Source organism: Haliotis cracherodii, unplaced genomic scaffold (assembly GCF_022045235.1).
Source record: "Haliotis cracherodii isolate W230 unplaced genomic scaffold, xgHalCrac1.p SCAF_6, whole genome shotgun sequence".
In the NCBI taxonomy this organism is placed as follows: domain Eukaryota; kingdom Metazoa; phylum Mollusca; class Gastropoda; order Lepetellida; family Haliotidae; genus Haliotis; species Haliotis cracherodii.
Genome location: NW_027266319.1, coordinates 10,558,582 through 10,618,903, shown reverse-complemented (window position 1 = coordinate 10,618,903; position 60,322 = coordinate 10,558,582). Strand labels below are relative to the sequence as shown.

The window sequence follows — 60,322 nt, the reverse complement described above, 5'->3', positions numbered from 1 at the left end:
GGGATACAATGACATGCATCAACCAAGTCAGCGAGCCTGACCACCCGATCCCGTTAGTTGTCTCTTACGACAAGTATAGGCGCAATGTACGGCAAGGCCTATTCTAACCCGGATGGTCTACCTAACTCATAATATCTCTCACTCTTTGCGTCCATATCAAAATCCTAATCAGAACCTCTTAAACAAATTCAGTTATACCACGAAGTCAGAATGATGATGTCTGATTTGTTCACGTGATCTTGGTAAAATTTCTGAGCGAGAAAATAAATCCCCAATACCCCGCCAAGAAGAAGAGACACTGCACGTGCATTTCTGAGCGGGAGAATACATCCCTTATAACCCGCTTTCAAGGCAAAAGCTTTTTACCGAGTCCATGAAAGTCACGTGACATAGCACAAGTTAACTTCAACCGAACAACTGTTTTCTATCAATAATTGAATTTGTTTTTAATTCGAGGTACATGTGGTTTTATGCCTCCGACTCGTGGAATAAAACGTAACTGAGGACGTACATGTACTACAACTACATGTACCCCTCGTGATACTGCTATAACTTATTATGTCAGTACTGGTGGGTACAAGCATTTCATCTTCAGTGGTCAAAGTGAACAGATTCTTATGAACGCAGACGAGAAGATCCGGATTGTGATTTCTGTTGTGAAATGACCTTGTAACGAGAAACAGTTCTTAATCAGCAGTGAGTGAGTGAGTGAATTGGCGTAGACGTCTTTTACAGCAAGCATGGGTTGCTGAAGACCTACCATGATACAGGATGCCACATATCTACATCCCATCAGACTTGTTGTTGCCGACACTTGAGGCCTCAAGTTGCAATCAAGCAAATTCTTTTTACGACCGTGGCCAGTGCCCTGATTATGATGATGCTCTGACGTGTAGTGTTGGATACATACTGATAAACAATGGAACATGAGTGAGTGAGTGAGTTTGGTTTAACGCCGCTTTTAACAGTATTCAAGTTATATCGCGGCGTGTCAGCATAATGTGGGAGGAAATCCCGAAGTGATGCAGGTCTCACATCGGTGAAACTCACGAGCACGAGAATGGTGCTAACAAATCTAGAAACATAATTGGGGCGAAGCGGGAATCGAACCCACAATTATAGGTTTCTGTCGCGGCCAAGGGACGCAACTCTTCACAAAGAATCGCGGCGCATTAGACGATTTGGCCACCCGTGCCGCCTTGTTTAAAGATGAGAAATCGGCGTGCAGAGAATGCACACTCGTCAACAGTGGCGACCTGCAGAAATGCAATGCATGTTTCACGCCAAAGCCACGACAGGAACCTGGATTACCAAATGTATTCCATCTAGAAATATGTCGTAAGAGGCGACTAACGGGATCAGGTGCTCAGACTCGATGACTTGATCGATGCATGTCCTCGTATCCCAATTGCGTGGATCGATGCTTATGATGTCAATCACTGGATTGTCTGGTCCACACTCGATTATTAACAGACCGCCGTCATATTGCTGAGCGCGGCGCTAAACAACAAACAAAGAAACGTAAGAGGCGACTATGCTCGATGCTCGTAATGTCAATCACTTGATTTTCTGGTCCAGAGTCTATTATTTGTACAGACTTCCGTCATAAAGCTGGAATATTGCTGAGTGCGCCTAAAACACCAAAAATATTAAAAGCATATGTATGAGAAAATGTGTAGGCAATATCAAGGCTGTACAAAAACGACCACGCGATCTATCATCGTCCGCTTAGTAATACAAACAAATAATAAACACGACGTTATTTCAGTCCTATTAATATCTCTTTGAACATATGGATTGAAAATATGAAACCTGTAAAACTATTTCGTGCATCAGCTTCTTAAGCAAACCTTTATTTTCAAACCCATTAGTTTAATCTGTAACATTGCTAGAATGTGCAAGAACATAAGTCTCTTCATTCCTTTGATATCTTTCGACTACGTGTTGGGTTATTATCCCCCGCCCAACCAAGTTGGCGGGGGATATAGAAACGGGCTCCGTCCGTCGGTCCGTCACCGGAGCATAACTCCTACACCGTTCAATATTTTTTTATCAAACTTTGCAGGTCTGTCAGGTACATGCTGAACTGGTGCCTTTTGCAATTTAGACATTTTAGAAATTTTTATTTTGTTACGTTTCCGTGGCAACAAGATGGACTCTTTTTTTTACAATTTCCATGGCAAGTTCCACCTCGGTTAAAAAAGGTTAGGGTATGTTTAGATTTAACTATGTCATAAATTCTACAACAGGGGCGGGGGATATAGCCACGTTACTGGCAAACTCTTGTTGTAATAGGGACCACTGTTTACCTGAGGCTTCGGACAGAAGGACCTTTCTGGAGACAACAGTGTGTTAGCAGTTCGTGTCACCGTCCGTACGAAAACAGACCTGTGAAGATCCGGGGTAGAATAGATCTTCAGCAACCCAAGCTTCCCGCAAAAAGGCGACTATGCTGGTCGAAAGAGGCGACCAACGGGATCGGGTGATCAGGGCAGACTTGGTTGATACATGTCATCGATCCCATTTGCGTGGATCGATGCTCATGAAAATAATCTCTGGATTGTCTGGTCCAGACTCGATTATTTACAGACCGCCGTCATATAGCTGGAATATTACTGAGCGCGGCGTTAAACAACAAACCAAACCGAACGAAAACAGAACTCCATTGTTCACTATTAAACTATTTTATTCAACATAAACATAATGTAAAAACAACATAAAATAACAATCTTTAACAATCTATGAAGTGTAGAAGCACCGGTTTTGACATTGTTTATAATAAACAACAAATATAAAGCAAAACAGTTGTGATTTAAAAGACATAACATTGTTTACTTATAGTTTTGTTCATTTCCATCACAGATTCATAAACACTGATGCACAAATGTACAATTTTATACATACATAATATCTCCATATCTAAAATCATGTGATTGAGGTGTGTAGCCGGTTGGTAAACAGTAAATATACATATATCTAATATGGCGGCCATGGCGGCCATTACTGAATCATTTTAATATGGATACTTCATGGATCACGGTTTGTTAGAAAAGCAATCCTTCAGCAGGCATTGGTGGGATGGAGACCATTACTAGTTACCATGACAACGTATGATGCTAGTTACTGGGGCGACAGTATCCAGGACTGAGAGTCGCCTTTATGAGTCGCGTGTTACCCTTTGATAGAGTTGTCTGCGGGCGAGAGGATCAGACGACAGGGGGTTTGAGGCTAGAGGTGGCGAGGGTGAAGGCTGGGGCTGGGGGTAGGTGGGCCGGTGTGACCTAACTGATGTGGTGGCAAGGATTTGAGGGTGTGGCATGGAGAATTGTTGGGAGGATGGTGGTGAAAACGAAATGGATAAACGTTTTAGGTATACAATAACCACAGGTAATGTATAAATTTTGTCATAAGTTGGTTTGAAAATAAAATTACATTTTCGTTCATGGATCGAATATAAGCTGTTTCGAGTTTAGCTGCTTCCGAAAAAAAACTAACCTGGCAGATCGATGAATTTCATTATCAGTTAAAGGAGAATATTCGACACGTCTACTTCAGATCTCCATCTCTCATCCATAGTGACCATCCTTTGTACCCAGTCCATCCACTTAATTCATGTCACACCGGGTCCATCCTCTCTATTCATGGCGCCTCCTGCTGTTCTCAGAGGCTCTTGAGGTCCGCCAACTCTCCTGCTCAGCCTGGTGGTCACGCGGTACACTGCCGTCAGACGATGTTTCATGGATCTGGGAGAAAACAAGTGGAATCCTACTGCGACGTCTGGGAGCGTCTGCCCGTGGACCTGCTGGTGGGGTGAGACAGATGTTGCCCAGGGATGGAAGATGGGTTGGAGAGTTACCTCCCTTCTTCTTGGCAGACATAACGACCTTGTTGTTGTCTGTGATTGGCGGCAGGGCTGTCGTCTGCTCATCTCTAGATTTGCCTGTGTACGGCCGTCTTCGCCTCTGACCTTCAACTGGAGAAGGTGGCACCCTTGGGACGAATTCTGCCTTCGTCTCCTCGTTTTCATGCATGTGTCCATCAGCATCTAAGTTGAGGGCCTTGAATTTGTTGTTTTCCTTCTCGAGGCGAGTAACTGTGTCCTGCATCCGCCTCATCTGTCTCTGGTAGGTGTCCAGTGTCTGGACACGAGCCTTGAGGTCGTTGATCTCAGCCTGGTCCATGGTCCAGCTGAGTTTGTAATTGTTGAACTCGACCCGGTAGTGTTTCAGATCCTTCTCCATCTTCGTGTTCTTCTCTCTCTCCAGACGGAGTTCCTTCCTCGTGGCCTCCAGCTGCTGCCTGTAGTCCTCGTTGAGGCTCATGAGATGTTCCACAAAGCTGCAACAGGGAGAAGGATCATTGCGATAAAGTCGGAAGAATACAGACATTTTCTGATGTAAAACTCAAATCAATCAAATATGTTCCTGTTTTTCAAAGATAAGTGCGTTTGGTTTGCCTGAATCTAACGTTAAGCCGAGACTGAAATGTGCACAGTGTGCGAAACCCATGTTTGTGGCTCAAATATTTCTACAATGATGCTCAGTGCAGTGAAAAAACCCATCCATTTTATCTTCTATCATGGCGACAGTGGGCAATGACCTGAGCCCATGTTCCCAATTGACACGTTACATACGGGTTCAAATTGACATACCTTTCTTCAACGTTGATTCTTTGGCTTTTAGGACTTTCCAGTGACCTGCCGACATCAGGATGTGTCATACTTGTCTCTGTGTCAGATATTGCTGTACTACCGGTGTCATGGTCAGCATCTAAAGGGAGTAAAATGGTACATTTGTTGAGAAATAAGAAGAGAAAAATGATTAAAATTTAGTGTTGCTATTTTCTCGTTTTTTGTTAGTGTTGGATAGTGTTGAAAAAAAACATGAGCTTATACATTCTGCTCTTTTCAAAAGTACAGAATGATAATTTATCAATTCATGCAATCAACAATATTATTTACAACAAACGTGATTTTTATGTACATGTTGTTCAAATTTTCAGTCAATACTAAGTACAAAATGTAATACGCGTATGTGTCTCACCACGTCTATGGACTCTATCACCGCTGACTGGGGTGGGGGACGTGGATGGTGACTCCGGGATGGGGGACAGGACCTGTGTCCCTGCTCTCATAGCTATCTTGTGTAGTAACCGACCCATCTGTGGAACAGGTATTGAAAGGATGTAAATACACGCCTGTGCAACGTACATGATTTAATGGCCTTCAGTTTTAAGCATTTTGTAGACAGACATTTAGTTTTATACAGTACAAGAGACAGACAGTTTTTAAAGCATTATCATGCATGCGCATATTATGTCATTAAATTGCAATTGGGTGTTTTCTTTTTATAAATTTATTTACATGAAACAGGAATAGACTTACATTTCTGATAGCAAGATGGAAATAAAAGTTTTGATTGTGGGATCTTTACTAAAATATGTTACAATGCACTTGTTTCTCAGTTCAGAGTAGGAGTGACATACATAGAAAATGTGCATTTCATCAACAGCAGAGTAGCCCTTTAGCTTGCATGACGTACAATATCTTTCATTATTATTTAAATTTTATATCTGCCAGTCTTAACAGCAGCTTGAAACTCAACATTTAAATCTAGAATAGGATGTTCGTAAATGCTGAGGATGGTCACCTATGGTTTAGTACTTTTCAATATTTAAAGTCGCCATATGGCTTAAAAAATGCCGATGAGACGTTAAATTTAATTTTAACTCACTCATTTAATATTCAAAACTGATTTTAACTAGTTTGAGTAAAAACACTAATGATTTGCAGGTCCTAAACTCTTCTTTATATTCAAAATTAAGCCTTATGAAGGAACCGATAAAACATATAACAGCTTTAAGCATACTGCCGTGGATTTACAAAACAATACTTACCACTGTGTTGGCACTACACTGATGAAATCTAACTCTTCTTTTACCAATTCCAGATATGTACTTCTAGATATCAGCTGTAATGCGGCTGTTACCCTTGCAGAGCTTGGACGAACGTAACTAATAACCACGCCTCCGAGGTGTGATTGTGATGACGTCACGTCACGTGACAAGTCGTTGAGGAAGTAGAATACACCGCGCGTCGAAATTGTATTTCCCGCGCGTATAACTCCATGAGCTCAATCACTGCCATGGCATAATTTGGATAACGGCTGTGTGGAGTATTTATATTTTTATAAATAAATAGCAAGTGATTTCTTGGCGTTTCAGTGGCTAACCAATATTTCTTTGCGTGTTAGAGAGCACCCATTTTTTTGTAAATGAAAAGGTTGTTTATATATATATGCAAAATATGAATAGTTGGCAGGGGCGAAACAAAATGAATAGTTTGTTTGAATTTTCAGTTATAGTTATTTATAACTGTACTTTCTTGAAATCAAATTATTCGTTATATTAGAACGGTCAACATCACGGTTAGAATAGGTCTTCAGCAACCAATGCTTTTCTTAAGAGGCGACTAAAGGGATCGGGTGGTCAGGCTCGCTGACTTGGTTGATGCATGTCACCGTATCCCGATCGATGCTCATGATATTTATTACTGGATTGTCTGGTCCAGACTCGATTATTTACAGACCGCCGTCATATAGCTGGAATATTACTGAGCGCGGCGTTAAACAACAAACCAAACCGAACGAAAACAGAACTCCATTGTTCACCATTAAACTATTTTATTCAACATAAACATAATGTAAAAACAACATAAAATAACAATCTTTAACAATCTATGAAGTGTAGAAGCACCGGTTTTGACACTGTTTATAATAAACAACAAATATAAAGCAAAACAGTTGTGATTTAAAAGACATAACATTGTTTACTTATAGTTTTGTTCATTTCCATCACAGATTCATAAACACTGATGCACAAATGTACAATTTTATACATACATAATATCTCACTAACTTAAATCATGTGATTGAGGTGTGTAGCCGGTTGGTAAACTGTAAATATACATATACATATATCTAATATGGCGGCCATGGCGGCCATTACTGAATTATTTTAATATGGATACTTCATGGATCACGGTTTGTTAGAAAAGCAATCCTTCAGCAGGCATTGGTGGGATGGAGACCATTACTAGTTACCATGACAACGTATGATGCTAGTTACTGGGGCGACAGTATCCAGGACTGAGAGTCGCCTTTATGAGTCGCGTGTTACCCTTTGATAGAGTTGTCTGCGGGCGAGAGGATCAGACGACAGGGGGTTTGAGGCTAGAGGTGGCGAGGGTGAAGGCTGGGCCTGGGGGTAGGTGGGCCGGTGTGACCTAACTGATGTGGTGGCAAGGATTTGAGGGTGTGGCATGGAGAATTGTTGGGAGGATGGTGGTGAAAACGAAATGGATAAACGTTTTAGGTATACAATAACCACAGGTAATGTATAAATTTTGTCATAAGTTGGTTTGAAAATAAAATTACATTTTCGTTCATGGATCGAATATAAGCTGTTTCGAGTTTAGCTGCTTCCGAAAAAAAACTAACCTGGCAGATCGATGAATTTCATTATCAGTTAAAGGAGAATATTCGACACGTCTACTTCAGATCTCCATCTCTCATCCATAGTGACCATCCTTTGTACCCAGTCCATCCACTTAATTCATGTCACACCGGGTCCATCCTCTCTATTCATGGCGCCTCCTGCTGTTCTCAGAGGCTCTTGAGGTCCGCCAACTCTCCTGCTCAGCCTGGTGGTCACGCGGTACACTGCCGTCAGACGATGTTTCATGGATCTGGGAGAAAACAAGTGGAATCCTACTGCGACGTCTGGGAGCGTCTGCACGTGGACCTGCTGGTGGGGTGAGACAGATGTTGCCCAGGGATGGAAGATGGGTTGGAGAGTTACCTCCCTTCTTCTTGGCAGACATAACGACCTTGTTGTTGTCTGTGATTGGCGGCAGAGCTGTCGTCTGCTCATCTCTAGTTTTGCCTGTGTACGGCCGTCTTCGCCTCTGACCTTCAACTGGAGAAGGTGGAACCCTTGGGACGAATTCTGCCTTCGTCTCCTCGTTTTCATGCATGTGTCCATCAGCATCTAAGTTGAGGGCCTTGAATTTGTTGTTTTCCTTCTCGAGGCGAGTAATTGTGTCCTGCATCCGCCTCATCTGTCTCTGGTAGGTGTCCAGTGTCTGGACACGAGCCTTGAGGTCGTTGATCTCAGCCTGGTCCATGGTCCAGCTGAGTTTGTAATTGTTGAACTCGACCCGGTAGTGTTTCAGATCCTTCTCCATCTTCGTGTTCTTCTCTCTCTCCAGACGGAGTTCCTTCCTCGTGGCCTCCAGCTGCTGTCTGTAGTCCTCGTTGAGGCTCATGAGATGTTCCACAAAGCTGCAACAGGGAGAAGAATCATTGCGATAAAGTCGGAAGAATACAGACATTTTCTGATGTAAAACTCAAATCAATCAAATATGTTCCTGTTTTTCAAAGATAAGTGCGTTTGGTTTGCCTGAATCTAACGTTAAGCCGAGTGTGAAATGTGCACAGCGTTCGAAACCCATGTTTGTGGCTCAAATATTTCTACAATGATGCTCAGTGCAGTGAAAAAACCCATCCATTTTATCTTCTATCACGGCGACAGTGGGCAATGACCTGAGCCCATGTTTCCAATTGACACGTTACATACGGGTTCAATTTGACATACCTTTCTTCAACGTTGATTCTTTGGCTTTTAGGACTTTCCAGTGAACTGCTGACATCAGGATGTGTCATACTTGTCTCTGTGTCAGTTATTGCTGTACTACCCGTGTCATGGTCAGCATCTAAAGGGAATAAGATGGTAAATGTGTTGGGAAATAAGAAGAGAAAAATGATTAAAATTTAGTTTTGTTACTTTCTCGTTTTTTGTAAGTGTTGGATAGTGTTGAAAAAAGCCCATGAGCTTATACATTCTGCTCTTTTCAAAAGTACAGAATGATAATTTATCAATTCATGCAATCAACAATATTATTTACAACACACGTGATTTTTATGTACATGTTGTTCAAATTTTCAGTCAATACTAAGTACAAAATGAAATACGTGTATGTTTCTCACCACGTCTATGGACTCTATCACCGCTGACTGGGGTGGGGGACGTGGATGGTGACTCCGGAATGGGGGACAGGACCTGTGTCCCTGCTCTCATAGCTATCTTGTGTAGTAACCGACCCATCTGGGGAACAGGTATTGAAAGGATGTAAATACACGCATGTGCAACGTACATGATTTAATGGCCTTCAGTTTTAAGCATTTTGTAGACAGACATTTAGTTTTATACAGTACAAGAGACAGACAGTTTTTAAAGCATTATCATGCATGCGCATATTATGTCATATTTACAATTGGGTGTTTTCTTTTTATAAATTTATTTACATGAAATAGGAATAGACTGACATTTCTGATAGCAAGATGGAAATAAAAGATTTAATTGTGGGATCTTTACTAACATATGTTACAATGTACTTGTTTCTCAATTCAGAGTAGGATTGACATACATAGAAAATGTGCATTTCATCAACAGCAGAGTAGCCCTTTAGCTTGCATGACGTACAATATCTTTCATTATTATTTGAATTTTATATCTGCCAGTCTCAACAGCAGCTTGAAACTCAACATTTAAATCTAGAATAGGATGTTCGTAAATGCTGAGGATGGTCACCTATGGTTTAGTACTTTTCAATATTTAAAGTCGCCATATGGCTTAAAAAATGCCGATGAGACGTTAAATTTAATTTTAACTCACTCATTTAATATTCAAAACTGATTTTAACTAGTTTGAGTAAAAACACTAATGATTTGCAGGTCCTAAACTCTTCTTTATATTGAAAATTAAGTCTTATGAAGGAACCGATAAAACATATAACAGCTTTAAGCATACTGCCGTGGATTTACAAAACAATACTTACCACTGTGTTGGCATTACACTGATGAAATCCAACTCTTCTTTTACCAATTCCAGATATGTACTTCTAGATATCAGCTGTAATGCGGCTGCTACACTTGCAGAGCTTAGACGAACGTAACTAATAACCACGCCTCCGAGGTGTGATTGTGATGACGTCACGTCACGTGACAAGTCGCTGAGGAAGTAGAATACACCGCGCGTCGAAATTGTATTTCCCGCGCGTATAACTCCATGAGCTCTATCACTGCCATGGCATAATTTGGATAACGGATGTGTGGAGTATTTATATTTTTTATGAATAAATAGCAAGTGATTTCTTGGCGTTTCAGTGGCTAACCAATATTTCTTTGCGCGTTAGAGAGCACCCATTTTTTTTTGTAAATGAAAAGGTTGTTTATATATATGTAAAATATGAATAGTTGGCAGGGGCGAAACAAAATGAATAGTTTGTTTGAATTTTCAGTTATAGTTATTTATAACTGTACTTTCTTGAAATCAAATTATTCGTTATATTAGAACGGTCAACATCCCGGTTGGAATAGGTCTTCAGCAACCAATGCTTTTCTTAAGAGGCGACTAAAGGAATCGGGTGGTCAGGCTCGCTGACTTGGTTGATGCATGTCACCGTATCCCGATCGATGCTCATGATGTTTATTACTGGATTGTCTGGTCCAGACTCGATTATTTACAGACCGCCGTCATATAGCTGGAATATTACTGAGCGCGGCGTTAAACAACAAACCAAACCGAACGAAAACAGAACTCCATTGTTCACTATTAAACTATTTTATTCAACATAAACATAATGTAACAACAACATAAAATAACAATCTTTAACAATCTATGAAGTGTAGAAGCACCGGTTTTGACATTGTTTATAATAAACAACAAATATAAAGCAAAACAGTTGTGATATAAAAGACATAACATTGTTTACTTATAGTTTTGTTCATTTCCATCACAGATTCATAAACACTGATGCACAAATGTACAATTTTATACATACATAATATTTCACTATCTAAAATCATGTGATTGAGGTGTGTAGCCGGTTGGTAAACTGTAAATATACATATACATATATCTAATATGGCGGCCATGGCGGCCATGGCGGCCATTACTGAATTATTTTAATATGGATACTTCATGGATCACTGTTTGTTAGAAAAGCAATCCTTCAGCAGGCATTGGTGAGATGGAGACCATTACTGTTTACCATGACAACGTATGGTGCTAGTTACTGGGGTGACAGTATCCATGACTGAGAGTCGCCTTAATGAGTCGCGTGTTACCCTTTGATAGAGTTTTCTGCGGGCGAGAGGATCAGACGACAGGCGGTTTGAGGCTGGTGGTGGCGAGGGTGAAGGCTGGGGCTGGGGGTAGGTGGGCCGGTGTGACCTAACTGGGGTGGTGGCAAGGATTTGAGGTGTGGCATGGAGAATTGTTGGAAGGATGGTGGTGAAAACGATATGTATAAACGTTTTAGGTATACAATAACCACGGGTAATATATAAATTTGGTCATAAGTTGGTTTGAAAATAAAGTTACATTTTCGTTCATGGATCGAATATAAACCGTTTCGAGTTTAGCTGCTTCCGAAAAAAACTAACCTGGCAGATCGATAAATTTCATTATCAGTTAAAGGAGAATATTCGACACGTCTACTTCAGATCTCCATCTCTCATCCATAGTGACCTTCCTTTGTACCCAGTCCATCCACTTAATTCATGTAACACCGGGTCCATCCTCTCTATTCATGTCGCCTCCTGCTGTTCTCAGAGGCTCTTGAGGTCCGCCAACTCTCCTGCTCAGCCTGGTGGTCACGTGGTACACTGCCGACAGACGATGTTTCATGGATCTGGGAGAAAACAAGTGGAATCCTACTACGACGTCTGGGAGCGTCTGCACGTGGACCTGCTGGTGGGGTGGGACAGATGTTGCCCAAGGATGGAAGATGGGTTGGAGAGTTACCTCCCTTCTTCTTGGAAGACATCACGACCTTGTTGTTGTCTGTGATTGGCGGCAGGGCTGTCGTCTGCTCATCTCTAGATTTGCCTGTGTACGGCCGTCTTCGCCTGTGACCTTCAACTGGAGAAGGTGGCACTCTAGGGACAAATTCTGCCTTCGTCTCTTCGTTTTCATGCATGTATACATCAGCATCTAAGTTGAGGGCCTTGAATTTGTTGTTTTCCTTCTCGAGGCGAGTAATTGTGTCCTGCATCCGCCTCATCTGTCTCTGGTAGGTGTCCAGTGTCTGGACACGAGCCTTGAGGTCGTTGATCTCAGCCTGGTCCATGGTCCAGCTGAGTTTGTAATTGTTGAACTCGACCCGGTAGTGTTTCAGATCCTTCTCCATCTTCGTGTTCTTTTCTCTCTCCAGACGGAGTTCCTTTCTCGTGGCCTCCAGCTGCTGTCTGTAGTCCTCGTTGAGGCTCATGAGATGTTCCACAAAGCTGCAACAGGGAGAAGGATCATTGCGATAAAGTCGGAAGAATACAGACATTTTCTGATGTAAAACTCAAATCAATCAAATATGTTCCTGTTTTTCAAAGATAAGTGCGTTTGGTTTGCCTGAATCTAACGTTAAGCCGAGTGTGAAATGTGCACAGTGTTCGAAACCCATGTTTGTGGCTCAAATATTTCTACAATGATGCTCAGTGCAGTGAAAAAAAACATCCATTTATCTTCTACCACGGCGACAGTGGGCAATGACCTGAGCCCATGTTCCCAATTGACACGTTACATACGGGTTCAAATTGACATACCTTTCTTCAACGTTGATTCTTTGGCTTTTAGGACTTTCCAGTGAACTGCTGACATCAGGATGTGTCATACTTGTCTCTGTGTCAGATATTGCTGTACTACCCGTGTCATGGTCAGCATCTAAAGGGAGTAAAATGGTACATTTGTTGAGAAATAAGAAGAGAAAAATGATTAAAATTTAGTGTTGCTATTTTCTCGTTTTTTGTTAGTGTTGGATAGTGTTGAAAAAAAACATGAGCTTATACATTCTGCTCTTTTCAAAAGTACAGAATGATAATTTATCAATTCATGCAATCAACAATATTATTTACAACAAACGTGATTTTTATGTACATGTTGTTCAAATTTTCAGTCAATACTAAGTACAAAATGTAATACGCGTATGTGTCTCACCACGTCTATGGACTCTATCACCGCTGACTGGGGTGGGGGACGTGGATGGTGACTCCGGAATGGGGGACAGGACCTGTGTCCCTGCTCTCATAGCTATCTTGTGTAGTAACCGACCCATCTGGGGAACAGGTATTGAAAGGATGTAAATACACGCATGTGCAACGTACATGATTTAATGGCCTTCAGTTTTAAGCATTTTGTAGACAGACATTTAGTTTTATACAGTACAAGAGACAGACAGTTTTTAAAGCATTATCATGCATGCGCATATTATGTCATTATTTACAATTGGGTGTTTTCTTTTTATAAATTTATTTACATGAAATAGGAATAGACTGACATTTCTGATAGCAAGATGGAAATAAAAGATTTAATTGTGGGATCTTTACTAAAATATGTTACAATGCACTTGTTTCTCAGTTCAGAGTAGGAGTGACATACATAGAAAATGTGCATTTCATCAACAGCAGAGTAGCTTGCATGACGTACAATATCTTTCATTATTATTTAAATTTTATATCTGCCAGTCTTAACAGCAGCTTGAAACTCAACATTTAAATCTAGAATAGAATGTTCGTAAATGCTGAGGATGGTCACCTATGGTTTAGTACTTTTCAATATTTAAAGTCGCCATATGGCTTAAAAAATGCCGATGAGACGTTAAATTTAATTTTAACTCACTCATTTAATATTCAAAACTGATTTTAACTAGTTTGAGTAAAAACACTAATGATTTGCAGGTCCTAAACTCTTCTCTATATTCAAAATTAAGTCTTATGAAGGAACCGATAAAACATATAACAGCTTAAGCATACTGCCGTGGATTTACAAAACAATACTTACCACTGTGTTGGCACTACACTGATGAAATCCAACTCTTCTTTTACCAATTCCAGATATGTACTTCTAGATATCAGCTGTAATGCGGCTGCTACACTTGCAGAGCTTGGACGAACGTAACTAATAACCACGCCTCCGAGGTGTGATTGTGATGATGTCACGTCACGTGACAAGTCGCTGAGGAAGTAGAATACACCGCGCGTCGAAATTGTATTTCCCGCGCGTATAACTCCATGAGCTCAATCACTGCCATGGCATAATTTGGATAACGGCTGTGTGGAGTATTTATATTTTTTATAAATAAATAGCAAGTGATTTCTTGGCGTTTCAGTGGCTAACCAATATTTCTTTGCGCGTTAGAGAGCACCCATTTTTTTTTTGTAAATGAAAAGGTTGTTTATATATATGTAAAATATGAATAGTTGGCAGGGGCGAAACAAAATGAATAGTTTGTTTGAATTTTCAGTTATAGTTATTTATAACTGTACTTTCTTGAAATCAAATTATTCGTTATATTAGAACGGTCAACAACCCGGTTAGAATAGATCTTCAGCAACCCATGCTTGTCGTAAGAGGAGACTTTGCTTTTCTTAAGAGGCGACTAAAGGGATCGGGTGGTCAGGCTCGCTGACTTGGTTGATGCATGAAACCGTATCCCGATCGATGCTCATGATATTTATTACTGGAGTGTCTGGTCCAGACTCGATTATTTGCAGACCGCCGTCATAACGGTGGAATCTTGCTGAGTGCGGCGTAAAACAACAAACAAACAACGGATAATGATTTAGTTGTTACATGCTTCAACCCTAAAAACAAACATGTATATCTCCATGAGATACCGTGCAACTATTTATTCCCTATTTTATGATTTTTATATCAATAATTCGATTTATGATATCTAACAATACATCAGATTTATTGATATCTCAAAATTTGAATTCTTCCTAACACTAAGATATTTTGTGATATCTAAAAATCGAATTACCATTATACATATATTCACAGACCTTTTCAAGAAATGTCATTGAAAAGTAGTATGAATAGAATGAAAGATACGTTGACCCCTAGAAACTCATCATCTTTGGCATAATTTAGAACGGCGTATTCTTCTAAAATAGACAAGGTCTGTTAGTAATGTTACCATGCTTGTGAAACGTAAACTATCACGTGAGGTATTCAAGATGGATAAATAATGCCGATTACAAACAAAATATACCAACTGAAAATATATTTTTCTTGATTGGTACCCCGTGGAAATGAAATCTGCGAACCCTCCTATGATTATGTTAAACTTGAAAACTAAGAATAATAACAACCGTTGCACAACCGTGTGGCTGGAGTTTGGGGAAATTAGAAAATGGTCATTAACTATTAATTACAAGACTGAGAAAGTGTATGTTCGCCCTGTGGTTGGTGGGTTGGGAAAAAGCATGGTGAGTGAGTGGGTGAGTTGGGTTTAACGCCGCTTTTAACAGTATTCCAGTTATATCACGGCGTGTCAGCTTAATGTGGGAGGAAAGCCTGAAGTGATGCAGGTCTCAGACGTTTACCACGTCGGTGAAACCCACGAGCACGGGTATGGTGCTGACAAACCTAGAAACATAATCGGGGCGAACCGGGATTCGAACCCACAATCATAGGTTACTGTAGTGCCAAGGAGACGCAACTCTGCACAGCGAATCGCGGTGCCTTAGACGATTGGGCCACCCGTGCCCCAAAAAGCATGGTGAACAAGCAAAAGCAAATGGCACTAGCTAGCCGCGTTTAGTGACAAAATAAAACTTCCTTGTGGGAGTTACTCCCCGTTGCATGACCCTGTGGAGTTGTTTCCCTTACATCAGAAAGACATTTAGGCTATACAAAATGACCGGTTAAAGCTTGTGCACACATCACTGGAAAAACGTATAATGTTCAAACAAATCTTGCATATCATGGTATAAAAACATGATGTGCAAATCCAATTTGAATTAACAATTATATTTTTTACAAAAGTTTCAAATTCTTTTTGAAGTGTGAATAGAAACATCTTCCCTATCAAGGGAGTTATCTGAAAGTCAAAGTTCAGTTTCCACCCTTGCCGAACAAGGATAGAATTATGGAGTTATAATTTGACTGGACTAACGAATCTATGCATAGACCAATCAAAATCAGACCCGTGAAGATCCGGGGTAGAATAAGCCTTCAGCATCCCCTGCTTGCCGTAAAAGCCGACCATGCGTGTCGAAAGAGGCGACTAACGAGATCGGGTGGTCAGGCTCGCTGACTTGGTTGAAGTATGGTATCGATCCAAACTGCAATTGTGGATCGATGCTCATGATATCAATCACTGGATTGTCTGGTCCTGACTCGATTATTTAGAGAAGGCCTTCATATAGCTGGAATATTGCTGAGTGCGGTGTTAAGCAACAAACCAACCATGTGCAGGGTATTGGTCGACGTAGGTGATGGTGACTGGGATGGTGAGCGATCCCTGGGATCCTCTTACGACAAACATAGACGCCTTTTACGGAAAGCATGGGTTGCTGAAGACCTATTCTACCCCGGATCTTCACGGGTCTCCCTGCACTAAGTGTCATGACAGTGACTACTGGGTCTACGAGACGAGGATGACGACAGCTTCGATGAGGACCGAAAGGTTCATCCTCTGAGAAATGCGCTGAGGAGAATGTCTGCCTTTGGAGGAGAATCTTCTCGTAGATTTCTCATCCAGTGTATGTGTGTTTATGTGAGCGAGTGTAAATGCGATGTTTTTGTTTGCATGTGTGATAGAGTTTACATGAGTATGTTTGTTTGTTGTTTAACGCCGCACTCAGCAAACAATCCATCCATATGACGGCAGTCCGTAAATAATCGAGTCTGGACCAGACAATCCAGTGATTGACATCATGACCATCAAGCCATGCAGTTGGGATACGATGACATGCATCAATCAAGTCAGCGAGCCTGACCACCCTATTCCATTAGACGCCCTTTACGACCAAAATAGTCGCGTCTTAGGACAAGCAAGAGTTGCTGAAGACCTATTCTAACCCGGATCTTCACAGGTCAAAGGGGCGGTCGGGTAGCCTAGTGGTTAAAGCGTTCGCTCGTCACGCCGAAGACCCGGGTTCGATTCCCGACATGGGTACAATGTGTGAAGCCTATTTCTGGTGTCCCCTGCCGTGATATTGCTGGAATATTTCTAAAAGCGGCGTAAAACCATACTCACTCACTCACTCACAGGTCAACTGCCGACTAAAACGAGAATTATGAAGTTACAAAGTGTTACGATGCTGACATTGTTATCCTGACCTCATCCTTGCTTGTCCTATCAACCACTGTTGTTGCCTGGCCGATATTTTTTTTTTTATCAAGACGGAAAACCAAGGACTCCGGCGTAAAACAACACTCGCTTACTTGCTCAAGTAATGCTAATAAATGCAGGCTTTCATACTTGCGTCAGTGACAAGACTAGATAACGTTCGCTTTCGTTGAATGGCATCCTTTGGGTGCTCATACAGTAGCCTTCAAACATTTCATTAAGTGAATGACATGACAATCCAATCATTTTATACAAATATTTACTTTCGAAATACAATTTATACACATATATTTCACGGAAATGTACAGTAAACATGCCGGTTTAATACTATCGATAATGTTACCAGATCCTGAAATGAAAGACACACTAAGAACTGATTAAACTAAAAATCACTCAATCTGATTGATAAATGAAAGGACAGATTTTGACTTGCTTGTCTCCTTGAGGTATCTGAGAAAAGGCCCATCTGATTATGAAGCAGAAACCTAGGCGTAGTGTGTTCGACAGTAATTGTAAATTTAACTGACCAGATATGGCAGTTTCTTAAGGGATGTGCCGTCTGCCATGAATAGATCACAGAAACTGTTAACAAGACATTAGAAACAACTGACACTTCTCTTGATAGTGCATAATATACGTATCCTCATACATCCTCCATATCTCCAGGGCTCTAAGTGCGGTAAACACACACTAACCCTGGATCCATTCCTGTGGTTTTTGCGATCTCAAATTGCCCACCCTTGGTTTTCATAACATTTTACCAAACAGTTAAACTTCGAGGTAAGGAAAAGGAAATGAGTAAGGGACTACCAACTAACATCGAGGCTGGTTTGTAACTCGCATTCCAATTGGTCCGGCAGACCAGCAATCCGATTGGTTAAGGTATTCAAGGGCAGGTAATTTGAGATCGTGAGAACAACAGGATTGGATCCAGGGGTGAGGGTAGGTTTACCGAAATGGGAGCCCAGGAGATATGGCGATTGTCCTTGTGTCAGATGTCGACTGATGAGATGGTGCAATGATGGCATGATGGAAATCAAGTGAATGGTGACACAGATGGTCAGGGACCCCTGTAGTCATGCCTCAGACCCCAAAAAATTGTTACTGTGAATCCCCTGGCAGGGTTAGAAATTAACACTAGCCTGCTAGTCCGGGTCTAGTACAAATTCCTACTGGCTAGAACAAAAATCTAAATGTCCCCATTGTTTTAGCATTATTATGTCATTTTATCTTTCCCTGGGCTAGTAAAGCTTGAGAGTTTAGCTCTAACCCTGGCTGGACTAAAAAATAGAAGATGAGTCAGGAAATCCCTTCACATTATGTATCATACAGTCATGTGTACATACACTCACCGCTTTCAGCAAATAAGGAAGGACAAAAAATCATAGATGCCGAATCAGGAAATCAGTTTCAAAAGTTTATTTCCAGTTGTTTGATAAATTATAATAAATTCCAAAATATAACATACATTACCCTGTCCTGTGTTAACATTGTGAAGTTGTAGCCAGGCATAACACAAGATGGCAATCTCGAGAAGAGACCTGTTCAAGTATTGGAGTTAGGATCATCTTAGCGCTAAGATCCCTACAGGGCCCAGGAAATCATCCAAATAAAGTGAAATGGGTGTGAAAAAAATCTTTTCTTTACACATAAAGATGATGCAGCACAAAACCATAAAGAACCAGTCTCCATAAGAAGAGCTCCTTGCAGTAGCAAATGCAGTCATGAGCTGCTTAGGATGGACAGAGGTACTACTGTACAGTGAGTGAGTGAGTTGGCTTGAATGTCACATTTAACATTATTCCAGTTATATCACGGTGTGTCAACTTGATGTGGTAGGAAACCCCGAAGTGATGCAGGTCTTAGACGTTTACCACTTTGGTGAAACCCTCGTGCACAGATACGGTGCTGACATAATCGGGGCAAATCGGGATTCAAACCCACAAGCAAAGGTTTCTGGCATACCCAAGGGATGCAACTCTGCACAGCAAATTGCAGCGCCTTAGACAACTGGGCCACCCATGCCCTCTGCTGTACAGAGCTTGGAGAAGGTTCAGTGGACTCACAGAACAATGAGGTCACGTCTTATTGCAGATTAATATTACATAGTAATCAAATATACAGTGCCTTACTAATCAATGACATAGAAACATTGCTACACTGGTGGATCAATAAGATGCTGGATACAGTTTCTCTTACATTCAGGTCTTGATAACATGATTACACCGACATATAAGGACAACGTATTTCACCAAATTGTCAAGTAAATCACATAGAGAGAACAGTTAGTTTAACTCACAGCAATATTCTAACAATATGATGGCAGCATATAAATAATCAAGTCCTGGCCAGCCAATCCAGTGACTGATATTGTGAACAACGATCCATGCTGTTAGGGTACGAGGACACACCATCATGTCAGGAGAGCAGAAGCTGACAGTCATGCGACTTGGTCATAGATATCTATTTCTACTCAGTGAGTGAGTGAGTGAGTGAGTTGGGTTTAACACCGCTTTTAACAGTATTCAAGTTATATCACGGCGTGTCAGCTTAATGTGGTAGGAAAGCCTGAAGTGATGCAGGTTTAAGACGTTTACCACTTCGGTGAAACCCACGAGCACGGGTATGGTGCTGACAAACCTAGAAAAATAATTGGGGCGAACCGGGATTCAAACCCACAATCATAGTTTTCTGGCATGCCCAAGGGACGCAACTCTGCACAGCGAATCGCGGCGCCTTAGACGACTGGGCCACCAGTGCCCCCATTTCTACTCAGTAGAAAATGAAGTTGATCAGACTCAACCCTGGGTACCCTCCTCCATAGTCTAGAACATGGTGGCTCATGGTTTCAATGAACAAAGTTCAAGGCATTATTATGGCCTTTCAAAGGCAATGATCACACTTTTCAAGGCAAAAGTGAGATAATATATCAGGATATTCTTAGTCGTTTAATCATCTTCCCGATGCCATAAAAGTCCAGTTTCCATCCTTGCCGAACTAGGCTGGAATTCTGAAGTTACATTTTGGTGGAGTCTATGCATAGTTCAATCAAAATTACGTAACGAACTAGACATCTGGATTTCAATGTGCAGATTTCTGTCAACTGAAAGATTTGCAAAGCATGTGTACTGCCAACTGGGTGTCAACAGATATTTTGCAAATCTTTTCATGTTTTTAATCAGGGTGCTCAAGTAATCTGATGCACTTCGCAAGGTAAGGCCCATCTTATTACAATACAGGTCTTGACTATAGATCAGATGATCTTGACTGGGCGCCGCCATTTTGTTTAAAGTAATTGCAAGTGATAGAAGAGGTAGAATCTGATTGGTCAATGGGAGGGACATAGAAGGGACATAACTCATAATTGTCACTGGTGGCACTATGATAGAACCTGGAAAATCCAGTCTACCTGAAAACGGGACTTTTATAGTCAGCTAATGCCCTTGCCTCGGGAAGATGCACAGTAATGACCTGCGGACTAGTTGGTGCCTGCCCCTGACTACTGAGATTTTAGTCCACACCAGTGTTTTCAAATGACTTCTCCAGTTATCGACAAACCTATCTTTTTGGCTTCATATCATCATACAACTGTAATTGTAAAATATTTTAACCTTGCTTGTCAATTCAAGACATTTTTTAAAATCCAAAACTTTTTCAAGGCATATTCAACCTTAAGGTCTTTTAAAGGGCAGACAGTCAAATTTAAGGCCCTTTCAACCCTGTGCGAACCTTGCAGTAGAAAGGCCAGTGAATGTTGCGGTACCTAGGCAGGATTGGATGTTGTGTCCACAACACTACTTCCTGATCTTCTCTCATAAAAAACTTAAGTGTTGAAACGGAAATAGCACTTGTCGATGCATTAAAATATCCAATCTTTATGTCTGTGCATGTGAGTAGTTCATAGTTTTTGTGTATTCCTTGCACACATCACTGTTTAGCTGTCGTCCATACTGGTCCCCAACTGAAGCCTGAAGGTGATGGAGGTGGGTGTGGTCACATCAGCTACGTAGATCTCCTGACCGTTACGTAGACCTAAAGCTGAAGTGACACACAAATGAGATTTATGAGACAACATATATATTCAGAATCCACACCTCAAATCACTTAATATAAGGAACAATACCATTTCCTTAATCATAAAATACACAGCTAAAACAGAGTCAGGTCTTTGAAGGGCATTTAGAAGTGATTCACATAAGGAAGAGAATATATGGATGTCAACTTCATTCACCTGATGAAGGAGTAAGCATATACTCCGAAAAGAAGTTGACATCCATATATTCTCTTCCTTAAAACAGAGTCCATTGTACAATTTGACTATGTCATCAACATGTGTTAATGAATCACCACCAAACAGTGATGACACAGGGTGTTCACACAAAAATAAGTGTATCCTTCCCCACCAGTGGCACTCATCACAAACACATGAAAAGGCAAGTCAATTATTCACTAGGAAATAAGAGAACATATATTACATGTCAAAATACTGACTTCATTTCTGTCACTGTAGTATGAAATTTTGAAATGTCCTCCACATTTCAGCCAATCAATTACTTGATTATCCTCCAGTTGAAACCATGGCTGCTAGCTCTTAGACATGGCATACGAACACAAGGATTAATTCAGTACACACTAAGAAGCAGAACTACTTTACAAATGACCATTCCAGTGACGTTAAAGTTCAGTGAAGTCCCTCAAAGCCTCATCATCACATTGCCCCATCCTAAGGATGATATATACTATATCATTCTAATTTCATTCATGTAACTTCAGTAGTTTGTGAGAAAACTTCCCCATTTCACACAGTATGCACTCTCTCAAAAAGCATGGATCAAGGGCCATAACTCTGTAAAAAATGAATTTACAACACCAATATTAGAAATCTTTGGATGTCATGACCAGTAATACCAGTGTGTTAAATTTCTGACTAAAATAGTTTTGAGACGATTTGTACCCACAGAGAAGCGGATGGATGGAAGGATGGACAGACGGACAGACGAAGACTGTTCCTATATCCCCGCCCCACATAATGGCGGGGGATAAAAATAAAATGTGGCAGCAGTAGCCAAATCCAGAAAAGATGGAGTTGCTTCAGAATCAATAACCTCTTCAACACGCATTCTGGAGAAAGTTATTCTTAAAAACAACATGTATTATAATGTGATATTTATATGCATGGTTTCAATGTAGATACTCACCTTTAAGACTTTTCTTTAAATTTTCTTTTGTTTTTTCTTCTATAGATTTCACAGTCTGCATGTACAGAGTCTTGTTTTTACCATCTACACAGGTAGTAACACCAGGGGACTTCATCTGACTGAAACACAAACAATCCTTGAATCTGTGTGTACCGAAACAGCAGGCCAGTATATAAGTGTGAGTAAAAAGTAGACTGGACAATACACCAAGTTACGCTACGATACATGTTCGTTGGTTGGTTTGTTGTTTAACGCCGCACTCAGCAATATTCCAGCTATATGACGGCTGCCTGTAAATAATCGAGTCTGGACCAGACATCCAGTGATTAATATCATAAGCATCAATCCACCCACTTGGCATCGATGACATGCATCAACCAAGTCAGCGAGCCTGACCACCCGATCCCATTTGTCGCCTTTTACGACAAGCATACTCGTCTTTTACAGCAAGCATGGGTTGCTGAAGACCTACCATGATACAGGATGCCACATATCTACATCCCATCAGACTTGCTGTTGCCTACATAGGAGGCCTCAAGTTGCAATCAAGCAAATTCTTTTTACAACCGTGGCCAGTGCCCTGATTATGATGATGCTCTGACATGTAGTATTGGATACATACTGATAAACAATGGACCAAGAGTGAGTGAGTGAGTGAGTGAGTGAGTTGGGTTTAACGCCGCTTTTAACAGTATTCCAGTTATATCATGGCGTGTCAGCTTAATGTGGTAGGAAAACCCAAAGTGATGCAAGTCTAAGACGTTTACCACTTCGGTGAAACCCACGAGCACGGGTATGGTGCTGACAAACCTAGAAACATAATTGGGGCGAACCGGGATTCAAACCCACAATCATAGGTTTCCGGCGTGCCCAAGGGACGCAACTCTGCACAGCGAATCGCGGCGCCTTAGACAATTGGGCCACCCGTGCCCCCCTATGGAACATGATGTCGGAAGGTGTAATGATACACCTGACATCTGATGGCCTTCAATATCATACATGGTACACAGACCTGTATCGTGACTTTCTATAGCAATGTGCATGCATTTGTGTGTGGCTGCTTGTACTAGTCCTCGACTTATACCGGTTTTGTAGTGCTAACGACCCGTGAAGATCCGGGGTAGAATAGGTCTTCAGCCACCCATGCTTATCATAAAAGGTGACTATGCTTGTCGTAAGAGGTGACTAACGGGATCGGGTGATCAGGCACTCTGACTTGGTTGATGCATGTCATCGTATCCCAATTATGTGGATCGATGCTCACGATGTCAATCACTGGACTGTCTGGTCCAGACTTGATTATTTACAGACTGCCGTCGTATAGCTTGAATATTGCTGAGTGCGGCATATAACAACAAACAAACAAACAGAAAAATTATAGTGCCAGCCCACTAAGATACCATGCTGCAGTTTAACATGGATAAATGTTAAAGACTTTTTCAGTCTTTCAAATCTGATTTTATGGAATAATTCATAACCAATCAAAACATTTAAGACACAGATCTGAAAGTTTCTTCATTGCAAAAGAACAAATGTTCATGAATAAATTTTTGATTTTATCTTAGAATCTGACAAAGTTCCGAAAGTAATAGACTGATGTCTCCGAGGTGTTAAACTGGTCTGCTAGTCTGTGTACAGTGATGTTGGTACATATAAACTGTAGTCTTTATGTAATTCCCTCATGAAATCTGAGCTGATACTGTCCATGTTCTTCCTGCAAAGTACTCACTATGTATTACTCTCGATGAGGTGTGTGATGACGTCCTGCAGCTTGTCGTTCTCGGAGAAGGAGAGGGCTTGAGGGATCTGGCTGCAGCCCATACAGTCCTCCTGATACAGAAGGATGGGGGTTAGAAAAGGATGTCAGCAATATCCTAAACCAAAATTGTGGGAAAGAAACTCATAGAAATCTGCCACTGCTTATTTTTAAAGTAAATAGTCTGTTTTGATGTTCCTAAATTGGAGGAAATATCAAGTGTCACACATTTCCACACACCTCCTATAGCAGTGATATGCACATGTCATACATGTCAAATACAGACACAGATTTCCACACACCTCCTACAGCAGTGATATGCACATGTCATACATGTCAAATACAGACACACATTTCCACACACCTCCTACAGCAGTGATATGCACATGTCATAATGTCAAATACAGACACACATTTCCACACACCTCCTACAGCAGTGATATGCACATGTCATACATGTCAAATACAGACACACATTTCCACACACCTCCTACAGCAGTGATATGCACATGTCATACATGTCAAATACAGACACAGATTTCCACACACAATCTCATCTTGTCTAACCCATGTAACACATGTTATATCCAACCTACAGCTGTCATTCTCAAGTCAAAAGTAACTAATTACTCCCCGTGGATTCCAGAGAAAAGCAGGTACAGGGTCTGGGGTTAACTATGAAGATTGCATGGTTACTAGATGGTTGTGTGCCATCATGTCGCAACAGTATAGATGCTCATGAGTGAGTGAGTGAGTGAGTGAGTGAGTATGGTTTTACGCCGCTTTTAGCAATATTCCAGCAATATCACGGCCGGGGACACCACAAATGGGCTTCACACATTGTACCCATGTCGGGAATCGAACCCAGGTCTTCGGCGTGACGAGCGAACGCTTTAACCACTAGGCTACCCAACAGCCCCATAGATGCTCATGAACTCAACCACTAGTTCAGTCAAGGAAAACTTTAATGACCCGAGAGAATAAGAATATTACCCTCTTCTGTGCCTCGAATGTGAATGTGTACACCCCTTCTGTGTCGTTGAAGTTCATGTAGTTGTTGAGAGGATGCGAGCAGCTGGAACAAACACTTACCATGTGATGGAGATATGTAAAGTATCTTAAGGCCACAACAAATTAATCATTAGATTTTCATTTGATTCTTAAAAACACAAAGGCAGATTGCATATTATTTTCATATAGATTCTATATATTTTTTAAACAAACAACATAATACATCACTTGAAAAATAAATATTTCACGGGGACTACATATTGTTATATACCACTTAAAAAGAAGTTAAAGACCAACGTATTCTATCATATTACTACAGTTAATCACCTTTGTGTATATTCTACAGTTGCTGTTTTAATATGCTTGGGATTTGCGCCCCCCTTCCAACCATGGATTAATGCTTAATGTACGAGAAAATTGTAAATTTGACAATAATTTTTATATTTACATACTTATCCTGTCTCACATGCTATATGCAAACCCGTCCAACCCTGCATCACATTTCCCCAAGCCTATTAAGCTCTAGAAAGAGAATGAGTTACATGTTCAGTGCATGTAAGTCGACCAGAAGGAAAGCTTGCATGGTCCAGATTGTTGGGGGTACCATGGTGATGCTAGGTGTGTTCAGGTAGACTGATTTTTTAGAAGCTGGAAACCTTTGTTCTGGGACATTTCCACTTAAGATCAAAAGAAGAATAAGAAATGCATAGTGAGATAGGATAAGCTTAAACATTTATGATACTAATTTATTATAGCCTAATTTTATACAAATATAACCAGGGCCCACTTGCACAAAGCGATCTTAGCGCAAACATGATCTTAACTGCCATGCTTTAACATAGGCTTACAATAATCTTAGTGCTAAGATCGCTTTGTAATAAGAAAATACACAGCAAAGACCAATATGAAGAAAGTAACCTCACAGGCTAGGTGATGTGAAACGGAGTTTATGTTCAAGATAACTGCACTCGTAACACGAGTGTATGTCTGGCTGCTTGTACTAGTGAGTGAGTGTGTATGGTTTTACGCCGCTTTTAGCAATATTCCAGCAATATCACAGCGGGGGACACCAGAAATGGGCTTCACACATTGTACACATGTAGGGATTCGAACCTGGGTCTTCGGCGTGACGAGTGAACGCTTTAACCACTAGGCTACCCAACCACCCCGCTGCTTGTACTAGCCCACTGAGATACCATGCCACAGTTTAACATGGATACTCAACTCAAGGCACATGATACTAAATCCAAGCCAAGTGGTCCTTGTTTTATCCCCTTAATGCAAAGTGCCAGGCAGGATAACAACAAATACCATCTTTTAACAATCTCATAAAAATCTAATCTTTCTTCTTGCTATTGCAACAAATAACAATTTTGTAGAGAGCACTAAGATCTGATTACAATGAGATTGCATCTTAAAACATCCTTTGGTATGACACGGCCTGGGGATCAAACACCAACCTTCCCAGATGTAAAAACATAAGCTAGAAAGATCCTGTACCTTGTTGCCACCTTGAACACTTCCGTAGCACAGGCCGCTGGAATCAGTAAAACACTTTCATTATTTGAGTAGTATAATCTGTAACTGTGAATCCATTATGATGAAAGTCATAGCCTTTCACTTCAGTTCATTAAAACTATTTCAAATGTTGCATTTACTGACATTTCTAGTTTCATAAGGCATATTACTTATTTATTCTGTTCAGACTCCATTTGTAAGTATCTTCATTCAATCACTGAGTTTTGTATCAACAAGGAAATTCACCTCTAATAATAAGCGCAGGGCTTCTGAGAATGCACAATGTTCTATATACGACGGTTTTAGAGTTAAGTGTGTCACACTTTGCCAGCCTGTAAGGGTCAAGTAGGTGATGGTGGTCAACCGAGGATTCCCGTGTCATACCTGGACTCCCAAAGCATTGCCAGGACTCCCACAGAGCTACACCAGGCTACACCGGTGGAGACTGTTTGCTCCAGTGGGTTTGGCTCTATGCACTGTTAGCAATATTCCAGCAATCATGTCAGGACAGACATTGTGCTCATGTGGGGAATCATACCTAGGCATTTGGTATGACGAGTGAACGCTTCAACCACTCGGCTACCCCAGCATCCCACAAGCCACAGAGCAAAAGATATGAAGTGTTATGAAGACAAGGATATATTCCTTCATGCAACAGCTGCAAGGGTGAACAGTATTGTGTGAAGCAATGGGGAGCAGTATTGTGTGAAGCAATGGGGAGCAGTATTGTGTGAAGCAATGGGGAACAGTATTGTGTGAAGCAATGGGGAGCAGTATTGTGTGAAGCAATGGGGAGCAGTATTGTGTGAAGCAATGGGGAACAGTATTGTGTGAAGCAATGGGGAGCAGTATTGTGTGAAGCAATGGGGAACAGTATTGTGTGAAGCAATGGGGAGCAGTATTGTGTGAAGCAATGGGGAACAGTATTGTGTAAAGCAATGGGGAGCAGTATTGTGTGAAGCAATGGGGAGCAATATTGTGTGAAGCAATGGGGAACAGTATTGTGTAAAGTAATGGGGAGCAGTATTGTGTGAAGCAATGGGGAACAGTATTGTGTGAAGCAATGGGGAACAGTATTGTGTGAAGCAATGGGGAGCAGTATTGTGTAAAGCAAGGGGGAGCAGTATTGTGTGAAGCAATGGGGTCAGCATTGTGTGAAGCAATGGGGAACAGCCTCGTGTGAAGCAATGGGGAACAGTATTGTGTGAAGCAATGGGGAACAGCCTAGTGTGAAGCAGTGGGGAGCAGTATTGTGTGAAGCAATTGGGAACAATATTGTGGGAAGAAATGAGGAACAGTATTGTGTGAAGCAATGGGGAGCAGTATTGTTCAAAGTAATGGGGAACAGCTTTATGTGAAGCAATGGGGACTAGTATTGTGTGAAGCAATGGGGACGAGTATTGTGTGAAGCAATGAGGACGAGTATTGTGTGAAGCAATGAGGACGAGTATTGTGTGAAGCAATGGGGAACAGCCTCATGCGAAGCAATGTGGGAACAGCAGATGTACAAAATCTCACTCACTGGTTTATATTGACAAAGATTGGTTTTTTTCCTTTTTACCATGTTCAGATTACAAATCAAATCATTTTATTGTCCTTGATATCATTCCAAGTTTCATAGCATCTGGTCCTACCTGCTATCACTGCATTAGTAGACGCCACTGCGGGGATGATTCTCTTGACAACACCTGCACCGGAGGAAGGAAGCATATACAATTAGACTCCTACAGCATGTGGTCCCCACACATACATCCACCATTATCCCATGTATCATATCTTCATACCCGGTGTGAGTCTGTACATTACATGATATATGAGGGGCGTTCAATAAGTTTTGCAACTTCACTATAAGAATATCTATTGCACTTTTATTTTTCAATATAATCTCCATTCACCTCAAAACATTTATTCCATTTGTCCTTCAAGCTTTTAATACCACTTTTATAGAAATTTGCAGATTGGCCCTCTAACCACGCCTCTGTGGCAGCCTTTATGTCCTCGTCATCCTGGAAGTGTCTTCCACGTAGGGCAGTGTCCTGACAGGAAATAGTCACTGGGGGGCTAAGTCTTGGTGGTACAGTTAAATCACCCACCCTACAGCTAAGACTTAGCCCCCAGTGACTATTTCCTGTTCCATCAAATGAAATCTGCCCTACGTGGAAGACGCTTCCAGGATGACGAGGACATAAAGGCTGCCACAGAGGCGTGGTCAGAGGGCCAATCTGCGGATTTCTATGAAAGTGGTATTTAAAGCTTGAAGGACAAATGGAATAAGTGTATTGAGGTGAATGAAGATTATATTGAAAAATAAAAGTGCAATAGATATTCTGGGACTTGGTCTTATATTGAAGTTGCAAAACTTATTGAACGCCCATCATATCAACCACCCTGTGTGAATCTGTATGTTACACATGATATATGACCCATCCTGTGTAAATCTGTACGTAACACATGATATATGACACCCTGCAGGAATCTGTATGTTACACGTGACATATCACTCACCCTATGGGAGTCTGTACGTTACAAGTGACATATCACTCACCCTGTGTGAGTCTGTACGTTACATGTGACATATCACTCACCCTGGGTGAGTCTGTACATTACACGTGACATATCACTCACCCTGTGTGAGTCTGTATGTTACACGTGACATATCACTCACCCTGTGTGGGTCTGTTTGTTACACATGATATATGACCCATCCTGTGTAAATCTGTACGTAACACATGATATATGACACCCTGCAGGAATCTGTATGTTATACGTGACATATCACTCACCCTGTGAGGGTCTGTACGTTACATGTGACACATCACTCACCCCGTAGGAGTCTGTACGTTACATGTGACATATCACTCACCCTGTGTGAGTCTGTATGTTACATGTGACATATCAGTCACCCTGTGTGAGTCTGTATGTCACACGTGACATATCACTCACCCTGTGTGAGTCTGTATGTTACATGTGACATATCACTCACCCTTTGTGAGTCTGTACATTACATGTGACATATCACTCACCCTGTGTGAGTCTGTATGTTACATGTGACATATCACTCACCCTGTGTGAGTCTGTACGTTACATGTGACATATCACTCACCCTGGGTGAGTCTGTACGTTACACATTACATATCACCCACCCTGTGTGAGTCTGTACGTTACAAGTGACATATCACTCACCCTGTGGGAGTCTGTACGTTACATGTGACATATCACTCACCCTCTGTGAGTCTGTTCGTTACATGTGACATATCACTCACCCTGTGTGAGTCTGTACGTTACACGTTACATATCACTCACCCTGTGTGAGTCTGTACGTTACAAGTGACATATCACTCACCCTGTGTGAGTCTGTACGTTACATGTGACATATCACTCACCCTGGGTGAGTCTGTACGTTACATGTGACATATCACTCACCCTGGGTGAGCCTGTACGTTACATGTGACATATCACTCACCCTGTGGGAGTCTGTACGTTACAAGTGACATATCACTCACCCTGTGGGAGTCTGTACGTTACATGTGACATATCACTCACCCTGGGTGAGTCTGTACATTACATGTGACATATCACTCACCCTGTGTGAGTCTGTACGTTACACCTAGTATCCTGTATTCATCAGCTCTCTCCTGGGACTTCTCAAGGATCCAGTTGATGTGTTTGGGGTCATCTCCATCTATAACCACACCCTCTGAAACAACAGAGAGACATTGTTCCATCAGTTAGGTTTTACCAGACAAACCAAAAATTACATTGCATGTCCAGGTGGCTGCAATACGGAATGGTTGTTGATTAAATTATTTTATTTATGAACATTGTAAGTATAATGCCACCGCTGTTGACTAACTGGTACATATAATTGACATTTCTATTCTGATAAAAAACACACTCAAAATTCAGGGTGCCAATGGTCAATTTTCTTCAATCCAACATGGAAATCCCCATCTATAAGAGGCTAAATATGACATCAGCAAAATTCACGAATATGAGGTAAAGCATCTCACGTGAGCTTAGAAAATGTGTCACAGGTCCCCGAACAATTGTTCAACTCCTCAGAATATCCAATGGTCAAGACCCTACACACCTCTACATATGCAATCAGATCCAAATCAGACCATTTACTCTGATACGATTACCGCTCTGCATGAAGATCTGTCATGTTAGGTGAACTTTCTAATCAACCAATCCGTGTCAAGACTTCAAAATACTCGGTGCAAGTGAGCAAAGTATTCACTGTAATCTGTATCTGCATATATCCAAAAGGGTGTACGATCAAGGGTATATTTGTGTTCTGTGGCAGTTCTCTATTGCTAGGATTGTAATTTTCAAATCAAGGTGGTAAATAAATGCTGAATTCTTTTAGAAAGCTGACGTCTGACTGTCTCAAAGATCCTTTATTTGATTGGGCAAAGTTGGCTCAGGGTCCACCTGATGGGTCCACCTGATGGGTCCACCTGATGGGACCTCCGAGGGTTGTGTCCTCAGATCTTCACACAGGGAGGTATCATTTGAGTAAAACATCACTTTCGGTTCCAAATTCCACTTTAAACCTACAGGTATCTCTACATTGAAAAAACAGTATGTTAAGCTTCTAATTGTAGGTCTCTGTGACATAACTTTAAAATATACCAACAACAACATTCACTATCCAATGACAGATCAGCACAACTCCATCACTAATACACAGCACCAGGGGTTCTGCTCACCCCCGAACGGCTGCTCCTTGGGCCACAGCAGGATCCTGACGTACTCTATACAGTGCTCCGGCAGCCGCGGCGTGTGCGCAATTGTGCAGAGGGGGAAGTTTACCTGGAAGAGTGAGTGAGTGAGTATGGTTTTACGCCGCTTTTAGCAATATTCCAGCAATATCACGGCGGGGGACACCAGAAATGGGCTTCACACATTGTACCCATGTCGGGAATCGAACCCGGGTCTTCGGCGTGACGAGCCAACGCTTTAACCACTAGGCTACCCGACCGCCCCTTTACCTGGAAGAACACAAGACTTCATGATTATGATGATTTACTTGTTGCCTGAATAAGAAACTCCACTGATATCACCTGCACATGGTCCACAACCCCCCACCCCGCAGGTACATAACAGTGAGTGAGTGAGTATGGTTTTACGCTGCTTTAAGCAATATTCCAGCAATATCACGACAGGGTACACCGGGAAAATGGGTTTCACACATTGTACCCATGTGGGGAATCGAACCCGGGTCTCCGGTGTGACGAGTGAATGCTTTAACCACTGGCCTACCCCACCATCCCTGGTACATAAAACACAGCACATAGTCCTGTGTACAGCACACATGTCACAAATCAGGTGGAGTTAAGCAATGTTGGTTGCAGAGAGAAGTTGGATGGGTGACCATGTTAGACAGGTTGATTCCTGTGAGTTTCTAAGGCTTTGGTCCTGCCCCACACTGAAGCACTTATGTGGTGTCTCCTTGGGCAAGCGACTTTGAATGGGTGAATGGGTGAATGGGTGAATGGGTGAATAGGTACTTGGTAGGATGAGGTGGTATTTTGACTGTTAATGTTCAAGCGTTAATGTTCTCCAGGGTGCTGAGAATGAAAGTGGATGCTCAATTATTCATAAAGTAGATCTGACATCGTCGCAGTGCATTTGAGAAGCTATTAATTGGAAAGTGTGCCCACATGGTACACCACACCACCCCATATGGTACACCATGCCTCCACCCCATCTCCACCCCATTCCACCCCATGTGTACACCACCCCACATGGTACACCACCCCACCCCACATGGTACACCACCCCACCCCATATGGTACACCATGCCTTCACCCCATCCCACCCCGTCTCCACCCTGTCTCCACCATGCCTCCACCCCATCCCACCCCGTCTCCACTATGCCTCCACCCCATCCCACCCCGTCTCCACCATGCCTCCACCCCATCCCACATCGTCTCCACCATGCCTCCACCCCATCCCACCCCGTCTCCACCATGCCTCCACCCCATCCCACCCCGTCTCCACCATGCCTTCACCCCATCCCACCCCGTCTCCACCATGCCTCCACCCCATCCCACCCCGTCTCCACCATGCCTCCACCCCATCCCACCCCGTCTCCACCATGCCTTCACCCCATCCCACCCCGTCTCCACCATGCCTTCACCCCATCCCACCCCGTCTCCACCATGCCTCCACCCCATCCCACCCTGTCTCCACCATGCCTCCACCCCATCCCACCCCGTCTCCACCATGCCTTCACCCCATCCCACCCCGTCTCCACCATGCCTCCATCCCATCCCACCCCGTCTCCACCATGCCTCCACCCCATCCCACCCCGTCTCCACCATGCCTCCACCCCATCCCACCCCGTCTCCACCATGCCTCCACCCCATCCCACCCCGTCTCCACCATGCCTCCACCCCATCCCACATCGTCTCCACCATGCCTCCACCCCATCCCACCCCGTCTCCACCATGCCTCCACCCCATCCCACCCCGTCTCCACCATGCCTTCACCCCATCCCACCCCGTCTCCACCCTATCCCACCCCGTCTCCACCATGCCTCCACCCCATCCCACCCCGTCTCCACCATGCCTCCACCCCATCCCACCCCGTCTCCACCATGCCTCCACCCCATCCCACCCCGTCTCCACCATGCCTCCACCCCATCCCACCCCGTCTCCACCATGCCTCCACCCCATCCCACCCCGTCTCCACCATGCCTCCACCCCATCCCACCCCGTCTCCACCATGCCTCCACCCCATCCCACCCCGTCTCCACCATGCCTCCACCCCATCCCACCCCGTCTCCACCATGCCTCCACCCCATCCCACCCCGTCTCCACCATGCCTCCACCCCATCCCACCCCGTCTCCACCCCGTCTCCACCATGCCTCCACCATGCCTCCACCCCATCCCACATCGTCTCCACCATGCCTTCACCCCATCCCACCCCGTCTCCACCATGCCTCCACCCCATCCCACCCCGTCTCCACCATGCCTTCACCCCATCCCACCCCGTCTCCACCATGCCTCCACCCCATCCCACCCTGTCTCCACCATGCCTCCACCCCATCCCACCCCGTCTCCACCATGCCTTCACCCCATCCCACCCCGTCTCCACCATGCCTCCACCCCATCCCACCCCGTCTCCACCATGCCTCCACCCCATCTCCACCATGCCTCCACCCCATCCCACCCCGTCTCCACCATGCCTCCACCCCATCCCACCCCGTCTCCACCATGCCTCCACCCCATCCCACCCCGTCTCCACCATGCCTCCACCCCATCCCACCCCGTCTCCACCATGCCTCCACGCCATCCCACCCCGTCTCCACCCCATCCCACCCCATGTGTACAGCACCCCACATGGTACACCACCCCACCCCACATGTACACCCACCTGAGGGGGATACAAGTCCAGCGTACACTCTATACAAGCTGTCATCCCTGGCAGGACAACACGGGCGTTCCCCTTGAAGCCCTCTGTCCCCCCGTCCACCATGGGGATGATTGACGACTGGTCCAGCTCTCCATCCTCATAGTTCAACAAGCTTATCTGCAGACATCAGCAAATATTGCATTAGAACCAACTGCTTTCACCTGATTCCATTGTCCCCTATCTGCCAAACTGTAAGTGGTTTTAACAATGACATGCAGAAAGGAGGAAGGATAACCGTCCTAACCCACTTGGAATGTTGAAGTAGATAGTTGTGGAAATAATCATCAGAATAATAATGGCTAACAACTACCCTTTATCTTTTCATGCACTTGCAAGTGTTGGACTTCGGACATGATTAATACATGAGAATGCTTAAAATTATGATTTTTCTAAACCCAACCACAGCAAATACATCGGACATGATTAATACATGAGAATGCTTAAAATTATGATTTTTCTAAGCCCAACCACAGCAAATACATAACCCAAGATGATGTCTTTATCATGTTTATACTTATTCATCAAAATTCAACTGGGGTTAAAAATTAGAAGACAGCTTCCTGAACACCTGTGAGATCATTCTTTGTGACACATTTCAGCCTTAACTGCTTGTTGCATGTTGTTTTAAGTCCCAAACATGCAAGAGTAAAGTCTAATACTCATTTACATGAACACATCGGATAACGCTCATAGCGATTTGTAAAAGATGACCTCATTTCCTTAAATTATGAAGATCTTCTGGGCTAAAAATGGTTCTTTTGATCACTTATCCTTTCAAATACAGATGATTCTCAAAATGGAAACAATAACTCCGCAACCAAACATTGGCAGGACGTGACAACTTCGAGTTTTACAATGGCAACATAATCCCTGAACACCACCAGTGACCTTCACATGCTGTACTTTATTAGAGATTTGAACATGTGTTTAACCACTGGGCCACCCGAGCACACCTCCACCAGCAGTAGGAGGTTAAGAATTAACATTTGAGTATTTCTGCTCTGTGAAACTGTGTGTTCAGGGATCATTCATACAAAGTTTCATCTCCATAGGTCTTGTAGTTTCAGAGTTGACAAAAAATGAAACAGTTAAAGACGAACGAATTGACAAGGTGTCACAACATAAGCACACTTGAAATTCAGTCAGGTGAGCTAAAAAGTGCAGAACTGTTCTCCGTGGATTACCAGCATGCCGTTAATCCAGCGCCGTGCAATGATGGAGTCCAGGCCGCACACAATGATGTGGAAACCTGCAACATGAACAGAATTAGTCTTCACTTTCCAAGACTGCAATAAAAAGACTGCAATATGGCTTTGGGGATATATTTACTTTCAAATATGCACATGGCACTAATTAACATGCTTAGTGTTTTCTTTGCAATTTCAGTGAGTCAAAAATAATAATCCTCTGATCCATCTTCTACATGTTCAAACTTTGTTAATGTTAATTCACTGCAAACCACGGCAACCATAGTGCAACCTACTCACCTCTGTAAAATGCCTCATCATAGTCTTGAATCTTTGCGTAATGTCTGTTGGATTGTGTTAAGAAATTAGGAGAACTGATTATCTTTTAATTCAAGTGCAATCTCCAAGTCGTATGTCAGGACATCAGCCCACAGTGTCAGTACAAATGAGCACAACATTCAGACCAGCATATCTGGTTTCTGTATCTCAAAAATAAACTAAAACAACCAGTTCTGAATGTCAATAGTTCAGGTTGGATATTTTACACATCCTGTCATTTCTCAGCACCATGGCATCTATACCCAAACAATCATCTGCTTCTGGTTGCTCCTGACTGGCCTTGACGACTCTGATTCCGTAACTAAGAAGACTCACAGAGAATGGCAACACTGAACCATGTCTAATGCCTGATTCAAGTGTAGATCTCTGCTAAATACAAGACAGGGGTACTGGCTGGGGACTTTCACTGTTTCAAATTCCCTTTAACTGAATGAATACGTGTATCACAGAACCCATTCAATATCAATACTGTAAATCGTGAAATTAAAGCGTCTCCAAAAGAATGCGACCTCTTGCCCCTTGCCAAATCAAGACTCAATGTGAATGCGACACCCCCTCCTCTTAAGCATCAGTGGATTTATATCTTGAGAAAATGTCCTCTGTCAGGTTTACAGGAGAATCCTCACCTTAATCCAACCTTACATTAATCCAATCACACACCAAATAGCACCGCTTATTAGCTCTGAGTAGAGTACCTCCGTTACAAAATACATGCCCGCTGGCTCGTGTCGGCCTTTGACGCAGTGACAAAGAACAAAGACACCATGTTGCGTCGGTGGCGGCTGTCTGGACAGTGATGACATAAGTGAGTAGAACTCTTGTCTTGACCCCAGCAGTGACAATTCACAAGATGTAATTAGTGTTTGAAGACATTGTTTATATACTTGTTACAAGTGCTGCTCAATAAACAGTGACGTGGAATACATAGTTGTTTGTTTTCAGCGTATGTCTAAGTTGGTATGTCTTATTGTTGATATAAATGCGATGTTTAATAATGCGAGCAAAGACCACTTGCATTTTTCGCATTTAATTCACGCTCGCGTTAATTTCAAGATTTACAGTATTCAGTTGACATAGTAGTGGCAAGCTAGTGAAATTCCACATCAGAGAGACTTGTCACCCTTCACATCCTGGAAGCCATTTTCTGGGGTACTGGTGCCCAAATTAGTGGGCCTGTACTACCCCAACACTCAAGTGCAAGGTTATTGAAACTGTTGGGCAAATATTTCACCCCACAGTCAGCAATATTGCAGCCATATCACTGCAGCCTATAAATAATCAAGTCTATCCAGAGCTTGAAAGCATCAAGTTATGTTTAGGGCTGGGATGAGTCCAAAATTACTACTTGGGTACCTGACCCCCTTTCACCCAACCCTACCCGTCGTAGGTCTCAAGAGCTGGGTACAAAATGTCTGCTTGCAAATTGTTTTACCAGAGCCCTTGCAACAAGATACATATACGAAACAATCGGATCATGCATACACTGAAGTTGACTGAAGCTCTATCTTAATTCATTGTTATGTCAAGGCAGCGGCCTCATGGGATTCTTGAAATAATTTATTGATTGGTGCATAATATTTACGCTCAGTGGGACATCAGGTGCATTCTTATCTATGGGTTTATTTAATAAAAATATGGGAGTTACTGACTGTCTCAAATATATTTTACATCACTTGGAGAGCTGCTTCATTTATTGAATGTAAACATCCCGATTTTCATTGATTTTTGTGTCTTAATTTACTTTCAGCGCCTTTCATTGGCCGAAAGCAAAAAATGGTCCAATCAGAATCTGGCTTACACATTCAGTGTATCACAAACGTTACGTGTGGACAGTGATTCTGCATTAATTACCTGCATATCAGGTTTTTAAGAGTGGCCCCATAAGTATTGAAAATGACCCCATGTATTTGTGTTGAAGGGGTCTCTGTCCCCACTTGTTCAGTTTCTTGGCAGAACATTGTTTTTTTCTAAAATATGAAAGTCAGAAGAAATGCGAGCATAGTCAGAAAGAAAAGTAAACAGTGACTTGTAGTGATTTTTTGTAATTAAATACATTTTCTGAGTTACCGGAGTTTACCGTCCCAGCCATAAGATGATATCACAAACAGTCTGATCACACATTGTAACACTCAGATTTTCAGATTGAAATTTTTATAGTACACTGGGGATCTATGGTACTTAAAGAAGGGGGCTCAACACAAACATGGTGTAGTGTACTGGGGATCTATTCTACAGGAGATTCCAGAAATTGGGGCTTCAAATAAACAAACAAGGATCTATTCTACGCCCCAAATCCAGAGAGGGAGCTAAAAACAAACATGATGATCTGGGGATCTACTCTATCCCAGAATCCTCTTTAAGAAGGATACGCTGTGACTTTGCATCCTGGGACTCGATTGTTGACAAAATCAGCTGCAACTTCAGCCTTAGCTTTCCCAACATCCTTTGGTCTGAAACACGTAAATACTAAACACTTCACTCATGAACAGTGGCTAAGCAGTAACAAAATACAACACAATCCTTTACATCGGCATATTTAAACTACTTAGTAACAATCCAGTGATTCACATCATGAGCATTGATCCACGCAATTGGGATACCATGACATGCATCAACCAAGTTAGCGAGCCTGACCACCTGATCCATTAGTCTCCTCTTATGACAAGGAAAGTCACCTTTTACAGCAAGTATGGGTTGCTGAGGACCTATTCTTATCCGAACCTTCATGGGTTGGAGATCACTGTGACTTAAACCTGTTGTCAGACTATTCGGCATCTTTTTACCATCTAAGTGAGTGAGTGGCTGGGTTAAACATCTCACTGAACAGTTATATCACAGCATGTCAGCTTAATGTTGGAGGGTGACCCAAAGTGACACAGTCATTTACAAATCTGGTGGGAAATCATTGAACCACCAGGTATGGTGCCGACAAGGATGAGCATCAGGATGAATTTGGGATTCAAACCCAGGACCACTGGGTTAAGTTAAGGGAGAAACTCTCAGCTGCAATCATCTGCCCTTGGCCCTTGTAGATATGATATTGCTACCCTGAATGCTACCCACCTGAAGAGGAACTGCCTGTTGAGATTGGAAACGTCAATGATGTCCATATCAATCACGTCAATATTGCGAAAACCAAGCAGCGCCTGTCATGAAAACACATCTTCCTTGAAATCTCAAATGGCATATTTTCTTCTATCTATGAGTCAATCATTACATTTAGCATGTTTAGCTAGACTAAGACATATATAGATACATAATATGTCGGTTTTTTTTACTTATTTAATACCGGACTCAGCAATATTCAAGCCACATATGAATATGACGGCGGTCTGTAAATAATTGACTCCGGACCAGAAAATCCAGTGATTGATATTGAGAGAAACAATCTCTAATCTAAGGATACAATGACATGCAATCAACCAAGTCACCAAGCCTGACCACCCGATGCATTTGGTCACCTCTTGCAACAAGCGTAGTTGCTGGGGACCTATATTCTTATCCGTAATCCCACTTGCAACAAGCACAGGCTGATGGGGACCTATATTCTTATCCATAATCCCTCTTGCAACAAGCGTAGGTTGCTGGGGACCTATATTCTTATCCATAATCCCTCTTGCAACAAGCGTAGGTTGCTGGGGACCTAAATTCTTATCAATAATCCCTCTTGCAACAAGCGTAGGTTGCTGGGGACCTATATTCTTATCCATAATCCCTCTTGCAACAAGCGTAGGTTGCTGGGGACCTAAATTCTTATCCATAATCCCTCTTGCAACAAGCGTAGGATGCTGGGGACCTAAATTCTTATCCATAATCCCTCTTGCAACAAGCATAGGTTGCTGGGGACCTAAATTCTTATCCATAATCCCTCTTGCAACAAGCATAGGTTGCTGGGGACCTCAATTCTTATCCATAATCCCACTTGCAACAAGCGTAGGTTGCTGGGGACCTAAATTCTTATCCGTAAACCAAATGGGGGATAATGACAGTAAGACATACCAGATTTTTCAGCAACTCACACCCAAGTCCTCCTGCTCCGATGACAAGGATCTTACATATTTCTTGCATGAACTGCAGAGTCTGAAAGAAACAACTAAAATCATACAATACTGTCTTCACTGTATGGTGCAAGCTGTCAGTCTCTTCCAATATAATGCCATGAACACAAATTTCACTATTTTGAAATAAACGTTGAATAAAATGATTGCAGTATATTGAGTACATTGCATCTCATACAAATACAAATTGAGAACAAACAAAAATATATATTTACATTACAACGTCCAGTGGGACACAAAATAGGATGGCTGTTTGAATCATTAAAATGAATCAAAATTGTTGGTTACATGTTACCATGGTTACATATAACTGACATTTCTATTGTTGTGCATGTTTTATATGATATAATATGTTTTAATTAGGTGTAGATGTTACCCCACACGGACATTTCCCCACACCTTATATCAAATTGGGTATAAATAACAAAAATTGTGGAACTGACATGTGGGATGTTGACCATGTGGGGAAATGTCCGTGTGGGATAATGTCCGGATCCTGTTGTTAGCATGACAAGAAGTCCGCTCTAAGACCAGAGTACCAGTGGTGGAATTTTTTTTCAATCCAACATTCAAGTTCCCATCTACATGATCTATGAAAGGCTGAATACTTCTGAACATGTGCAATGATATGACATCAGTAAAATGTTGGGAAATCCAGTGATACATGCCACATGTTGCCAGCCTTGGACACCCCAAATTTAGTACTGAGAGACCCCTGGACTCAAACTTAGAATGACAAAAAGGTAAATCCATGGGTGTTAAGAACTTAATTCTAAATTAATTAATTAATTATCATGAATTATGGAAATTTTCCTCATGGAATGGAATTTTAGGTGTTTCGAAATCTCACTAGAAACATAACATGACACAACATGACAAGGGAAGTTGGGGCTATAACAATAGCATGTCTCACTGCCAATAATTGAAAAACATCATCATAGTGGGAAAAGTCAATACCTCTGAACTTGGTTCAAAATCAGGGTGTGCAAAGGGTCCATCTCTTTCCAAGAATTTCTTGACATGGTTCCAGCGTCCAGGCCAATCACTTTCCATTTCTTTTCCAAGGGTTAAATTTAAATAAATAGTATACAGGTTAACATTTGGATTGTGTCACTGCAATGTGTCTGTGAAACATGTAAAGTAACACTGCAATACTGCATTTTGAATCGCTGTTAATTTTCAACAGAAATAAGAAACTACAATTTAAATACATGAATGATGAATATTAATAATGAACATTCTATGAGATACACTGACAAATTAATAAATTTTCAATATTATTATTAGCATAAATATTGCATTATAGTGTAGGCCTATGCACTCATTAAGGGTGGCAAATTCGTTTTCCTTGGAAAGTAAACACTGCCAAAATAAAAAAACACACTTATTTGTCATTGTGTTTTGTGTCTGTTACTAGAAGGAAATGAGAGCACATTTTGTAATTTATATTTTTTTCACTTAAAATCTGCTTACTCATTTAATTTAACACACTCGACACTTAACATGCTGAATTGGACTTGAAAGAACGGCTATAGGGTCTATTAGAAACCCCAAAGGACAAATCGACAGAGTTGTTTTGTTTTTTTCTAATAGACCCGATGGTCAATTCTCCAGACCCATTTTCCACTTTTGTTCTTGACTCCGCAATTCATGTAACTGACTGCATCAGATACAGAATAGACGTAGACGATGAACGTGAAAGTTCAGACATCTCTTCAAACACTTACAGTCACCTAAGGACAATGATATCATTAGGCAAGAGGCGCGATTGAAACTGACAGTCAAGAAATGGTGTTCGACAGTCAAGACAAGACGCTACGATGCTACTGCTACATCAGGGTCATGTCATATCTTGACTGTCAGTCCCCATCGTGGCTCTAGGCTATGACATTATATGGTTTGAGAACTCATGACACAGAAAGAATAAATCAGATCAGTATGTTTATCATGAGAACAGTCATTAAGATACGCTGCACGTTAAATATACCAAAAAGCACCTTTTCTCAATAGTTGTGCTTGAGGTCCAAACTATAACAGAGTTGTCGTTCTTTACCGGAAATAGTTAAGTACTAGTTTACCTACGCTGTATAACATATGAGTAGCTGTAAATAATTATTTTCCCCCTATCCTTTGTGTTTAATATTTCAAAAGGTTATGCCAACCTTTAGAGTATTTACAACATATTTTAAACTATTAAAAAGAGAAGAAAAAAAACATGTAAGCTAAATACAAGATTAGGAAATTTGTCTATGTTATGAGTTTTAGGCATAATATATTGATCGCGATATACCTTATAACATACGCAAATGTATTTATCTATTGCCAAAACTAAAGTTTTTCTTGATTTTCTTATAAGTAAATATATTATATTCGTATGATTTAAATGGTCTTAGGTTAACCTGGAATACCATAAAATTGTGACTGTAATTTATTTGCAATAGTAGGGGTATTTGTTTAGGATACAAGGGATTGTAAATTGACAACATGGGCGAACAAGTGCAGGTTGCCCCTCTCCGATCTTTGGGAGATTTTATCTTGGAATCGGCACGGTTCCAGATCCCGAACATAAAAGATGCCGACAAATGGGCTAACAGGGTTTTGAACAATCTGCTTTATTATCAGACGAACTACTTCCTGACGGCGCTTATAGTTTTTCTACTCATTGGGTGAGAACCTATCATTTGTATATCTGACGTGATCAGTGACGTGGATAGCTGCGAAATCATAGCTATCTACGTAATTTCTCCGCTTTTACTGTTTGACGTCCACTGGTCGCTGATACATAACTATGATCCATGCCTTTAATACGTTCCACTAAATGTTGATGCTTATTTTGCACAAGTATTCAAAAGCTCAGTCAGAATGCGAAACAGTCGAAATTTTTATACCCCTGCTGGTTGTACAACGTAATGACGGCGTGTGTATTAGCTATGTATTTGCGACCCAAATTTTATGATTAATGCACAGAAATGCAATATCTATGATGTGCATGTCATGCTATACATATAGAGACTTGCAACATAAATAACATTCAAACTGTTTTGTTTATGAATATGACCAGTGATAACATCCTGTGCCAAAGACTTTTTAGACTAGGCCTACATCATGTACATTGCTCTTGGCTCATTTTCAGTAGAATTTAGTGTTATTAAATTACTATTATTCACTGAGCTTACACGATCAAACAGAACTGTACTAGACTTCGGTTTCAGACTAATGGCAAATTCGCAGACTGGATAACATTTGTCAACCTTTTTAAGAGTCTGTACGTTTCCCTATACTCAAACAATGCTATTGAGAAGCAGCTTAGTTTTTTGGCTATAGACATTGATAAATGTCGACCAATACGCAGATGCAGGTCAGTTGATCTATTGCACATGTGGTCAACAAACAGGACCTGCACTTCTAAATCTATGCATGGTATTTGTCAAATATAGGTAGATATGAACTAGTTGATATTTGCTTTAATTATATGAGAAATTGCTCATCAACGCAAACATTGTCAGCTCGACATTTCATCTTAAGGCAAATAACCTGTCTGGTGATGTTTAGTGCACATGGTGATTTGCTACAGAACAATATTCTATTTTGTAATAGCTAATTAGCATCTCATTGTGAAATACTATCAGTCCCATCCTACTGATGCTCCAGTAAAAGAATAAAATTCTAGTTTAATGCTTTTTTGTTAACACCAAGCCACATAATCACATTTTTGAATCATAAATCATAAATTGTTTTCCTGCCTGACTGAAACAAGTGATACATGCCCAACGATTCATATTTGTTTGCTCGATAGGTAAATACTATTAATTGCTTTAACAGATTTCAAAACGGTGTGGCTTTATTTGCATGTAAATGTTACAAATATTTTATTGCAGAGTCTCATTTATTTGTGTCATCTTTAGGTTTTGACACATTTTTTGAGAAATGAAGTCCTAAACCAACTAATATAGAAAAGAAAGGCCTTATATAATTTCAACTTGAAATGAAGCTGTTCAAAAAAATATTTATGTATACATGTGTATATGTATGACATCACCGAGGGATCAGTTACATTCAGTTACCATCTGGTTACTTAAAATACTGCATATAATATGTATATGACCATGAATAACTGAATTGCAATTATGGCTTCAATCAGGGATTTATCTGGGTGTCAGTTGGACTCTCAGTTATACTCTTGGGAGGGTTCCAAGCATGAAAATGTAGGTCCCAGGTTGACAACAAATAATTTAAGCTTATAAACTATAAATGTACAGTACACTACACCATTTCTTTAATTTACATGACCCTCATATTGCCTGCAAGGACCCTTAAGATTAATTACTGGGGGTCCCCTAAATTCCCAATTTTGTAAGTCAAGGTAAAACCCTGGTCCCCCAACCCATGAAAATCCGGGGTAGAATAGGCCTTCAGGAACCCATGCTTGCCGTAAGAGGCGACTTTGCTTGTCGTGAGAGATGACCAACAGGATCGGGTGGTCAGGCTCGCTGACTTGGTTGATACATATCATCGTATCTCAATTGCATGAATCGATGCTAATGGTGTCAATCACTGCACTGTCTGGTCCAGACTTGACTTTTTACAGACCGGTGTCATATAGCTTGAATATTGCTGACTGTGGCAACAAACAAACAAACAAACTTACAGATCGTCGTCATAAAGCTGGAATATTGCTGAGTGTGGCGTTAAACAACAAACAAACAAACCCTGGTCCCCCGAACATTAGGGCTATGACCATGGTAGCAAGGGCTCCTTGACTTATATACATTACCATTACTTACTGGATGTTTATATTCATTTTTATGCTGCAGAATCATCCATCCTGTAAAGATGGTGTTTGGGTTCGTGGCTATTGCCGTTGCGTTCGGAGGGTTTGTGTATTCCACCAACAATCAGTGGCGAACCAGGAAGTTCAAGCGCGACCATCCCCTGCTCAGTGTGCTCATCATTCTGGCGGCCGGCTACCTCGTCGTCTACATGCTCGGCGCTGTCATCGTCTTCATGTTCGGAATAGCTTTCCCCTTGCTATGTGAGTAGTCAGCATATAATAACTTGTAAATCAAGTGTGTGTGTTCCAGAGAACTATGAATGTCGTATCAGTAAGATCCACTCATCCTCATGAGGATTCCGTGTTAGAATAGGTCCCCAGCAACCTATGCTGGTCGTAAGAGATGACCAAATCAGGTTTCGAAATTAACACTAGCCCACTAGCCCACTAGCCCACTAGCCCAGGGCGAGCACAGATTCCTGTGAGCTAGTACAAATTTCCGAATTTGTCCATTGTTAACATTACAAGGGCAGATTTTTTTCCCGGGCAAGTGAAACGTTTGAGTTTAGTTCTAACCCTGCAAATGGATCAGGTGGTCAGCCTCGGTGACTTGGTTGATTGTGTGTCATTGTACGCCGGCGTTGAGCATCATTGCTCACAATACCAATCACTAGATTATGACGGATTATTTCCAACCCACCACCATGTTTCTGAGTGTGGGGTGAAACAAACAGACAAGGATAGAAACATATTTATTTGTACCTCATGCGACTCATAAAAATGTTAAGTTGCCTTTTGGAATTAAAGTGTGCCCACTAGATGAATAATTGTGATCCATCATGAAACTCTATGAATGTCATGTCACCAAGGCACCCGTGAAGATTCTAGGGTAGAATAGGTCTTCAGCAACCCATCCTCACCGTAAAAGGTGACTATGCTTGTCGTAAAAAGCGACTAACGGGATCGGGTGGTCAGGCTTGCTGACTCGGTTGATGAATGTCATCAATCCCAACTGCGTGGATCGATGCTCATGATATTAATCACTGGATTGTCAGGTCCAGACTTGATTATTTACAGTCTGCCGTCATATAGCTGGAATATTGCTGAGTGTGGAGTTAAACAACAAACAAACAAACAAATCGTGTCACCAAGGCTGGAATTGTAACTCTCTTCTCATGTTCATTATTTTCCATGTGTTTATCACGTTTATTTGTGGTTGGACATAAAGCACATTGTCACAATATGCACACAGTATTGTTAAAGAAATAGCTTTTCCAAGTGAACCCATCAGGCACCAGATAGGAGGAAGTTATTTTGACTATGCCACTACAATTATAACTGTGCCATCAGCATTACATTAAAATGAATTTGAATCCTGCACACAAAAATATTTTTTCAGCTGTCAGATATCAAAAAGAATGCTATTTTTCACTGAGAAACATTGAATCATGGAACAACAAATACTTTGAGTATGTGTGTCATGTATGTAATGTGTTATTTACCGTATTTGCCATGATATGCACCCTAGGTGATTAGAAAATTGACAAAGGGGAGTAGTAATTTAATCCATACACAGAAATCTAGCGGTAGTGAATAAATTTAAGTGAAATTTAACCTTTTTCAAAAATGGTTACCAGGCAGTTTATGTACCCTTCCAAGCTGTTGTTTTCCGTGAACAAAATCAGTATTAATTATCAGGATTATGGACAAGAAAATATGGACTTAGTAGGGGGTGCTTATAACATGATAAAGATTACTTTCAGATTGGTCAGAAGTTGGTCAGGGTTGCTTATTAGCATGATTAGAGCAGGGCTTTTAATATGGTGAATACGGTACATGCAATGCAAACCAGTCACATAGAAATTGTATCATGTATATCCATGGTATATGGAATATCAACCAATTTTGAAGACATGATGTGGTAAATGTGAGATTTTATGTTATTTGAAGTACTTATTCATGGTTAAATTTAGTTGACGTGTGCATGTTGTGACTTCTGTTTGAAAGTTTTAAGACAAAATGACAAAAGACAAACGATGATTACATGTTTCCTCAAACGATATTTCATCAGTGGATCAGTAAAACATTTCACCAAAACATTCTGAATTTTGCTATTGATTGTCAACAGACCCATGAAGATCCGGTGTAGAATAGGTCTTCAGCAACCCATGCTTGCCGTAAGAGGCGACTAACGGGATCAGGTGGTCAGGCTCGCTGACTTGGTTGATACATGTCATAGATCCCAATTGCGTGGATCGATGCTCACGATGTCAATCACTGGATTGTCTGGGCCAGACTCGATTATTTACAGACTGCCGTCATATAGCTGGAATATTGCTGAGTGTGGCTTTAAACAACAAACAAAACAAAAATTGTTCACAATTCACAATATGGTAATATCCTCCACATTTCAGTGATAATCCTTCATGCATCTTTAAGAATGAGGAGCTTTAAAAACAAAATCACCAACAAGATGGAGTTTGTTGGCTTGAAACGGACTCCGATGGGTATCATCTTGGAGGGACTTGGACAGGAACAGGAAGCAGGCTCCTAGACCGTCAGCATCCATGGATACATTGTCGCTGGCATTGTAACAAGTTGTCAAGAAATATTTTGTACTTCAAATATTTATGGTCATACGTCTTACGCTTTTGAAGTCTACTTTTTGCCATAAAGCTTACAAATATAAGCTTACGTTATGAATGAAAGGTTCTATATTGAATCTGTTTCTAAAGTTATTATGATGTAATTATGAGTGACAGGTTGTTATGCTGGAATTATTGTGTATGGTTGACACATGTTTCATTCAGTCTACGTAATTGAAGAAGAAAACAACTAATTTTTTATGTAATATTGTTAGATTTATTAACCTTTTCTCTGGGATGTAACTGGTGCTCTTGCTAACAGGCTGTAAATCAACTGTCATAGTCTGCTTCATGCCGTAAGGATATCAGGATCAGTAATAATGTTGTATAATAATGATAATGTAATAATGGAAATGTAATAATGATAATGTAATACTGTATTCGACGTAATGAGTGCCCCGCTTTAATAAGCGCCCACAGCGATGTTTACAAATATATTGGCAAGTGAACAATCCCAATTAGCACCCCTTCCGATTGATCAATGTACACTTATTTATTCGTGTATAATACGCACTCATGTGTAATATGCACCCTTAATTATGGGCAGTTAAACTCTGGAAAATATATCTGTCATGTATAATACGCACAGACTTTTCTTTTATATCATTTCAGGCTGGCAGCATAAACCACGAAATTTACAATCTTTCAACTGTTTTTTTCTCTCACCAAAATTGTATTCTAATAATTGCCCCCTATTTCTTATTTTGAGAGCACCCTGGGCGCTTATTACGTCGAATACAGTAATGGTTATGTAATAATGGTTATGTTATATTGGTGCTCTTTGAAGTCATTCATTTCGAGCACATTACGTTATTTGTAAATAATTAAGGGTGGGCCCTTACTGATGTCTATATACTTCATTTTGTTTTAATTAGGTTACGCTGTATTTTTCCCTGGTTAGTCTTGGTTTTTTAATAACTTGGTTTTCATTTCAGCTCACCCAAAATAACAAAAATGTGGAATAACATAAAAGAATGAATTGATCATAATTTCTAATTTCAGTCATGTGAAAAAGTTGGTCAATGCTAAAGGGACGTTACCTTTTCATTTGTCATTAAAAAGAGTCGTTTAAATTTTTTTATAGATTTTTAAAAATGTTTTAGGATGTTGGCAAAAGGTTCCGCAGACCAAGTGAGTAAGATAGAGGCTGAACAAAGTGTGCCGTGACCATAGTTTATTGCTTCTACTGTTTGGCGTGGGATGGTCATTCTTATGGATCATCCTATCCAAACATACCCACATTCTCATCATATACAGGGGGCGGTCAGGTAGCCTAGTGGTTAAAAGCGTTCACTTGTCACGCCGAAGACCCGGGTTCGATTCCCGACATGGGTACAATGTGTGAAGCCCATTTCTGGTGTCCCCCGCCGTGATATTGCTGGAATATTGCTAAAAGCGGCGTTAAATCCAACTCACTCACTCACTCTCTCATCATATATAGGGGGCATGGGTGGCCAAGTCGTCTAAGGCGCCGTGATTCGCTGTGCAGAGTTGCGTCCCTTGGGCACGCCAAAAACCCATGATTGTGGGTTCGAATCACGGTTCGCCCCAATTATGTTTCTAGGTTTGTCAGCACCATACCCGTGCTCGGGGGTTTCACCGAAGTGGTAAACGTCTCAGACCTGCATCACTTTGGCCTTTCCTCCCACATTAAGCTGACACGCCGTGATATAACTGGAAAACTGTTAAAAGCGGCGTAAAACCCAACTCACTCACTCACTCATCATATACATGGCAAGTATAGCATAACACCTGATAACAATAACAGGCTCTTATGTTGTTTTTGTTCAGCCTTATCCAAACATTGCTGTGTCATTGATAATCTCCATCTCCATCTTTGACAGTCTGGATGATGGTTCAGGTTTTATCATTGGACTTACAGAGTATTGTAATGACATGCTTTCTGCAGTATAACAGTACAGTTTGGCGAATATTTGAATCATGTATTACAAGTTTATCCTTGGACTTACAGAGTATTGTAATGACATGCTTTCTGCAGTATAACAGTACAGTTTGGCTAATATTTGAATCATGTATTACAAGTTTATCCTTGGACTTACAGAGTATTGTAATGACATGCTTTCTGCAGTATAACAGTACAGTTTGGTGAATATTTGAATCATGTATTACAAGTTTATCTTTGGGAACGCATGAATTGTGTTAAGGAGATGCGAAATGAGTTTATGTGGATTTATTAGAACTCTGTTGTCAAAACATAGTGATGACTTGATTCAAAAACAGGGTGAAAAGATTAAACAAAAACAGAACCAGACAGAGTTCAAACCCTTTGACAGTTATCTAGTTTGACAAATGGCAGTCAGTTGTGATACTGATGGTGATGATGATGATGATGATGATGATGATGATGAACGAGGGCTTCCACTGGACCTGATTTGTCACTCAGGAATGGTTTCATTATTTGTGCCCTACAAACATCCTTGTTTGATACAAGTAAATAGTTGTCCACCTCTGTGATAGTTATATAACCATGATAACATTGGCATAATGATACAGGTGATAACTTTTGAAATGTTTGTTTTTAAGATGACTAATTAACCTATCGCCGGAGCAGAATTCAGCACACATGCAAACAATTGGGAGAAATAGTCACATAAACATCTGATGTTTTTGTTTCAATATATATATCATGATATATGACACAGTACGTTTCAGAAGATACTGATGTTTTAAGCCATGAGTGACCTTATCGAATGTCTTTTGCACATCTTCATCTGAATGAATAATTTATGTATATTTTTTAAAATGGCCCGATAATCTTTCTCTCATTTTTTGTGTTTTCTGATTGTTCGATTTGTTTAGATCTATAAGATGAGGAATATATTCTACTGTCCAGAAAATATCTTATATAACCTCATTGTCCTTTACATGCTGAGGTTTGACCTGAAACATCTATCTGTGTCACATCAAATAAAGTCCTAACAGGTTTGAAGTTGTCAAACAATATGGCGGTTCATGCATCACCTTGGACTTCCTGATTGGTCCATTATGTAGTTTGATTGGCAGGTGGCGATAGGTTAATTGTATTATTTAATATTTGTGAGATTGTTTTGTTTATAAGATATTAGGCAGTGTTTCACAGAAACAAGAACAACAGGACTAATTCTACTTATTTTAATTCTGAAAGTCACAGTTGAAAGATACAAAGGATGATATGTGTTAATGATATGATTGTATGGACATCAGTAACAGTACTTTTTGCCTACAAATATTGGAAGATTGTGGTTCGTATTACTCAAATAGCTGTGAAAAGATATTGTTTTATTTTAGTATTAAGATTTGTCCATCTGGTGAGCCTTATTTTGTCCTGTTTTGCCAGGTATATTACAAAACAAATACTTACTGAAAAGGATGAGTTGATGAAGAACAAATATCTAATTAATTTGCTATGGCATAACCATGGTAACTAGGAACGGTCACTGACATGTAATTGATCTAAAAATGATTCTAGGATTGAAGCTGGTGAAGTTACATCACAAATCTGTCATTGTTTGGAGGGAAATACTTTGTGGTTAAAAGGAAACATTTGTTCTTGTTATCCCACATATAAAATTGGTTGAGTGAGTGTTAATGTGATAGAAATGCTTATAGAGAGTAACGTTTCTGTTCCAACAAGATAATGTATTTATGATAGTGGGGATCCATAGATAAAGAAATCAGTGCAATATATAAATGCAATCTCATGAAAGTCTGATCTTTTCCATTTAAATGATACATCTCTACATGAAGACCTTACAAGCCCTCAATAGGAGGTCAGGGGTTAGGTGAATTTTCAAATCAGCGTTCAGAGTTGACGCTTCTGAATTCTTGGTAGGGAGCAAAACAGTCTGATCAGACCATTTGATTTCTGTATCTCGAAAATAAAGTTCATCGGCCAGATCCAAATGTAAATGAAAAGGGCAGTTCCATTCTATGTTTTTTATGTGGTGAGGAAATTAAGCCAAATTCTTTTGGAAAGCTGTCACGTTGATTTGCCAAAGGTACCAACCTATAATTAGAATAAACGGTCAGAGTTTGCTCGGAGATTTCCTGATGCGACCTTCTGTGGGGGTGTCCTCAGATCTTTATGCATAGAGGCATCACATCGAAGTGCCAGATCTTATTTCATTGAGATTGTATGTCAATGTGATGATGGGTCCCTATTGTGTTCAGGTGATACAATGTTGGCATTACTGATACCTGACGTACAAAATAGACTGCATGAGGATCAATAGATAATATCAGGACTCAGGATGTCATAGGGCAGTATCCTAGTTTATTTCAACCTTTTTAATATTAATACCTAACACTTGTTACTTGTTACTTGTTTCCACAGCTAAGTTCATCCAATAAAATTATGATTGTTAAATCTCTATGCTTGACAGCTTCATCTTTATTGGATTACAAAAAAGAAAACCACAAGAAACTACACAATGTAATGATACTGTGAAAATATCCTGCATTTAACAGTACAAGCATATAATTTCCCCGTTTCATTAGGCCCTCCCAAACATCTTCATCATGTTTATGCTAAATTCAATAACAAGCTCTTGGCTTCATAATGTTTTGTATTGGGATTTTGGGGACAAGCAAACTACCTATCAAGAAACTGTTAATCATAAAATAAAAGTGTGGTGTTGCACATCTATTTGAATCAGCAGCGGAAACTGATGCCATTTATCATGGTACTGTATTTCACAGAAGTCATCTTCCCGAGGCAAGAGAGTTAACTGACTATAAAAGTCCTGTTTCCGCCCTTGCCGAACTAGGCTGTTATTATGGAGTTACATTTTGTCTGCACTAACGAGTCTATGCATAGTCCAATCAAAATCGCGCATCGAAATAAAAATCCTGTCGTGCAGATTTCGATCGATTGCAGGATTTGCTAAGCATGTGCACCGCCAACTCGTTGTCAGCAGATATTTTCCAAATCTTTTCCCTTTTTTAATCAGGTGCTCACGTGATTAGATGCATTTCGCGATGTAAGACCCGTTTTATCACAATATAGATCTTGATTATCGATCGGATCGTCCTGACTGAGCGCAACCATTTTGTGTGAAGCAAACGCAAGTGATACGAAAGGTGGAATCTGATTGGTCCATAGGTAGAGGCTTAGAAGGGACATAATTGGTAATAGCCACTGGTGGCGCAACGATCGAGCCCAGTTATTCCAGCCTAGTTCGGCAAGGGTGGAAACTGGACTTTTAAAGTCAGTTAACTCCCTTGCCTCGGGAAGATGACAGAAGTCAGATAAGTCTGTCTCCCAGACCCGAGAGGAAAAGTTTAAAAAGGAGTCCAACTCAAGTCTAGAATGAATTTGTAAGTCTAGATTGCCTCAGCTCTATGGCGTCCTGAATTAAAGGATTGTTCTGGGCTCCATTTTTATTTTTTATTTATTATTTTGTAGATATTTTTTTAGATAAGGCAGATGTACATTATAAAAGATTTCCAAGGAATAGCTGTTATGTAAAACTACCGCCTGCACTTTATTTTAACTAAGGTTAGTTTCTGATTACAGACAGTAAGGAAATACATGTGTGTTATCTTAATAATGGACACATTGAGATTTGCTAGTCACTACATTAGGACCCTTAATAGAACAAGATTTTACTATGTTTAGTGCGAGATATTAACAAAGGGAAACAAACATTCCACATTTCTGTAAGTTGTGATTAAAACGGTAACTACTTAGTATTATGCGAATCTGTTTGGACGAGAAGATAGGTGACAGATATTTGGCCTGTGAATATATAAATACTGTTAAATTAATTCGTCCACAGAAAGGAATAGAAGTAACCTTACCTCTATAAAGACACACCTTATTAGTCCGGACACTGTTAATCCGGAAACTTTGCGGTCCAGACAATTACTTATGGAAACATTTATATATGTGACATTACTTTGCACAAATGATTCACTTTTGTGTAAATGTGTTAATGTAGACAATATCAAAGGGAATGGTACTGTCCAGATAAACAGGGTTTCACTGTATGTATCTGCTCTGACTTACTAAGTTATTGTGAAGTATCACAAACTGTTAGTTACAGATTTGGTTTATTAAGTCATCAACATTATTTATTCCACGTTTCAAAATTGGACCTGTTTGATTTGTGGTTAGTATGATCAAAGAATTGAAAAATAGTTGACCTGAAGAGAACTTTTATCAGGATAAGTATTGTGAAGCTGGCATTAATTAAAGAATATGTGCATGGTTTCACCCTAGATTGTCTACAGTTTCAATATAGATAAGGCCAGGCTTTTTTTTCTGGCATACTTTATGAACATATTCTGTGCTCAAAAGAACGCGGTTTGTGACGATAAATCCTCTTGTAACAATAAAAATTCTACCACTTCCAACACAGACAATTGTCAAGGGAGGCTATTCATGTCCGGCTTCGAGATCAACAAAGATCAATTATGTATCTCTTTACTAGTTTACAATGGTAAATTCATATGTTTTTTATGAGAAGTTGATGATAGCAAATAAAATAACTGACTACGCGGCTATCGGCGGTGAAAAGAAATTGGAAATCTGATGATGATTTTTTTTTTTACATTTTCTCAAAAATTAGAGTCGAAGGGTCCATAATCCGAAAAATATAAAACGCCTGGCCTAAACAGGGTTATGTGAGCTCAAGACAATGTTACACTTTGTTTCATGGAGAGTTGAACATTTTCTGTTAGCTGGACATGTGACATAAAATATTGTAGAGCATGTGCTTATTTTTTTGTGACAAATAGTGCTGAGAGTGATGCTATGTTTTGCTGCATATATCATCATCATTTGGTTTTGATGAACATCAGTTTTCTATGGGACGTTCATTGTGAATTTGGACCCTATGAATTTCCATATTTGTAAAAGCTTTTTTTGAATTTAGAATATTGCTCAAATATCTCTTGATATTCTGAGAAAGTGTCAGTTCAATCTAGTCTCTTCTGGTGTAATTTTGTTGTCTGCTGTTTAGAATCTTATTCCACAACGATCTTGGCACTATGATGATCTTAGTGCTGATATTCTTCTGTGGAATGGGGCGGTGTGTATCTTTTCACAACTGTAACCATGGTAACTCATGGTTGGAGAGAACACACCAAGTTTGTTCATTTTTGAATTTGTTTTTGCTTTTGCATGTGTCTGACATTTTGTTGTTTTATTATCCTTAGCTAAGTTACCAGTTTCTTGCTTGTGTTCATGTTAGCGATCTAGGTGTCTGTTGATGAGGAGGATCATTATGACTGTGACTACACAGTCCATCACACAAGATTTGACAGCAGTATGGACCTCAAGATTTGTTACATTGTCAGTAATTCACGAGCTTGTATCCACTGCATCCCTCCATCACCTGTGAATACATTTGGCTGAAATGTGGTATAATTGGGACTTTGGTCTATTTTTAATCAGGTGAAGGAACAAAGCCAAAACACCCCACTCAGCAATATTCCAGCTATATGATGGCGGACTGTAAATAATCAAGTCTGGACCAGACAATCCAGTGATTGACATCATGAGTAATGACCCACACAATTGGGATACCATGACATGCTTCAATCAAGTCCGCAAGCTCGACCACCCAATCCCATTTGTCATCTCTTACGACAAGCAAGGGTTGCTGAAGACCTATTCTGACCTGGATCTTCACATTGATGCGATGGGTAGAGTAGAGACACAAGGCTTAGGACAGAGGATGCAAACAAAATATTGTCAGTGCAATTTGAGCACTCGTGTTCCTCGTGAAACCAGGTCATGGCTTGTTCTTTGGATAAAGGGGCGGTCGGGTAGTATAGTGGTTGAAGCGTTCGCTCACCACGCCGAAAACCTGGGTTTGAATCTCGACATGGGTACAATGTGTGAAGCCCATTTCTGGTTTCCCCCGCCGTGATATTGCTGGAATATTGCTAAAAGCGGCGTAAAACCATACTCACTCACTCATTCTTTGGATAAAAGAAGTACCGGTAACTACACCGCTAATCACGGGGGATGAAGGAACATAGTGAATACAACTCGTGAAGTATTTAAGATGGATTTGTAAAGGGAGAAGTCAACTGTGAGAAAGATTCATTATCCATACAAGCATGTGTGTTAATCTTGTACTGACTTCTCCCTGCTATGTTCCTGCTAACTGTTCACTCCTAACCATTGTGATAATCATCTGGAAAGTGTTTATTTTTTATGGAGAGTGTGACTGGTGTATTATTTTTATGGTGAATGTTTTGTACTTTTCGAAGGGGCATTCTAACATCCCATTAACAGATATTGTAATAACACTAACAATTATGGTCACTTTTATCAATGGATGTTAAACTTATTGCTTCTGTATTAAACATGGAACATATGGGCTGGAATCTCATTAAAGCAAAGATGGATATATCACCTCTTGAATCGGATATTTTGTCTCCGAGGTATGAATGTATATGCTGTTTAAAGGCACACTTCTTAGACGGAAAAAGTGTCCATTGTGTTCATGGTCACTAAATTGACTAGAATATGTTCTTTAGGCTAAAAATAAATCGTCTTGGTTCTTGGGAGGCACAGCCCGCATCATCATAAAGTCCGTCACACGTTTCGTTTTTATTTCCATTTTCAAAAAAAAATATTCTGTGACCCTAACACATGACCCTGCCACTGAAATGCTACAATACTTAAGAACATGATTTCACTGAAATTATTGTAAACAAAATTGCCCACCCGCACGATATTTTCAAAAGCCATAGCCTGAGAACCAATTCTTATATATTTTTAAGCGTTATATATTTACAGCTTAAGCCTACTTAACAAGCTACTTGTAACATGTTTATTTATATCATGTTTAGCTGAATAGATTTCTGCCAGTGAAAATGCGGAAATATCCATGGCATGTTTCTAGAGTTTTAAAGTTATAAGATATTAGGAATTTCATCTAAGGAGCTGACACAATTTTCTGGGGAGAGGGGATTTCATTTTTTGTGGACAGATTATTTTTTCAGTCACTCCCTCAAGACATTCAGTGAACAGTTTACTTTTGAGGGTATAAAACCTGAGGCAAAACTTTATTTCTTTAGTATGTCCAGTGAACAGGTACTTTTACTTTTAAAAACTTGAGGCAAAACTGTTATTGTTTTAGTAATTTCATGAACCATTTTTTTTAACATCCCCTGCTCCCCAAATGGTCAGTGCCCAAGCATTGCTTATGTCTGTTAAGTGAGTTAATGGCACGAGGCAATCAGTATTATCAACTGTTTATACATCCTTCACTCCCTTTATAGCCATGGCGTTTCCTCATGCTTTCTCTTCTACACTTGTAGACTATACCACTTTGTATACACGTGCTGCTAAAGCACCTGCCTGTTTGAAGGATTTGATTCCATTGTAACCATGGTAACACTGTGTACTGTTTGTATGTTCCGTCACATCCAGGCTCATATTGCTTAATGACCCCGGGCCCAGTCCCACAAAGCAGTCTTAATACCATGGCTGTTGTTAGGCTATGTTCAAGTATAGCTGTTAAGATAGTTGTAGTACAAAGATTGCTTTGAGGAACTGCCCCATCATACTGCTATGGCTGTCATGATTTAATGTCGACTTATGTCGGTCTTAGTGCTAAGATCTCTTTGTGAAGCCAGGCCTAGTAGTAGAGCAATCAAGTCAATGATTTCACCTTGTTTCATCCAGTCATAAAGTTTTTAGTTCATAGCAGACTGATGACATGAAGCTCAGCCATAGAAGGAATATTGACTTAGCAAGGTTATTTTAAAGGAGGGGTGGTCGGGTAGCCTAGTGGTTAAAGCGTCACGCCAAAGACCGGGTTCGATTCCCGACATGGCTACAATGTCTGAAGACCATTTCTTGTGTCCCCCGCCGTGACATTGCTGGAATATTGCTAAAAGCGGCGTAAAACCATACTCACTCACTCACTATTGTAAAGGAGGGTGCAGGACCACTAGCATAGACTAGGATAATCGTAGTGCTAAGATGGCTTTGTGCAAGTGGGTGCAGATCTGTCACCCCAAGCTGACACCTCTCAGTCATCTCACATCTGAGGGAGGAATCAAAGTCACAGATCTGAATTGATGGGGCTGCACCCATGGAATGCATTTTACTGGAGGAGGGTATTATATGGGGGTGGTGTTACATGGGGATAGTGTTACATGGGGATGGTATTACATGAGGATGGTGTTACATGGGGGTGGTGTTACATGGGGGTGGTGTTACATGGGGGTGGTGTTACATGGGGATGGTATTACATGAGGAGGGTATTATATGGGGGTGGTGTTACATGGGGATGGTGTTACATGGGGGTGGTGTTACATGGGGGTGGTGTTACATGGGGGTGGTGTTACATGGGGTGGTGTTACATGGGGATGGTGTTACATGGGGGTGGTGTTACATGGGGATGGTGTTACATGGGGATGGTGTTACATGAGGGTGGTATTACTCGTGTTCTGTACAGTTGTTGTTTTGTGGAGGCGATCTGCCTGGTTTTGTTTTCCACAAATAAAATGGCTTAGAACAGTGTCAGGTATTACCGAACAATTGGTTTAATGTATTAGCAAAATATTTCAAAGGATAAGTTCTTAGGTGTAGAATTGTTCACAATCACTTCTTTTAAAGTTTGAAGTTCTCAAATTTCCAAGATGTGGTTAGTATGATAAAACTTCACATATACCATGTATACAGATTAATTGCAATTGTTGAAGATTAGGTATCATTGAATCACACAAAACTAGTTTCCAAAATACATGTGTATGGAGCAAGTCATACATTGTAAATAGGTCATGATTTCAGGACAAACAGATCTAGATATCGAAATCCCATGAGCTTTGTCATTACGATGTGGATTTGAAGAATCGCCAGACAGCCCCTGGGGTCTAGTGTCGAGTGAGAGCAGCCTGGGTGTTTGTGTCATTGTGTTGAGCACAAGTAGCCTGTGAGAACATTGTGTTATATGTAAGGTGTACATATTTGTGCAATATCTGAAGTATATACATTTGCTACAGTGTCAGCTTTTGCTACAATCTGAACAACATGTATCTTAACATAAAGTATTACCTCTAGTTACTTCTGGTCAAACTGTTGAAATATTAAGCATTTAGCTGTTGTGGCTCATTGAAGTATTGAGATTCCGAATATTCAACAGGGAATGTCTTCTTTAAACACTAGACAAGCTACTAGGTTCTGGTTTTCCCACCACACTATGTTGACTGGAGTGTTCGTAGATCTTGGTGCTACAGTTGTTAGATCTATAGCTATACGGTTATACGGTAACACAACTTTCACCTTCCAGATGGGCAGGGCACAGTTGTTGAAATGTGAATCATCAATTAATATTGATTTCAATATATAATAATTATTCAAAGATTACATATAGTCATATACACCTGTCTTTGAATTTGTCTCTATGTAGGGTAATCATTAGTACCCTTACCTCCTCTATTGAGCTGGCAGATACACACATGGGTTTTGAATGACTTGCTTGTCACAGACGAATTCTGCGGTACCGCAATTGCAGAAAGATTTATAGAGAATGAAACTCAACACAGAATTTAATCAATACATTTATTTAATGTTCATGTTTTTACTGCACAATTTTGTCATTTTAGCAAAAGAACATTGACAATTATACTGCAGAATTCGTCTGGGACTGACCTGTGTCGAACTTGCAAACTAGCCAATTTTTAACTCTCTTTAAGATGATGTAACAGCATCATCACGCCGATGTAGGCTCTTTCCCTGCCTCAAACAACGAACAAAATAAATAAAATGACTTGCCTCAAACTATGGATAATTATAGTTGTCATTGTCTCCAGAATTTACCAGTCAAAGGAAGCCATCAAACAATACCCAAGGGCAGGAAGACCTGTAAGTAATGTGACCTAGAAATACTGCTCAAAAGACGTTGAAAAACACCTCATTCTTTTATATCATGCTATGACTGATGAACTATAGTGATGTGAGATAATGGTCTGTTCTTTAACTTATTTTGAGTGGTATATGTCAGTGAAATTCCCTTTCTTCATGACACCAGACTAACTAATGTGTAGAGGAAAACTGATGCTGAAAAGTAGTTTGACAACATAAGTCATGATGAGGGATGTGCAGCCCTTGGAATTACTGCTTGATGGGTACCTTTGAGAGGATTGTCTGCACCTACATGTCTATTGGGTATTTCCTTGTAATATTTGTACAGTACAGCAAGTTGTTTCTTCGGATGTGTGTTTGTTGTAGCGTTGCTGCTTCTCTGCTCATGCTCTAAGTGTATTTGCACCTTGATGGTGGAGTGCTACAGGGACCATCCTCGATGTGACAGTGTACGATAGTGCTCATGCTGACTGACAGTTGTACACACACTGGGTCATGTAGGTCTAAGTATCTATGCAAGTTCCCTCAACCCTGTTACAGTGTAGTGGTGTGTGGAAACAGGAATAAAATGTCCAATAAATGCAGAAGTGTTTGTTCTTTGTATCCTGTGAACCATTAATGTGGCACCAATTTAATGGAAGTGTTGGGGGCACGGGTATCTAAGGCGCGCAATTGGCTGTGCAGAGTTGCGTCCCTTGGGCACGCCAGAAACCTACGATTGTGGGTTCGAATCCCGGTTCGCCCCGATTATGTTTCTAGGTTTGTCAGCACCATACCCGTGCTCGTGGGTTTCACTGAAGTGGTAAACGTCCAAGACCTGCATCACTTTGGGCTTTCCTCCCACATTAAGCTGACACGCCATGATAAAACTGGAATACTGTTACAAGCGGCGTAAAACCCAACTCACTCACTAATGCAAGTGATGATCCCTGGCCTGAAATGAGCCCTGAACTGATTACTATACCCCTGACCCAAGATGCTGGGGGTATATAAACTACAGGTACTCAAAAAAAGTTATGGACCACCTGCGTCTTTCATATTAAGATAGTTAATGTGTCATGCCTTGACAAATGAAGTCCGGGAGCTGTCCATTACCAATCTGGAGGATCCTCAACATGATCACTGAATATGAATTCAGAATGGTCATCTCTGATGAGGGGTGCTCATTAAAGATTTCCCCTGACCCACTTCTGATGGACCTAGTGGAATGAAACTTGGCATAGGTATTAGTCGTTCTCCACATAGGAACCACCAAGAGTTACACACTTCTCCCATCGTTCTATGCAACTATGGAGATCTTGCTTGTAAAGGCCCTCATTTTGCGTCTCAAACCAGGACTTGACTTCAGAAATCAGTGTTTCATCATCTGTGAAACTTTTTCCCTTCAAAAATGAC

At 40.9% G+C, this 60,322-nt stretch overlaps 2 protein-coding genes across 2 annotated transcripts; one reads left to right on the top strand and one right to left on the bottom strand.

Moving 5' to 3' along the window:
- Positions 1–20,607: 20,607 nt before the first annotated feature.
- Positions 20,608–41,720, bottom strand: LOC139445191 (NEDD8-activating enzyme E1 catalytic subunit-like). Its single transcript, XM_071226319.1, has 16 exons — positions 41,679–41,720; positions 40,639–40,736; positions 39,623–39,703; positions 38,687–38,769; positions 37,993–38,073; positions 35,585–35,628; positions 35,282–35,346; positions 34,059–34,214; positions 31,387–31,489; positions 30,258–30,371; positions 28,309–28,362; positions 26,657–26,693; positions 25,139–25,220; positions 24,119–24,219; positions 22,390–22,508; positions 20,608–21,229 (listed from the first exon to the last, which is right to left on the bottom strand). The coding sequence occupies exons 2-16, from the start codon at positions 40,732–40,734 to the stop codon at positions 21,126–21,128; spliced, it is 1,320 nt and encodes a 439-aa protein (XP_071082420.1). The 5' UTR covers positions 40,735–40,736; positions 41,679–41,720; the 3' UTR covers positions 20,608–21,125.
- Positions 41,721–42,164: 444 nt separating this feature from the next.
- LOC139444737 (PRA1 family protein 3-like) lies at positions 42,165–51,304 on the top strand. The gene is made up of 3 exons (XM_071225673.1): positions 42,165–42,347; positions 44,496–44,713; positions 46,867–51,304. Exons 1-3 carry the CDS (start codon positions 42,166–42,168, stop codon positions 47,004–47,006), a joined length of 540 nt encoding a protein of 179 aa, XP_071081774.1. The 5' UTR covers position 42,165; the 3' UTR covers positions 47,007–51,304.
- The last annotated feature ends 9,018 nt before the right edge of the window (positions 51,305–60,322 follow it).

Excerpts from the sequence above, each read along its gene's own strand:
- LOC139445191 (XM_071226319.1), bottom strand. The coding sequence starts at position 40,734 with ATGGAAAGTGATTGGCCTGGACGCTGGAACCATGTCAAGAAATTCTTG. Across the intron at positions 34,215-35,281 it reads GCTGGATTAACGGCATGCTG|ATAAGCTTGTTGAACTATGA; the intron begins GTAATCCACGGA and ends TGATGTCTGCAG. Across the intron at positions 25,221-26,656 it reads GTGTTCAAGGTGGCAACAAG|CTGCTCGCATCCTCTCAACA; the intron begins GTACAGGATCTT and ends TGTTTGTTCCAG.
- LOC139444737 (XM_071225673.1), top strand. The coding sequence starts at position 42,166 with ATGGGCGAACAAGTGCAGGTTGCCCCTCTCCGATCTTTGGGAGATTTT. Across the intron at positions 42,348-44,495 it reads ATAGTTTTTCTACTCATTGG|AATCATCCATCCTGTAAAGA; the intron begins GTGAGAACCTAT and ends TTTATGCTGCAG. Across the intron at positions 44,714-46,866 it reads AATAGCTTTCCCCTTGCTAT|TGATAATCCTTCATGCATCT; the intron begins GTGAGTAGTCAG and ends TCCACATTTCAG.